Source organism: Malus domestica, chromosome 17 (assembly GCF_042453785.1).
Source record: "Malus domestica chromosome 17, GDT2T_hap1".
Taxonomy (NCBI): domain Eukaryota; kingdom Viridiplantae; phylum Streptophyta; class Magnoliopsida; order Rosales; family Rosaceae; genus Malus; species Malus domestica.
Window position 1 is genome coordinate 7,649,192 of NC_091677.1, and position 58,729 is coordinate 7,707,920.

General features: G+C 37.9%; 4 protein-coding genes, 2 long non-coding RNA genes and 6 other non-coding genes across 17 annotated transcripts; 4 read left to right on the plus strand and 8 right to left on the minus strand.

The window, feature by feature from the left end:
* The first annotated feature begins 13,268 nt into the window (after positions 1 to 13,268).
* Positions 13,269 to 18,984, plus strand: LOC103425936 (uncharacterized). Of its 5 annotated transcripts, none has more exons than XM_008364030.4 (14): positions 13,269 to 13,567; positions 14,209 to 14,340; positions 14,461 to 14,603; positions 14,914 to 14,952; positions 15,090 to 15,182; positions 15,275 to 15,391; positions 15,855 to 15,950; positions 16,227 to 16,340; positions 16,580 to 16,633; positions 16,869 to 16,916; positions 17,258 to 17,408; positions 17,872 to 18,037; positions 18,290 to 18,359; positions 18,539 to 18,984. In XM_008364030.4, the coding sequence occupies exons 2-14, from the start codon at positions 14,259 to 14,261 to the stop codon at positions 18,794 to 18,796; spliced, it is 1,431 nt and encodes a 476-aa protein (XP_008362252.1). In that variant the 5' UTR covers positions 13,269 to 13,567; positions 14,209 to 14,258; the 3' UTR covers positions 18,797 to 18,984. The 5 variants fall into 5 exon arrangements, with proteins under 5 accessions (XP_008362252.1, XP_008362254.1, XP_008362255.1 ...); XM_008364032.4 differs by having other exon boundaries at positions 14,209 to 14,313; XM_008364031.4 differs by lacking the exon at positions 13,269 to 13,567 and adding an exon at positions 13,577 to 13,767.
* Positions 18,985 to 19,429: 445 nt separating this feature from the next.
* Positions 19,430 to 24,388, plus strand: LOC103404794 (peroxisome biogenesis protein 22-like). The gene is made up of 8 exons (XM_008343754.4): positions 19,430 to 21,315; positions 22,022 to 22,255; positions 22,345 to 22,392; positions 22,840 to 22,896; positions 22,998 to 23,099; positions 23,292 to 23,357; positions 23,758 to 23,859; positions 23,989 to 24,388. The coding sequence occupies exons 1-8, from the start codon at positions 21,211 to 21,213 to the stop codon at positions 24,091 to 24,093; spliced, it is 819 nt and encodes a 272-aa protein (XP_008341976.3). The 5' UTR covers positions 19,430 to 21,210; the 3' UTR covers positions 24,094 to 24,388.
* Positions 24,389 to 28,098: 3,710 nt separating this feature from the next.
* On the minus strand, positions 28,099 to 30,278 carry LOC139193909 (uncharacterized). 2 transcript variants are annotated; one of them, XR_011578449.1, is made up of 5 exons: positions 30,069 to 30,278; positions 29,899 to 29,967; positions 29,150 to 29,209; positions 28,314 to 28,383; positions 28,099 to 28,194 (listed from the first exon to the last, which is right to left on the minus strand). It is a non-coding gene; the product is annotated as an uncharacterized lncRNA (long non-coding RNA). The 2 variants fall into 2 exon arrangements; XR_011578448.1 differs by lacking the exon at positions 28,099 to 28,194 and having other exon boundaries at positions 28,196 to 28,383.
* A 5,220-nt stretch (positions 30,279 to 35,498) lies between these two features.
* On the plus strand, positions 35,499 to 37,984 carry LOC103425974 (uncharacterized). The gene is given in 9 exon segments (XM_029096744.2): positions 35,499 to 35,630; positions 35,751 to 35,798; positions 35,918 to 35,978; positions 36,065 to 36,141; positions 36,283 to 36,387; positions 36,944 to 37,020; positions 37,074 to 37,208; positions 37,563 to 37,674; positions 37,907 to 37,984. Coding segments are annotated over 9 exon segments (825 nt in total).
* Positions 37,985 to 38,833: 849 nt separating this feature from the next.
* Positions 38,834 to 39,581, minus strand: LOC139193768 (uncharacterized). Its single transcript, XR_011578238.1, has 2 exons — positions 39,219 to 39,581; positions 38,834 to 39,115 (listed from the first exon to the last, which is right to left on the minus strand). It is a non-coding gene; the product is annotated as an uncharacterized lncRNA (long non-coding RNA).
* A 1,639-nt stretch (positions 39,582 to 41,220) lies between these two features.
* LOC114822845 (small nucleolar RNA snoR109) lies at positions 41,221 to 41,297 on the minus strand. The gene has a single exon (XR_003771034.1). It is a non-coding gene; the product is annotated as a small nucleolar RNA snoR109 (small nucleolar RNA).
* Positions 41,298 to 42,801: 1,504 nt separating this feature from the next.
* LOC103417111 (uncharacterized) lies at positions 42,802 to 46,131 on the plus strand. Its single transcript, XM_008355310.4, has 9 exons — positions 42,802 to 43,524; positions 43,644 to 43,691; positions 43,811 to 43,870; positions 43,952 to 44,035; positions 44,180 to 44,284; positions 44,790 to 44,903; positions 45,001 to 45,101; positions 45,439 to 45,550; positions 45,814 to 46,131. The coding sequence occupies exons 1-9, from the start codon at positions 43,066 to 43,068 to the stop codon at positions 45,943 to 45,945; spliced, it is 1,215 nt and encodes a 404-aa protein (XP_008353532.3). The 5' UTR covers positions 42,802 to 43,065; the 3' UTR covers positions 45,946 to 46,131.
* Positions 46,132 to 48,865: 2,734 nt separating this feature from the next.
* On the minus strand, positions 48,866 to 48,954 carry LOC114822844 (small nucleolar RNA snoR109). Its single transcript, XR_003771033.1, has one exon. It is a non-coding gene; the product is annotated as a small nucleolar RNA snoR109 (small nucleolar RNA).
* A 173-nt stretch (positions 48,955 to 49,127) lies between these two features.
* On the minus strand, positions 49,128 to 49,251 carry LOC114822846 (small nucleolar RNA snoR80). The gene has a single exon (XR_003771035.1). It is a non-coding gene; the product is annotated as a small nucleolar RNA snoR80 (small nucleolar RNA).
* Positions 49,252 to 49,340: 89 nt separating this feature from the next.
* LOC114822841 (small nucleolar RNA Z152/R70/R12) lies at positions 49,341 to 49,455 on the minus strand. The gene has a single exon (XR_003771030.2). It is a non-coding gene; the product is annotated as a small nucleolar RNA Z152/R70/R12 (small nucleolar RNA).
* A 79-nt stretch (positions 49,456 to 49,534) lies between these two features.
* Positions 49,535 to 49,622, minus strand: LOC114822840 (small nucleolar RNA R11/Z151). Its single transcript, XR_003771029.2, has one exon. It is a non-coding gene; the product is annotated as a small nucleolar RNA R11/Z151 (small nucleolar RNA).
* Positions 49,623 to 49,793: 171 nt separating this feature from the next.
* LOC114822838 (small nucleolar RNA Z157/R69/R10) lies at positions 49,794 to 49,892 on the minus strand. The gene has a single exon (XR_003771027.1). It is a non-coding gene; the product is annotated as a small nucleolar RNA Z157/R69/R10 (small nucleolar RNA).
* Positions 49,893 to 58,729: the final 8,837 nt, after the last annotated feature.

Genomic DNA, 58,729 nt, shown 5'->3' on the forward strand with positions numbered 1-58,729 from the left:
GAAGACTTCTTCTTCTATTGTTTCTTCAATGTCGATGCCCTCAGGTAAGTGTCTTGCAGACTATAAACTGGTATTTCTCTAGTTATGATGAATATGATATTAGTTGGTAATCCTAGGGTTGTGTTGGTTTGCTGTGTTGCAGTAGCTTATTTATTAATATACTGCTTACATGTGGTATCAGAGCCAACCCAACATGGCTAGGGTTCCTTATTCAATATATGGTTAACTCTTGATATGAATGATCTATATGTTTTGCTCTTGTGTCATTAAATGCTTCCGCTGCATACTGACAATTAAATCGTATGATCATGATGTATAATCAATTATTACCATATATTCCCCCAGTTGTGTTTGCTATTCTGTGCAGAGAATAACATTCAAGAATAGTTACAATACTGGGAACTCAATCAAGAAGACCTTTTGGATTCATATCTTATTTGTCAAAAGTCGAACTGATTTTGAGATTTGAATCATAAACAAGAATTTCAACAACTAATCTGCTCAAAAGTGTTTAGTTTGTTGATTTTGGCTTGCTGTCTAAGTAATTGGACATGTGATTTATTTGTATCAAGTGAATAATAATCTGCTCAAAAGTGTTTATTTATTCAAGTTAAACAAATGAATCAATGTATAGTGAAATATTGAATTGACAAGATTGCTTTCTTCATCTGCTCAAAAGTGTTGGAGTTATGTAAATTGCCCTTGTGTTCAATATTTTGGCTATGCAAATCTAGTATAAATGGTTTCTGTCCAAAGATGATGCTGTGCTTATACGATTATGTGTTGAGAAGAGATTATATGTAATCTTTTCTTTTGTTTGCTAACACTTAATGACTAACAACTATAAAATTAATATTTGGTTTTTTGCAACTCCTTATATGACATCTCTCAATTTCAACAATATTGAGACTCTGACCGGTTCTAACTACAAGAAGTGGAAGGAGGATGTTGAAATGGTTCTTGGCCTTATGGATCTCGATTTGGCATTAAGGGAGGAAAAACTTGCAGCAATTACTGCAGAGAGCACTGCAGATCATAAGGCAAAGTTTGAAAAATGGGAGAGAACAAACCGAATGTCCCTGATGATTATGAGGAAGGCTATGGCTCCATCAGTTAAAGGGGGTGTTCCGAAACAAGACAATGCAAAAGCTTTCTTGGCTGCAGTTGGGGAAAAATTTAAAGAATCTGACAAGGCTGAAACTGGGACTTTTCTCACTCAAATTACCTCTATGAAATTTGATGGTGAGGGAAGTGTCAGAGAACACATTCTCAAGATGGTTGATCTTGCTCAGAAATTAAAGGATCTCGAAGTACCCATGACTGACCAGTTCTTAGTTCACATGGCCTTGAACTCATTGCCTCCAAAATATGGGCAGCTCAAGGTTTCTTATAACACTCAGAAAGACAAATGGAGCATTGATGAACTGATCACTATGTGTGCGCAAGAAGAAGATCGGCTCAAGAGTGACAAATCAGTAGATGTGAATTTTGTGCAAGGAGAAAAACGCAAAAGGGACTTCACTCAAAGTTCAACCGTGGCTGCTGGTAAGAAGAAGAAGAAAGAAATTTCTTCTACTTTTAAAAATACTAACATCATCTCTAAAGGATCTCATAAATTAAAGCCTGTTAACTTTGAACCTGAGAAAGAAAAAGAGTGTTATTTTTGCAAAGAAACAGGTCACTTAAGAAAGAACTGCAATGGCTTCAAGAATTGGCTTGTTAAGAAAGGTAATGAAATAAATATTTTTGTGTGTGTTGAGTCTAATTTAGTTTATGTTCCTCCTCAAAGTTGGTGGTTTGACACAGGCTGCTCTATTCACATAACTAATTCTTTGCAGGGCTTCTCAAAAACAAGGGTGATAAACAATGAAGTCTACAATGTTTATGTAGAGAATGGCAGCAAAGTTGTTGTCGAATCCATAGGAAGTGTCAAATTAGTTCTTTCCTCTAGCTTTATTTTAAATTTAAGTCCAGTACTCTATGTACCTTTCATGAGAAGGAATTTGATTTCTGCATCTAAGTTAGTTAAGTCCGGCTTTACATTTGTGGGTGACAGTCAAAGTGTAAAGTTTTTTCATTCCAATGACTTGAATAAATTGCTTGGTGAAGCGTATCTTAAAGTTGATATGTGGCAAATGAGTTGTACTTATGAGATTGAATGTTTTAATGTTCAAAGTGTTGGTTCAAAACAAGTGCTCACTCATGAAAAAACCTCCATGCTTTGGCACAAAAGGTTGGGGCACATTTATAAAGAAAGAATCATCACACTTACCAAACAAAACTTGTTGCCACAGCTTGATTTCACCAACTTTAAAGAGTGTGTTGATTGTTTTAAAGGAAAACTCACCAATACTAGGAAAATAGGGTCAAACCGTAGCCAATCTCTACTAGAAATTATACACACTGATATTTGCGGACCCTTTCCAATTAAAACCATATGTGGAAAATCATATTTTATAACTTTCATTGATGATTTTTCACGGTTTGCATATGTATTTCTGATTTCTGAAAAATCTGAAGCCTTGCATTGTTTTAAAATATTCCGTTTGGAAGTTGAAAAACAACTAGAAAAACACATTAAGATTGTGAGATCCGATAGAGGTGGTGAGTATTTTGGCAGGTTCACTGAGGCTGGATAAAACAAAGGACCGTTTGCAGCTTATCTTGAACAAAATGGCATCGTGGCCCAGTATACCACTCCTGGGACTCCACACCAGAATGGAGTTGCTGAACGAAGGAATCGAACCCTGAAAGACATGATCAGATCCATGTTTGCACATTCAAAGCTTCCAATGTTTCTTTGGGGTGAAGCACTGAAAACTGCAAACTATATATTGAACCGTGTACCAAGCAAGTCCGTAGACATGGTTCCATTTGAAGCTTGGACTGGAAGGAAACCGAGCTTTCATCACTTTCGTGTATGGGGTTGTAATGCTGAGGCCAGATTCTATAATCCAACAGAGAAAAAACTCGATCCAAGGACCACCAGTTGCAAGTTCATTAGGTATTCTGAGAAGTCTAAAGGGTATAAGTTCTATTGCCCTAACAGTCACTCGAGGGTTATGGAAACTCATAATGCAAGATTTCTTGAAGATGAGGATGAAACTGACATCAAAATATCAGCAGCTACATTCTCAGAATTCGATGAAATTACACTTGATAACGACGTTATTGATCCGCATGCACCTACTCTTTCCATTCCCGTGGACCTACAGCCACACCCTTTTCATGACAGTTCACATACGGTTCATGAAAATGATACAACAAATGAGGAGTATGCACCCCATGCAGACGTCCAGGAACATGAAGTACATGCACCAGTACAATTAACTGAAGAAGACCTTATGAATGATCCAGCAACTGCAGTTTTCGAATCAACTATTCGAAAATCACAGCGAGTACGTAAGCCAGCATTGTTGCCTGATTTCGTATACCTAAATGAGGCAGAACATACTATAGGTGATGAAGATGATCCCTTGTCCTACAATCAAGCCATAACAAGTTCAAGATCCACACTATGGAAGCAAGCCATGCATGAAGAACTAGAGTCCATGGAGAAAAACCGTGTGTGGAGCTTAGTTTCAAAGCCAACTGGAACAACAAAAATTATTGGTTGTAAATGGGTGTTCAAGACAAAACGAGACTCACAAGGCAACATTGACAAACACAAAGCAAGGTTAGTGGCAAAGGGCTTTACACAAAGGGAAGGCATTGATTATAATGAGACATTTTCCCCAGTCTCAACAAAAGATTCCATGAGAATAATCCTCGCTCTCACAGCACATTTTGATTTAGAACTTCATCAAATGGACGTCAAGACGGCATTTCTAAATGGAGAGCTTGAAGAAGATATTTACATGCAACAAGCACCTGGATTTGTTGAAAGGGGGAAGGAAACGATGGTTTGTAAACTGAATAAGTCTATATACGGCTTAAAACAAGCCTCGAGGCAATGGAATAGGAAATTTGATCAGGTAATGGCAGCTTCTGGTTTCCAAGAGAACAAATTGGATGAGTGTATTTATCTGAAAGTCCTTGGTGCGAAGGTCATATTCTTAGTATTGTATGTAGACAATATATTATTAGCTAGCTCCGATATGTCTCTACTACAGGCAACTAAGAGTATGCTCACACAAAACTTTGACATGAAGGACTTGGGGGAAGCTCGATTTGTTCTGGGAATAGAAATAGTAAGAGATCGTGCTATGAAGTCTCTTGGTCTTTCTCAAAGGCAGTATATCGATAGAATTGCTAAAAGATTCAATATGGACAAATGTTCGAATGGAGAATTGCCTATCGGCAAAGGAGACAAACTGAGCAGTGATCAATGTCCCAAAAATGAATTAGAAAATGAGGGAATGAAAGACAAGCCCTATGCATCTCTTGTAGGGAGTCTAATGTATGCTCAGGTATGTACAAGACCGGATTTGGCTTTTGCACTGAGCGTGCTTGGTAGGTTTCAATCAAATCCTGGTGCATGTCATTGGGTTGCAGCGAAAAAGGTACTGAGGTATCTCAAAAGAACAAGAGATTTTATGTTAACTTACAGTCATGGGAACAAGCTGGAATTGGTGGGGTTTACGGATTCGGACTTGGCAGGGTGCGTAGACGACAGAAAGTCAACTAATGCATATATCTTTATGTTGGCTAATGGTGCAGTATCGTGGAAGAGTGCAAAACAGAAAGGTATTGCATCTTCAACTATGGAAGCTGAATTTGTAGGGTGCTATGCAGCAACTCAACAAGCTGTTTGGCTTAAAAACATGATGAAAGGATTGGAAATTGTTGACAGTGTTGAAAAGCCTCTCAAGTTGTATTGTGACAACAAAGCTGCAGTTTTCTTTTCGAAGAATAACAAGAGGTCTTATGCCAGCAGATTGATGGACATCAAATACTTAAAAGTACGAGATGAAGTGAAGAAAGGAACTGTCGAAATTGAGTACATCAACACAAGTTTAATGGTTGCTGATCCAATGACAAAGGCTTTACCAGTGGGAGTTTTCAAGAAACATGTTTTCAACATAGGAGTAAGAGAGGTTTTTGATTCAGTTAATGAGTGGGAGTAAGCACTCCTTAAACTGTGATGAGTTTATCTCAATTATTTTGTTTATTGATTGACAGTTGTTAGTTGGCTTGCAAATTTGTTATCTTTAATAATTTGCTTAAATTGGCTGATCATGTTTCTGCAAACAACTTTGGTACTGGAATTATTTCAGTTTGTTATGGAGAACTGACATTCTGAATTGTCAGTTCTTGACATCATGACTCTCAAGAGTGACATAGTGTTTTTAAGTTAAATATGTATGTGATCACAGAGTGCAAAGTGCAAGCTGTACGTGCCTTGTTTTCTGTGGTCCTATATTTTTCTTAAAAATGACAAGTTACTAAGAAGGATCAGTTGCAAGCTTTTGTGAACTCTATGATCATCATGATTCTTGTAATACTAAGGCATATCATTGACATTCAAGTGGGAGAATGTAAAACTTGTTTGAATGACAATGAGATTGCAACTGGACCACTTGGGTGGCGTTTAACTAGTTATACTAGTTATGCGAAACACAAGGAGTCCGAGAGCTTTAGTATGACAAGAATTGTGGAGTTTTATACGTTGCAGCTGTTCTATTTTGATCCTTATCAAATATATACTAGTATATAGAGTCATGATAGGACTAAAACTTATTAAGAGATAGAGATTATCACTCTTTCTGATAATAGGCTGGACCGAGTGAATCTCTAGCTATATGGATGGATATATATAGATGAAGTCCCTGCTTCCTCATGCTCTCTCAAAAATATTATCTAAAACCCTATTCACTTAGAAGAGAGACTTTCGTGTGCTGGAAGTAGAAGACTTCTTCTTCTATTGTTTCTTCAATGTCGATGCCCTCAGGTAAGTGTCTTGCAGACTATAAACTGGTATTTCTCTAGTTATGATGAATATGATATTAGTTGGTAATCCTAGGGTTGTGTTGGTTTGCTGTGCTGCAGTAGCTTATTTATTAATATACTGCTTACAATTTATTCACATTTGTCCTAGGGGTTCTTGTGGTTGACACGTAGCAAGATGTGGGCCTGGGGGGTAAATAAGTCGAAAAAAGGAGGTGGGTTAGTGATAAAATTCAATAACAAGCAGATCAACAAGTCAGCGTAGCTCCGGACTACGAAGATCATAGTTGAGATGTGGGGATTTATGAGAAACCTTTGGATTTTATGTGGTGAAAAGTTATTGAGATTGAGGTTTGTTTTCAGGGTTGTATTGTTTTCAATTTGGAAGGTATTAGAGTCTATTCAAGTGTGATTTTGGCCATATTTGAAGATTTTTATAAAAGTTGGAAAAACATGAAAAATCAGGGTACTGCCCTAAAGGCCACAACTTAATTTTCAACCTTGACGAACATATCCGCAACCTTGGCTCCGTGCCACTAGAAGGTTCTGATCATTACATCGTTACACATAGATTAAAACCATATTCAATTAGACTCGGAAGTATCTTTAAGTGAGATGTCAAATGTATAATCTTGAAGTTTTATTTGACGGCCGCATGAGGATCTCAAATTTGACATTTCTTTAGATCAATATGCTAATCATACACTAGAACTCAAAAGTACAAAATTCATAATCCTTGAAAGAAACAAATTGAAGTGAGAAACACAGATAATAAGGAGATTGAACACCCACCCATTTATTCGATTTCTGTCAATTAATCTCAACAATTGGCCTTAGGACCCAACAAGCTCTTGCTCCACGTTGGGTTATATGGGAACCTTTTGGAGAGTCCTCTGTGAAACTTAACGTTAACAGCTTGGTTGAAGCTTCGATCACTAGTACTGCTGCTCTGGATGTCGCAATTCATAACTCTGCTGCTTGCAGGTGAGAGATTAATTATCGAACCCAAAAAGACATTTGGGTAAGGCCTATTCTTAGCTCTTGGAAACACCGGTTGTGTTTTTGTGCATTCAGATCGAGGGCTAGGGTTACTGATCTAATTGGGTGTGTGTGAGGTAATTAATTAGTAAATCAAATTCTGCAACTGGGTTGGTTGGGACTTGTGAGGCTCCCCGCAGTTTTCGTTGTATTATATTCACACAAACAAACATAATTATGTGAAGAAAAAAAAAATTGATGAACAATTATGTGACATTTAACTTTATATGAATATTCTTGTTTCAAAAAAAATGTTTTTGAATATTCTAATCTATAAGGTTGTGGATATGGCTGTGACATGTGTTGGAATCTACTGGAATCTCAAACTCATGGTGAAAGCTTATGTTATTTGTGGTCTCGGCTCGTAGAGAATTTTGGGGCATATCTTTAGGTGTTATTTGCGCATTTTATAGATCATTTTTAAATAAAATAAAATCATTTATTAATATTTATTATTGTTTTGTTAATCACTGAAAATTTGATGTGGAAGTCATATTTTGTGGTCAGACCATCTCCAATGATGAGCTAAATGCTAAATTTTCCCATTTATTCCCCCCCCCCAAATACCCTCCAACCCATGCTAAAACATTGGGCTAAAAGCCAAATGCCAAAGCTGGGCCAAATACCCCCCCCCATGCGAGTGGACTTGCGGGTAGTTGGGCCAGTCTCGGCCTGGTCACTTTCCAACACGCCCACGCAATGGGATTGCAGACATCGCTCGACAGGGATGGGCCCCTCTGTCATAGGTTGTCGGCCACCCAAAAAAACCCCAACATCTCTATTTTTAAACCAAGGGATGAGATCTAAGGACCGTTGGTTGACCCGATGTTCCAGATTCAAATTTAATTTTTTTAGAATATGTTATTTTAAAATACAGTGAATCCAATGGCTAAGATCGAATATAATCAAATCTAACGGTAGAAAAAAATCTAACGGCCCAAATTTAAATCCAACGGTTAAAATAATTAAATAAAATTATTTAACTCAAAATTCACCCCAAAACTCTATAAATACCTATGTATTTGTTCAAATCTAACAGTGAAAGTTGAAAGTTTGGTGTTGAACGGTTGGTGAATTGAAAATTTGGTGTTGAACGGTTGGTGAATTGAAAGTTAGCCCAATGTTGAAAGATTGGTGAAAGTTGAAAGCTTGCTTTATAGAAACTGTAGTGATTTTTCAATATTTATCGGAATTTAAATATTTTTAGATTAAAATGTTCATAAAATTAATTTATGATAGTCTACATATTTATTTATTTATTTTAAATTTAATTTAAGAAAAAAAAATAGTCTAAGTTCATTTTTTAATAATCCCGAGCTAAAATTTTAGGCCAGAACGGTTGGAGCAAAAAAACTGTTTCTGGGCTAAAAGCTAAATTTTCCGAGCTAAAATATTTGGCTTTTAGCCCAACCATTGGAAATGGTCTTAGGAGAGGCTAAAATGCCTCTATGAGTTTTTCCGGCCTTCGAAATGGGTGGATAACCGTAACTTGTCACCAATTGTCCTTATTTTTAGGAAAAAAAAAAGAAAAGGAAAAGAACATTTGATGTGTATTTAGCACCTCATATGTAGGAGAGATGCTCTAAAAAAAAAAAAACTTAATTAACCATATTGTCTAACCCCTATTTTTACTTACTAACCAGTAACCACTAACTTTCTCCTTGCGTGATGCAAGGATAAAATGTTCATGTAGTACTAATATTAAAGTTTACTTTGTGTGTTTGAATGAGGGATTTTCAAATAATAATAAGGGATTTAGGCTACATTATTAAGAAATGCATTATATTACTAATGTAGTTTAATTCTTGTACTTAATTTCCTCATCCAAATCCAGTGTAGTAATGATGAATTGTGTTTCTGGGTATAGCTGTGAGGTTGCATGGAGCGACAGTCACATAAGAGTGTTGCTACTTAGATATTCTTGCATTTACTCACCAATTATCATCACTCTAATTCATTAGGATTTCATATATACATAGCTTCCATTAGGAGAAAGACTTCCATGACACGAGTAAACCATCACTGTAGCGTCTCGTGTTCGCCAAATGTATTAGAAGTACGTTATTCCTTGTGTTAATAACATAAAATTCTTGTAAATATTAGTTTATAATGATCATATTACATATTGTTGGAGCAATATTAGAAAATATGAAAATAATAAAAGAATTTCAATGAAAGTATTCATAAAGGAAATTAACAACATCTATAGTATGCAAGATTAATAGAAACAACTAGAGTGAAAGTTAGAATAACTAACAAACTTGGAGATTGAGGCTTGCATAAATGCAATGTCCTAAAGATAGAATTTCGCCCCTACTCTTGTGCTTGTAGTTCGATAGGCGACCATCTCCCAGGATTCAACAATCTATAATCCGAAGTCAAAGCACTTCAATCTTCGGACTCTGGCGAACTTCATATATTCCGTACTCTCAAGACACGACTCGGAATTTGACACACGAAGCATGAGAGAAACAAAGTGGGGAAACCTTATTTCTCAGGAGTAAAAATTAACTCTAATTTTCTATATATTACACCAATGGTTTCATGGGTTTATATAGAATCCAATTTCTACTTATTAAAGAGATGTAACTTTTCATCTATAAGTATACATCACTTATCAAGGGAATACATCTAAACAACATAACCTTTCTAAGAAATTGGTTAACACTATTTTTCATTCAATTATTAAAATTATATATTACAATATTTCATATTATAATATATAATTTCTAACAATCCCCCACATGAATGAAAAATTAGGAAGAATTTGAGAGTATAGGCGGACAAGAGATGCATCGGGAGAGGTGTCTTTTGGACTTGAACCTACCCTAGTGAATACTTATCGGATTTACTTGGTGACGCAGTGAATATAGAATCTTGAACTGTTCACCGCAGTAGTAAACCGAGACAATAAGCAACACACATCACTAATCCTAATATATTATGGTTCATACGGTTATGTTCATTTTGGTCCTGAACAAATCCCGGATTCATGAGAGCTTTAGAGAATTTAGCCATCTCATACTCATAGAAGCGACCCACTTCTACTCTCACATAGGTGACCACTGATTAAGAATAGTTTGCTCTATTCCTCTTATTTATAAGATATCATTGTCATTAAGTATAAATATACAACCTAAAACGTCAGCAGACAACACACTTCTTCCATCATAGGAATGGGGTATATAGTGTGTTAACTTCTTTGAATCATGCCCAACCAGTTTGCCTATTGAACTTAGACCATGGGATCTCCAATCAACTAAGTTAGGTTTCCGCTCGGCTGATTCATTAGTTATGTTGGCTTTAGCCTCATTCCCCTCGATGATCAACTTACTCTCTAGTCTAACCTTTAATAATTGGATCCACTATTAGGTTGACTATTTTTAATGGAATGCACAATTCATCTTATGAAATTATATTTCATACGAGAGTAGTTGTTTGACATTGTCAAGTCCTCAAAATTATATTAGGACTTCATTAAGTAATTTGCTAACACTAAGCACTTGGGTAAACTCCCCCACATTTAAGGTATTTGTAAGAAGATCTCTAACCTTGCCATACCTTAAACAATTACTCATTACAAGAGATGACATCTTAAATGTCGTTCAATTAGCAAATTACTTTTAACCAACCCCTACAATTCTTTCATAATTGTAGTTTCTTTTAATGCTATCATTAAATCAAAACTAGGGTAGGTTCAAGTCCAAAAGACACCTCTCCCGATGCATCTCTTGTCCGCCTGTACTGTCAAATTCTTCCTAATTTTTCATTCATGTGGGGGATTGTTAGAAATTATATATTATAATATTTCATATTATAATATATAATTTCTAACACATATATCTCACAAATAAAACCTTCCTACCATAGGCACGACCATACATGGAACTTGCACAAATTCATCTTCTTCTTCTTTATTCATGGACCACACTCACTATAAATGATAATAATAATAAAATTATTCAAGACCTTGACCAAGGAAAAAAAAAACGTAAGAAGATAGAGATTTATTTTTAATTTCAGAAGTTGTTGATCATAGGTAGGATGGTGGCTGTGATTCTGGAATATAATAACGAGTATCTTCAACAAAATCATCAAGCTGATCGAGGCTGGGCGCTAGATGATCGGAGTTATCCATGTGTGCCGGAGCATCGGAGTTATAATCCCTTCCTCCCCGCCTCCCCCATTGCTTTCTGTTGCATGGAGAGTCTCTGTCGATGACACAAGGCCCGTAGTGAGCCTCCTCAGCACGAGCTGCTACAGCAGCCAGAAAAACCACAACCAAAATTGTCAACAACTTCCACATTTTTGCTTGCTTCTTGGAGTAGTGGTGGGTCTTGGGGACATGTGGAGTCAACTTATATATACGTACCACTGAAATTCGACTAGTAATCACTTTTCCTAAAAGTAATTAATTTGAATAATTAAATTCTATCTCACGTTATGAAAGTTAAACGGATGTAGGTTACTAGTTTGTTTATTATTCAATATGTAGCTATTGCTTTGCAATTTACACTAACTAATTCAGTAACGCTTAGTACATATAATGCATGCCGGTTTTGGGTTGCTTCAGCTTGCAGTTGTAGTAAGCTGTGCTAGGGTTTACATTTGTTTTTTTGTCAATGTGCTAGGGTTTACATAAATTGAATAGATTATCAACTTTGTATATATTCTAATTAAGAATACAACAACATGCTTCATTATATTCATGAAGAAACATAATGAAAAATTAAATTAAAAAAATAATACCAAGGTTGAAGAGTTAAAAAGAAGAAAAAGAGTATTTTGTGATCGTGGAGATTGGCACTAGCTTCAGAATTTATAGGCTCGTTTGGATGTACTTTTAAAATGACTGAAAGCGCTTTTAGAGAAAATATTTTTGGATTCCAAAAGCACATTAAGTGTTTTCTTCAAGAAGCACCAATTATGTGCTTTTTCTAGGAAGCACTTTAAGTGCTTTTCTAGGATTTACTTGCATTTTTACTAAATATTGGTTCTAAAAACATTTTCACCATAATCGCTTTCAGCAATTTTAAAAGCACATACAAACGAGTTCTACATTGTTGGGATGGGTTGGATGAGAATAAAACATTTTTCATTAAAACCCCATTAGACTAAATGCGAATTTTGGACCTTAAGGGGCAGTATGATTTTCTCCCCTTAAATCTTATCCCTTCCTCTCTCACTTTTCTCTTTATCTTTTTATCTTTATAAAGAAGTCAACACAAAAAAAAATAAAGTGATAACACTTCTAATTAAATCGAGATTTGGCCACTTAGTACTACAGTGTAGTTGTATTTTTCTTAATTTGTAAATGAGAGGCGTTAGGTTGGATTCTTGCCAAGACGAATTTGAAACACATTATTATGACTTGTCTATTGTAAGGCTTAGCCCACTTCCTTACTTTTTTAGTGTAAATAATATCGTTTGCTTAAAAAAAAAAAGTCAACACAAAATATTGATGTAACTTAACCGTGACCCTTCAAGGAGAGAACCGGAGGGAAGAGAAATTTGGAAGGAAAAAAATCCTATTCCTTAAAAAAGTATAAAATCCTATTCCTTAAAAAGCTATCTGTCTTTTTTTTTTTTCCTTAAAATTTGAAGCCGTCATGCAAGAGTTCAACTTATTTCGATCACTGTAATAAAAAGCCACTTGCAAACCTATGTTGTTGATTACATTTGTTGTATTCACTTCGTTACTTGGGATTTTATGCCGTAAAAGACGACGACGTTCCTCGTTTTAAAATTTCTCCTGTTTTTTTAGAAAAGGATTTTTCTATTTAATTTCCTTTTCTGTTACAAGTCATAGTGTGAAAGGAAGGGGAATTGAGGGGAGCCCAAAAAAATAGGTTAGTAGTAGTAATTGATATCGAAATCTTATACTTAGAAAGAAAATAATATAACACTACATGATGACTGTAGTGTTCGATAAATGGAATCTCGTACTTACAATTGCAACATCATACATTGTTATGTGAAACTTAAAAACGACATAAATCATTTTTAGATAAAATGACAAGTGCTTTTAAACGACATAAACTGTTTTTAGATAAAATATTTTTGGAAACAAACGTTAGTAAAAATACAAGTTAACTCTGAAAAAGCACTTGAAGTGCTTTCAGCAAGAAACCCATAACAGATGCTTTTAGTATGAAGCATTTCAAGTACTTTTAGAATTCAAAAACATTTTATCTGAAAACGCTTTTAGTCATTTGAAAACACTGGGTAAACGAGCTCTTAGTTTTTTTAGTAATAATTTAGGGCATTCAACAGTATATAAGATGCTAATAAAACCTGGTAAATGCATGTTTATAAGAAGGAGACGAGGAAGAGCATCTCTTTCCAATTTTGATGCTTCTCATTTTCATCGTCACAAATAAAATGGACCAATAAACACGTTTTTGAAGGCGAAACCAAACAAGCCTTAAACTAGTTTCCAAAAAACAAAAGGCCTTAAACTGCAATTTAAATCCCTAAAACTGCCCCTTCAGTTATTGAAAATTTCAAATTAGGTCCTTTTATAATTTGTAATTGTCATTTTACGTCTTCCCTCTCCTGCTTAGTCCTTACTCAAACCCCATTAACGTTTTGCACAAGATCAGGTTGGAGATCCAGCGAACCCGTTAAAGGTTCGCATTGCAAGGTAACGTTTATTTAATCAAACCATTATTTTTTTCTTCTTTCTCTCTAAACTCCTTTTGGATCTGATCCCTGTTCAACTCTTCCAATTCCACATTGGTTCATTTGGGTTTTTTGAATTTTTAGTGAGAATTTCGATTTGGGTTGTGAGAAGCTGTGTCCATTAAGTGATTCGGTGAATTTGCAGGCGTTTTTTTTTATAAGGTGGTTTGCGTATTTATGATTGTTTAAATGTTTGATGAAATGGGATTGGTCTAATTTTTTTTATGCATCTAACTAAATGGTGGATTTGGTGCTTGTTATTCATAAGGATGGGATTTTTAATTACCCATCAATGCTGGTTGTTGAAACTTGAAAGTCCACATTTTTATTTTTCTGTTAAGATCTTAATGTTGTTGTTCGGATGCTCTGTATCACATCAGAGCTGTGCAGTTTAGACGGCTTCGGGGATCTTAGAATATTTAGCCCCATTTGTGTTTTTCTTTTAATAGCTCACAGAATGAAGTTATTACATCCATGAATCCGTGGTTTGAAAGCTTGTCCACTGGATATCCCACCTTCCCAAACTTTAAGGCAATGGTTCCAAATTGTTTTGATCACTTTATAACGATATTTTACATCCCCCTGTGATTTCATTTGCTGCAGTTTCTTGGCTGGCAAAGTGGAGGAAAAATTCCTAATTGCTAGTCTTATCTATGTTTGGAGGTGTTGCGACAGTGCCTTCCAATAGTCCTCACTTAAGAAAGTCGGGTAGCAGACCTGTTGTCTCTGATCTGGGTACATTTAAGTGTTTGAGTTATGACTTATCAGTTCTGATTGATACTGTGTAGATATATCTACCATGGGGGGCTTTTTTTCTCTTGTCACAGTTTTATAGTTATAGAAAAAATCTTTCAGGTACAAGTGAGCTCGAAAATGATGCACAGGAGGGCTTCTTGCGTCTGATAGAGGGAAACGATAGGAAGGGAGGAAACATGCCAAGCATACCAATGAGTACTGCTGCAATAATGCCATCTCCAGCTATGTTATGGAGATTTAAGGTTTCGTTACTATAATATTCTTTGTCTTCCTAATTTACTTTTCCAGTTATTTTCTGCTTAGTTTTGCTTAATAATTGTGAAATTCTCAACTTGGTAGAAGAAGGGAGTTTCAATTTCTTTTTCATTATTTATTGTATTGGAGAATTCTGAAATAGATGGCATGGCTCACCAAAGTTGGATACAAGTATATCATTTCATCTCTGCTTTATAATTGTGTTGGGTTTCAGTTCAATAGCATGCGACATATATCTTCGCATCTTCTATGTCTTGGCTTTAGTTTTGTGGCTTCCTAAGTTGGTTTTATGTACAGGTCCTACTGTTCTGTGTATGGGGTTTCATTTGTTGCAAGGTCAGTTCTTCACAATTCTATTTTTACTGCTGGTGATAGGGTTCTGATTTTATTACCAAAAAAATTGACAAGAACCACAAAATATGTTAGTTTTGTGCTGCATGGATGTTGTTACCAAGCTACCTGCAAATTTACAGGTTGGATGGGATTCTGTGATGAGGATGAGTGTGGATCTGCGAGATTTATTTCTATACGAGGCATTTTTGTATTATAATCCTCTACTTCTTGTGGTTAGTTTCTTATCAGAATTGAATATCCTATCATACTTCTGCATTCTTTATCCTTCTATTGAAACCTATTCGTCTGTTTTTGACATGTGCAGACTATGATGGTTTGGTTTTGGGGAGTCAATCTATGGGTTTTTGCTCAGGGCAATGTAAACTATGCCAAAATTTTTGATCTTGATCAAAATCATTTGACCCACAGAGAAATATGGAAGGTACCAGTGCAACAACTCAGTCATCTTGAACTATTTGCCTACTTGTTATGAGTTTTTCTCTGTTGCTGTTGTCATCTGGAACTTTAAAAGGTTATGCTACACAAACATAAGCCTTGCAAATTGCAATGTATATTTTTTTCTCATGGAAACAATAAATGGAATTATATTTTTCATCTGCTTTGACTTTTGCTGAATAATTGTGAAATTCTATAGTGACTGGTAGCTTTCAGTAAGTATGTTTTTTTTTCTTATTAATATATTTGTATTAGTATATGGAGAAAACTAATGGTGTGAGGAGCATATTGCATCTTAGCTGTTCCTCTTAACAGGAGATTGCATGTTTTCTTTGTGGAATGCCGTTGGTTAACTACTTTTGACATATCTGACATTCAAACTTTTTTTCTTCTTCTCTTTATTTCCTCTTTCATTGATTCACTCTTACGATTCAGTATGCTATCTGCAGTGTGCGACCTGGATGACAATTGTTGTGCCGACAAGCTTGACAGCATATCTTTATCTCTATTCGCATGGAGAAGTGTCGCTTGCTGCATCACAACCAGTGTAATAGATGCATCCATATTGATTTTGTACATTTAAAATAGCATTTATCTGTGATAAAAAACCACAGTTCAGTTGTTTTAATGACCAAAGCTTCCAAGCCTAAGTGAAATATTCCATTGTATAGAAATAAACAGTGCAGTCACATATTTACCATTGTTCAGATTATGATCTACATACTATTATTTATCATACTGACAGTGGTATTGTCCATTATTTCTCTTCCATGTAGTAGTATAGTGTAATTGTGCTAAGTTTTAATTGCATTCTTCTGCAGGTACTATTGTATGCTGCTGTTGCAATGCTTTTGATATTCCCTTTTGACATTTTCTATTTGTCATCTCGCTTTTACTTGTTAAGGACTCTATGGCGTATAGTTCTCCCACTACAGGCAAGTTTGTTTTTCTTTCAAAACCTAACTTTGGACCTTCTCCCGCCTGTTTGATTTTGTTTTCTACTTACTCAAAAGTATTGGGAGAACTATAACACTAGAAAGTATAGTTCTCCCATTTACTTATTGCTCAGCTTCCTTGAAGTGATATATATTCTTGTCTCATTTAATGCTTTGATTTTTGTTGTTTGTCTGTAGTATGTTTAATTACAGTTACGTTACTTATTTGGTGAAAACAGGCAATATCATTTTCTGACTTTTTCCTGGCTGATATTTTGACCTCCATGTCTAAGGTATGCATCCTGATGTTTACTTTTACCATTATCCAAGTGATTTCGCATTACTAGAGTGCAATTTTTGTGATAAAAAAGGATATTGAACTTGTTGATTGTTTTGTAGTGTGTGTGCAAGTTTACCATGGTTAACCTAATCAGAGTGTAGAAACAAGAAATAGTTTGCCAGCTATGATAAGATATCTGCTTGTCACCATGCCTTTTGATTCTGATTGTGTTTGTCATTTCTATGCAGGTGCTTTCAGATTTGGAGCGATCAGTATGTCGAATGGTCCATCGACAGGTTAGGGTTTCACCTTTTAATTGTGATTCTGCTTCCATGCCTTTTTCTCTTTTTGCTAATCACCGCAAATTGATTCTTATTCTTTTAAAAAAGTGATGAGGAGATTTATGTTCTAATACACATAATTTGTTATGTCTTTTAATCCTTTTTTTTCTTTTTTTCTTTTTTCGGATGATTATATATATATATATATATATTCTTTTAAAATTGTTGTGTTGTATTGTTCAAGAGATATTGTGGCAGTCACTCTGCTATGATCCCTTCGGTTCATGTTTCACTTTTGTTTGTTAAAGAAATACCACTTCGCTTATATTTTATTAAGAGGTTTTATTTGAAAGCAGGTTGCCACTATTGCATGGTTTGAAGCTGACTCAGTTTGTGGAAGTCATTCTGTTGCAATCCCTGTAGTTCTTGTTTTGCCTTACCTTTTTCGTTTGTTCCAATGTCTTCGACAATATAAGGATACTGGGGAGAAAACAACCCTTCTAAATGGTATGCTCCACTTGGCTGTTTTTCTTAAATGTTTCTTTTCCAATAATTCTCTTTGTCTCAGATTTTTTTTTTCATTTTGTTTGGCCATATTTCTTTTTTTTCAGAGCCTTATTGACACTCATGGATATTTTTTAGACACATTGAATTTTATTTATTTATTGCATGGCTATGTATAAAATTTTAAAATCTAACCATCAAATAATGTAAAAACATCTCATTCTCTAGACTGTTTGTGGTGCATGTGAATTTTAGTTTGTGATCTTGCAGTTCTTATTCCGTTCCGGTTCTCTAAAGTGTTGTTAACCTGGCAATTATCTTTAATGGCCTCTGTAATTTCTGAGTTGTTTCTCTTTATAACCTCTATTAGTATTACCATGTTACTGACTAGCTGCAGGTTTGTTCTGAAGTATTGATGGATTTGTTGCTTCATTACACTACTAATTTTATCTGCGTCTGGTTTCAGCTTTGAAGTATTCTACCGCGGTACCTGTGATTTTTCTTTCAGCCCTCAAATATCATGTCTTCCCTGAAAAGTGGACGACCTTTTATCGGCCCCTCTGGCTTCTCTCAGGTGTTTTGAACTCCCTGTACTCGTTCTACTGGGATGTGACTAGAGATTGGGACTTAAGGTATGTGAAATGTTTTTATTTCATACAATTACCACATAATCACTTCTTCATGCAACCAGATTTAGAAAGAACTCGTGATAGTACGATGTGGAACTTAATTTTCCATGCTGTGTGACAATTGGTTGCTTCTTTGTAAATCAGTGAAAAGGTGTTCCAGGACATATTTGAACACGGGTTATTCATGCTTAGAACTTGTTGCATCCTGAATATTATTTTGTCATGCCCTCTAAATATCTTATTCCCTTTTCTCAGTGGTTTCACTCGGATTTTCAAGTTTAGCAAACAACATTTCTTGTCAAACGTCATACATGGACGGAAATGGGTAAGTATACACCATTTTTTCTTCTGTAGTTTGTATACGAACTATTTATTTGACTTCAACTGGCTTTGACTCTCCAATGCCAACCAAATTACTTCACTTGTCCTCAGAAATAATGTCTGTAGAGTAGTCGTCATTCGTTGAATTTGCTTTGAAATTATTCTATGTGAATTGGGTTGCAGGTTTACTTCTGGGTGATATTTAGCAACCTGATTCTGCGTTGTACCTGGACATACAAGCTCTCTTCCCATCTTCGCCACAATTACCTTACCGTGTTTGCAATCACTGCCCTGGAGATTTTCCGCCGCTTCCAATGGGTTTTCTTCCGTGTAGAAAACGAGGTGAACAAGATGAGTTCGAAGTCAAACATTCAGCTTTCCATGATAGACAACCCAAATGAGGAAGACAGATTACTCGTCTCTAATGGCCACAGCGTGTAGACCGCTAAGCAAATATCGCCTTCCTCGAATCATCACCGTTCCTATTTTTGTACAATATTTTTCCCACTAGATTCTTCAATTGCAATTCACTTGAACAAATGAAAAATGTTTCTTGTTTAGAAATTGAATAGGCTGTTCAACATTGCTACATTAAGGAGAGAATATATACGGCACCTCATTTCGCGAAACGAAGTTCGAATAATGGTTCATCTTCGAATTTAAGCGATATTCTACATTTAACCAACTATAATTTAAGCGTAGAAGGCATGCATTTTTGTTCTAACCAATATGGTTATGCTCACGTCTCTTCGTTCCTCTTAGATATTAGAACATCTGAATTTCGAGCCAAACAACAAAAATGATGCCGTCGAAGAATTTCCACCACATATTTCATCCATTTGGTGCTGGCCAATCAAAATTCATATTCAAATAAATCCCCAACCCAGATAATATGCACACATGCAAGGCCGACCCTCTTCAAGTCTTAACCGCCCATACACACTTCCCACCTGAGACCACCAACCATCATGACTAGATGTCCAAATGTTAGCGGCCGGCGAGTTCACCGACCGCCATAGCCGGCTGGAGCCGTGCATCCCCAGAGTGTTAACCATACTCTCTTTCGTACTAGAGAAATTGGTGGCTCGAAATAACACGCTTGTAGATGACCTGAACCATCAGCTTAGTGGGATAAGTTGTGGCTCGGCAGTGATTGGAAAGAGCTTGGATGCGTTTCACGGAGTGAGGCCACCGAGGATAAGCATACGGAAGTACTTGGAGAGGCTGTACAAGTACACAGACTGCAGCCCGTCATGCTTTGTTGTTGGATAAGTGTATATAGATAGGTTGCTCCATAAGCACCCCGACTCTCTTGTGTTGTCCTTGAATGTTCATAGGTTGCTGGCCACAAGAGTTATGGTTGCTTCTAAGATGCTAGATGATGTGTAAGTATCTGTATCTATCTCTCCTTTTCTTTTCATTGAATTGACGTAGTAGAATATTTTTCCTAAAATACCAAGACAAAAGATGTGCGAGCGAGAGGCTTGTAGCTCAATTGTTTATGAGCAAATTATGTTCGATTCTCTCCTCTCCAATGTCAGTTCACCAATACACGTCGGAGGTCGTACGTTTATCATAATTCTGGTGTGGAGGATGTGCCTGAAATATCAGAAAACACAGAGTAGTTCCTTACCACCTCAGATATCGGAAGTTACACAGAGCTCCTCACTTCCTCAAGTTGTGGACCGACCCTGATGGTTTCTTTTTGTTTTCCATAGCTCACGGTTAACCTTTTTAATTTTTTTACCATTTTTCTGGTATAATTACTCGTCATTCATGTAAAGGAGGAAGCTTCAGCTCAGCTTTGCGACTGCCTTTTTCCAAAGTTGAGTACTATACAGAAGGAATTAACTTTTGGCTGAGGGACAGGTTGGAAAGTTTGGACTAAGAGGAGCTTTCAAGCAACGTAGATGTCGCTGTGATAATATCCAAAACTAATGAGAAATTTTGTGAGTTGGAAATAAGCATGCTCGAATTGCTGACATCTGTTACAAGGTTATATACCGCCTTTCAGCCCTCCAACTGATTCTATCATAGAGGCCAACGAGCAACGATAGACAATAACTCCTTCCGAATTACAATACGTGATTGACTTGGAATGCTACTAGTTGTATTTTCGAGCTGTAAAGTAATATTTTACATGAATGGATTAGAAATGAAATCAAAAGTTATGCTCGATTGTGATGATCCTATTGCTTTTGAAATTTTTCTAGCTAGCCTTTGAGGCTCATATATTTGCAAATTTGAGGTCCAAGGATTTTTACATCCATTGATGGATTTATGATCAACGATCAAACTTCCAAATTTGGAAAATGCAGCTAAATCTATGAAGCTCTAAATTCAGTTCTCTTTTAGTACAAGGCAACACTTATTCGTTGTGTGGCCAATGTCTTGGAAGAATCATTTTTTTATGGTTGTTGTGACATTAATTTTGAATGATGAACAACTTACACGATATTGGTACACCATCACGTGACGTTTTGTGTCATTCATTGGTACAGAATGCTACTGTAAAGGTAAACCTCCATTGTTGTCCATGTATATTTTATAAACCATATATATGTGATTGTTAATAATTAAAATTATCGATTTTTTTTTATTTTATTTTATTTTTATATCGGTGACACATAGTTTACAGATAAAATAATCTGCAGTTTCGCATCAATGCCTCTTTTTCTCTCATTCGTCGTTGACAAAAAGGCACAAGCTTTCGCTCTCTGGAAATTCAAGAGATTTACAAGCGATGATGGGAAGGACGAGGACCTGAGGTTTTCAAGCTGATTCTTTACCATTACTTGCTTCTCAAAACGACGCCCTAAGCTTCTCAAAACGACGATTTCTCGTTGGTTAAAGCCATGGCCGAGTCTTCGAAGGACGAGCTGCTTCAGCTCATCAAGCGCTTCGGGGCTTATCTCACTGTCAAGATGTCCAGTCTCTTCCCGATCTCCCTCCACAATATGGTTCGTACCTCAATTTTGTGCTTGTTTTCGTTATCTTTTCGAATTTTCTCACGGATCTGACCCGCCAAAGATTGTTTATTTCTGCCAATTATCTTCAATTGCTTCATGGGTTTTGCAATTTAGTTTTCAATTTAGTTTTTTTTTTATTTGATTCGTGTCAAATTCAGTACTTGTTTCGATGTGAATTGATTTGGGATGTAGGTTTTCTTGAGAAAATTTGATGTGTAATTGTTCCATAACTGGAAATTAGAGGAATTTGAGGATGACCATTTTGATATTTTGTAGCATAGGAAACAAGACATGTACTTGCAAAGATATTAATGTTGTTGAGAGTTGGGCCATTCGACTTTTCAGCTCAATCTTCAATGTGGCTTAATGAAGCTTAATTTCCATTAAATTGTCTGCAATTCGTGAATTCTGATGCATCCGGCCGCATCTGGGCCATGGCTTGTTAGATAGTTCTCAAGAACCCTGTAGTTCCGGTATTAGTGTACTTTTTGAACAATCACCGGCCCTGAACTCATAGACAATGCTATGAATAGAATTGACTAAGGTGAAGAGATAGATACTCATGAGATTAGTATCAGCACATCACTTTTGGGATTATCCCAGTCTGTTGCTTCATCTTTGGCATTTAAGTATCAAAGTTGTGTTCGAATGGAGATGGTAAAGTTGAGTTCTCTCAAGAAATTTTAAATGGTGTCAGAATTCGCGTTCTATTGGGGCCATCGCGGGATTTGCTGTTGCAATAGTTTTCACATGGAGGCTGCTTAGATCACCCAGTGGACCACAAAGAAGGCAACCAAAGCGGCAGGCCCCTGCATCGAGTAGTTCTGGCATCAGTTCAAATTCGAATGCAACATTGACAACTACGGGAGTTTCACCTTCGCAGGACTCAAGAGCCCAAAACGTTGTTGATGAATTTTTTCAGCCCGTAAAGGTAACTGTCAAGTTCTGAGTCTTCCATATGGGTTTGATACCACTTTGTATTAAAATGTTTTATGCTGAAGTCTTTTCTTTTATGTCCAGCCTACTTTGGGGCAAATAGTCCGGCAGAAACTGAGTGAAGGAAGAAAGGTAAGTGTAGTCGAGAACTTGTTTCTTCATCTCAGTATAGTGTTTTTCAGCTTCTAACTGCATGTTGTGAAAATTTCATGGTGAAGTTACGGAACCTCTGGGTTTTACTTTTAGATGTTTCTGTACTTCACGATTAAAACTGATAAGCTTCAAATGTTCAATAATGGCTAATAATTGGTATATGATACCTTGTGAAATAATTTATGGGAACTTTAACGAAAAGCTCCTGGTACTGTACATTTTAATGAAAAACCACATTTTTACGCTAAAAAGTCAATCCTTGTACTATTCACTTTACCCTTTATTTTGTCCTTATTGTTAAAACTCAAAGTTTTCAAGCCCTTTTCATTAGTTTTCCTATAATTGGTAATGTCCCGAGAATTTGTTTGATTTTTATAGGGGTGACAATTTGAATCAACAAATTCACCCTTTTAAGCTTATCTGTAGGTAACTTGTCGTTTACTCGGAGTAGTCCTTGAGGAAAGTACCCCAGAGGAACTTCAGGTGGTCTACTTTTCTTTCCAGCAACATCTTTCCGTAAATTTGGTGATAGAAATTGTAACTGAAAAAGGATTAACATTGCCTTTTAACGTTGTTCCTGGCAGAAACAAGTGACTGTGAGGTACTCAGTGCTGGAAGTACTCTTGGAGATCACAAAATTTTGTGATTTGTATCTCATGGAAAGAGTTCTCGATGATGAAAGTGAAGTGCGTGCAAGCCCCAGTCTCAATCATTTTACTTGTTCTCTGTAATTTTGTATGAGATTAATAGGTTTCCTTGCATGTTGTTTTACTGAATTTCTTTGCTCATGGTATTTAACTTCTGTAGTCTATCCTTGCCTATTGCTTTATACTCATTTTTATTGCCATTTATGAGACAATATTGCCTATTGCTTTCAGAAAAAGGTTCTACTGGCTTTGGAAGATGCTGGGATTTTTACATCCGGAGGTTTGGTCAAAGACAAGGTAGGTATATGGGTTGATAGCATTATTAGTTAACTTTTAAGAATCCCACCTATTGTTTTGGTATTTCACTATTTCTACTTGCTTCTTGTTGATTTATGTGCATGCAGTTGTTTTTGGCTTTCTTGTCACTTTCTTCTTTCTAATGTCAACCATGAACAAAGAAATAGAGCCTGCGGTATAAAACCTGATCTTGGAATCTCACGAGTAGTTGTATTTTTAGATATCAATAATTCCCTGTGGGTCGAAAGAGGTTAAGAGTAATAACGTACAGAGATTGTGGTTTGGAGAAGATTAGGGGTGAAGCCCGGAAGGAAGGCCCAATAGTTGCTCTAACGTGCAAATTCTGACATCATATTTCAATTATCTTGCATTACACATAATTCTTGTGATTTGATTGCAGGTTCTCTTCTGTAGCACAGAGAATGGACGAACATCTTTTGTTCGGCAATTGGAACCAGATTGGCATATCGACACAAATCCTGACATCATATTTCAATTATCTGTAAATTCTCATTACTTAACTTGTTTTTCTTTTCTACACAACACTCATCAATATCATTCCCTATGTTCTTATGTATACACTCATTTCCATCGCTGTCATCTGAATTATTCATTTATTTATTGGTTACAGAGGTTCATCAAGTATCAGCTTCACATCTCTCCTACCAGAACAGAACGACCTGCTTCTAATGTGTTCAACGCCCCATCCTTGGAACAGTTCTTTGGATGTGTTTGACGCTTCGACAACGAAAGATACAAATACAATCGTTAGGTTTCTATTAGGGTTTTATTTTCCCCACATTTGGGTTTTGTGTCGATCGTACTTTAAAGTTCCGGCTCCAGCTTATTAATGCTAAATGTTCGTCTTCACCTCGGTGTATTTTTTGTGTTCCGTCGTTGGTACTCGCTAGTCAGATAATAGACTTGCTCTGTATCTCATTGTGTGAAATCTGTGTAATAGATTGGATTAAATCCAAACTCCAACTTGAAATTTTCATGAAATGGTGAATGCTAATGTTTGTAATTTACTATCCGATCGTCTCCTACAAAACCCTTTGATTGCATCAACAACGAGCTTTGAATCGCCTTCCAAACAAAATTTCTTGAATCCTCCTCCACATGATATTTTTTATTCAAATCACCTTTGTTTGATCCTGTTCGTTTTGTTTTTTCGTTTTGGTTTATTCAATTCGATGAACAGAAATAAAGATAGATGTGAGAATATACTAAAAAGTTATTAAAAATGACAACCTTAAACATGTGATGAATTTTGCTTACATAATTTGGTTTGGCTCCATTGAGAAGACCAAATTTAGAAGACAAAATTGGGTTTCAACTTTTGTTTTTGGTCAATAAAAATTGGGTTACTTACAAAATCAAAGCCACTTAATACCACGAACTTATGTAAGTGAGAGGTTTAAGGTTTAATTCTCACCAAAAGCGCGTATGAACCACATTATTTTTAGTTTATGGTGAGGCTTAGCCTACCCTCTTTGTAGATAATATCGTTTTTTTTCAAAAAAAAGAAAAGAACTTACAACTCCACTCTGACGCTTTGGCCGCCATTAGCAGTCAGAAACCCGAGTGCTTCTAGTTTCTACTGTGAATCTTCTGTTGAAGCTGCATTTAGGATGCAGATGAGAGAGTTGGCATCCACGGTACTACTTTCTCCACTCGATAGGTTGTTTTAGAATCATGCTTACTATTTCTGACAGTATAAATTTGAACTCTTCGACTCTTCCCAGTATTCTCCCTTGATATCTATGGCCATATAATTGGCATGTTTGAGTTGAATAATCTCTAAGTCACACTTCGCCACAGATTTCTCTCCTTTTCTTTGTCATCTGTTGAATATGTAAACCGTGCGTGCATCCAAAATGGTGCCGGCAATGGTGGTTGAAGCAATTCACGCTCTTTGTCAAATTGCTCATATAATTTGCTTGAGTCCTCAGGCTCTTACTGTCAATTCACTTTGTTTTCAGTGATCTGGTTGTAGCATCTCCAGTGGAAGATTATATTTTGTACATTGATGATCTTCCAAGTCATGAAAAGGTTGAAGTCATATTTTTCAGCTAACATATTCCGAAAGTTGAATGCTCTGATGCCGTTCCCTCCTATTCATGACAGAAAGAAGCTGAGGATATTACACGACCATTTTTCGATGCTCTTGGTGATGACTATTCAGTTTGTTGCCAAGGTATGATGCTCTTTTGCAGTTTCTTCACCATTATACGTTGAATGTTCGCCAATTTACTTTGTGTTAGTCTTTCAATCTGTTCTTTTGTACTTTATTCTTCTTGGTGCTGGACTACCTCAATGCTTGTTTCTAATGAAACAGAAAACTCTTTGTAAGAAATGATTCACATTACTTGAATAATTACATCAGTACAAGAGAGTATATATAGCTAGAGACCTGATGCATTAATGCCCTTAATGCCCTTAGCTCCTACAACTATTACACAATAACCACAACTAAAGTTTTACAATTTTAGCTAACTAACAGCTTGCTTATCTATTTCAGTATCTGCTTTAATAAACCCCCTCAAGCTGAGCTTGGGATCAACCAGTGAACCAAGTGGAAGCTTGGATTTGAGATAACTGAACCGGCTTTTGGACGAAGACTTGGTATGAATGTCAGCCAATTGATCTTGACTACAGACAAACTGAACTGTGAGGAGCTTAGCCCAGACTAATTCACGAATGTAGTGATAGTCGATTTCAATATGTTTTGTTCTGGCATGAAACACTAGATTAAAAGCTAGGGAGATTGCAGAAATATTGTCACACCACAGATTGGGAACTTGTGAAAGAGAGAAGTCAAGATCACGGAAAATTTTACAGATCCATGTAATTTCTGCAGCAGTGTGGGCGAGAGACCGGTATTCAGCTTCAGTAGATGAGCGTGCAACAATAGATTGTTTCTTTGCACTCCAACTAATAAGATTGGAACCCCAAAAGACACAATAACCACTGGTGGAACGTCGATCAAATGGACATCCTGCCCAGTCTGCATCTGAGAAAGCAGTAAGATTGAGAGAACCCTCTTTGAACCAAAGTCCTTCAGATATAGTGCCTTTGAGATAACGAAGAACTCGTTTTGCAGCTTGCAAGTGTTGTTCTCGAGGAGCATACATGAACTGGCAGATTTGATTTACTGCAAATGAGAGGTCAGGACGGGTCCAGGTTAAGTATTGCAGACCACCAACAATAGATCTGTAATCAGTAGGACTGGAAAGAAGAGGGCCCGTGTGATCAAGTTTTGTGGAACCAAGAGGAGTACTGCAAGGTTTAGGACCATCCATATTAGTTGTTCTCAAAAGATCCAGTATATATTTGGTTTGGTGAAGAAAGAGACCTTCAGCAGACCAATGAACTTCTAATCCCAGAAAATAGTGCAATGGACTGAGATCTTTAACGGGGAAAATAGTACTGAGCTTTTGAATGAACTGATTACACCTAGAGGAACTAGGGCCAGTTACTAAGATGTCATCGACATAAACAAGAACAATGACTGGAGATGGACCTTTAAGAACAAATAATGAAGCATCGGAAGAGGATTGCACAAATCCAAATTGAATGAGAGCTTGAAAAAGTTTGTCAAACCAAGCTCGGGGTGCCTGTTTGAGGCCATACAGAGATTTGCGCAATTGACAGACACGGTGAGGCTTGCTGGGATCAATGAAGCCAGGAGGTTGCTGCATGTAGACAGATTCCTTTAAATCCCCATGAAAAAAAGCATTACTGATGTCTAATTGGTTCAAAAACCAATTAAATTGTACTGCAAGTGATAGAAGGACTCGAATGGTGACTGGTTTAGCCACGGGACTAAATGTCTCTTGAAAATCAATGCCTTCCTGTTGGTGAAACCCCTTAGCAACCAAGCGTGCTTTAAATCTTTAAACAATACCATCAGACTTCTTCTTAACTCTAAAAACCCACTTGCAACCGACAACATTTTGAGTAGGAGAGGGAGGTACTAAGATCCAAGTTCCTGTAGATTGCAAGACATTAAATTCATCTTGCATAGCAGATCGCCAATGAACATGTTTAGATGCTTGTAGATATGTAGTGGGAACAACATCAATATCTAATGGAAGGGGATGCTTGGTAGCTGCATAAACTTTAGGCTTATAGATGCCAGCTTTGGAATGAGTCACCATGGGATGAATGTAATTGGGAGGTGCTTGAGAGGATGAAAGACTTGAAGATGCAGGATTCGATGCTGCTCCAGTAAGATCAGAAGAATCATGATTGAGTGATGTGCCAATGATGGTTCCTGAAGATGGAAAGTCTGAGGAGATTCTCGAAAGTGGAACAGAGAAATGTAAATCCATAGAAGGTGAATTAGAGTCTTGGACTGCAACAGCTGGTTGAGAGATAGTATGAAATGGATATGTAGTTTCATCAAACTGCACATGTCGAGAGATGTATACGCACCCAGTTTGAGGTTCAAGACACCTGTAGCCTTTGTGTTGTAAACTATACCCTAAAAAAATACAACTTTTGCTTTTAGGATCCAACTTGGAAGTAACATAAGGCTTAAGCCATGGGAAACAACGGCAGCCAAATACCTTCAATATGGAGTAATCAGGGGGCTTGTGAAATAGTAGTTCCCAAGGAGATTGAGATAGTCCAGATAGTGGCAACCTATTGATAAGATACACAGCTGTGGAGAATGCCTCCACCCAATAGAGATGAGGTACATTAGATGCAACAAGTAAAGTGCAAGCAGTCTCCACAATGTGACATGCCTCGACCCTGATATTCCCCGAATACCAGGATAGACACGTGCTGGCCGACACCCGAGGGTGACAAAAGCCATTAATTGATACAAAAGCTAAGAATAAGAAATAAATAAGAGTTAATAATTTTAGGAACGTGTTCAGAACATACAACTAAACCTAATCACTAAAAAAAATTGAGATAAAATTGAATGAATAAAGAAGTGGGTCCTACATCGAGAGGATCCGAAGATGCTGTTGCGGAAGTGTCTTCACGTCGGGATTAGGTGCCTTGATTCTAAGTCCTGAATGGGGGCGCAAAACAAAGGTGAGTGGACCAAGTTTATATATACAATAATAATAAAACAGTTATCAAGATACTAACCCCCAAAGTTTATATAAATGAAAACTACTAGCATAATAAGTGATGGATTTAATAAAAATCCTAGCATGCCAAAAATATCTCAAAAGCCATAACGCGGAAAACATCATATAAATCATCGCATAAAACATCTCGTAAATCGTCTCGTAAACGCGGTGTGCTGCTAGTAAGATCACTGAATAAATATAACTCCCGGCCCAATGCCCGCACCTCAGTCTCTGTGCCCGTAGCCAGAGATAACTCCCTCCCGGCCCAATGCCTGTCTCCGTGTCCCTCAGCCTTTCGCTAGGGATTATTTCTCCCGGCCTACATGCCAACACCAGATCCTCGCCCCAGGCGGCATAGTGTCTACTAGGTACGCACAAATATTTACGCCTCTCATAAATACCACTTCATAGCATAGGTTACCGATTATCGTCTACGCTATAAAGAGGGTTCAAAATCATGTTCTAGCATCCTATCATCATCAATCAGATAGTCTACCAGTTCATGGTTTTTATAGAAAATACGATATATTAAAATATAGCTCAATATAGGCCAACAATTAATTCCTCACCAAAAACACGAGACGATAATCAATTTATTAAATCATCAGGCTTCACATAAATCAAATAATAAATCCGTAGGCATGCTAATCATTTATGCAATTAAATTATCAAATCATGTAATTTTAGAAGGGGTCCACTCACAGTACTTAATTGCCAAAAGCTGCGCCACTAGCGAAGACGGAAACGTCACAATAATTGCCCCTAAGCACATAAAGAGTCCAATAAATAAAACTATATAATAGCAATTGAATTTGGGAAAATGGACATTGGAAACGGATTCAGAACGTCGAATTACCCTAAGAAGGGTCCCGGACGAAAACCCGAAAAGTCAACCCTAAAGTCAACGTTGACCGGGGGTCAACGGTCAAACTAGGTCAAACGGGTTTTAGGCTTGAAATCCGAATTAGGGTTCAGGTTAAATAGAATTAGGATATATTGGGTTTTGGGTTTTAATGGGATTTTAGGAACCTAAGGTTTTGGGTTAAAATGGTTTTAGGGTGAGAAAAATGGGGTTTGGGGCTTTAGCCCAAACACACACACACACATGCACAAGGGTCACAAAGGCCCTAAGGCCTCACTAAAAAAAAATAGGGCTTTAAGCCCTTTTTAAATGAAACCGGCCCAAGGCCTTTCTTTTGGGGTTTAAAAAAAACAAATAACAAAAAAGAAAAACCAAATGGGCTGGGGTACTGGGTTAGGACAACACGGGCCTAAGGCCCGAGGGAGAGGGAAATGGGAAAGGCCGGATGGCCTGGTGCCGAGGAAGAAGGCCGGAAATTCGGCCGGAAAACCACCTAACTTTAAACGGCTATAACTTTGTCACTACTCAACAAAATCAAGCGAGACAAAAACGAAAGTTGTATCCCTTGAAGAGACGAAGAAAATGGTACCTCACACGACGTCTAAATCGCCGTGGTTTGGCCGGAAAATGCCTCGAAAGCCGTCGGACTCGCCGGAAACTGGGTAAGATTCAAATGAGTATAACTTCTTCAATATTCAACGAAATTGAGTGAAACAAAAAGGAAAGTTGTAGTACTCAAGGAGACGAAGAAATTGATACCTTACACGCCGGCCAACTCGCCGTGGTTTGGCCGGAAATGGCCTCGAAAGGGACGGTGCTCGCCGGAGCTTACTCCGTGCTGTCGAACTCGCAGGGCAGGGTACGGGGTTCGTTGCGAGCCTCTCTTCGATGGTGACTCGGTCCTAGTGAGTCCAGGGGAAGAGAGAGAGATGCGAGAGGTTGAGGGAGAGAGAGACGGGAGAGCTGAGAAGGAGAGAGCTAAGGGAGAGTTACGGGAGAGAGAGACAAAGAAGAAGGAAGAGAGAGATGGGAGGCTGGGGACAGAAATCAGGGGGTGGGTCCCCTTGGCTCACCATTTAAGACCAAAAACAAATTTTAAAAGGAAGATAAATTCCCAAACTTGATGAAAATACAAAAATACCATTTATGTACAGTAAATCTCGGGACGGGTTGTTACACAATGTGTCGATGCTTCCTTTCTGCATAACCATTCTGTTCAGGGGTATGGGGACAACTTAATTGGTGTACAGTACCATGAAAACGAAAAAATGACTGAAAAAAGAGTACTAGTAAATTCACCCCCTGAATCGGAGCGTACAATTTTGATTTTATTGCCAAGTAAGGTCTCTACATACTACTTGAATACAACAAAAGTAGAATAGGCATCAGATTTGGCCTTTAAAGGAAACAGCCAACTATAGCGACTATAGTCATCAACTAACAACATGTAGTACTTAAAACCACTAGGTGAAAGAACAGATGTAGGACCCCAAAGATCACAGTGAAGCAGTTGAAGACTGTGACTTGTAGTAGAACTTGCAGAGCCAAATGGAAGTTTATGGTTTTTAGCAAGAGCGCAATCTGAATAGAAGAAATCAACAGTGGTCTTGCCTTGTACAGCAAGATTATTCCTGGATAAAACCTTTCGAAACAGTGAAGAAGATGGATGACCCAATCTGCGATGCCAAATCTTCACAGGAGCTTTCACACTAATGAAAGCTGATGGTGATGGAATGACAATGTTATTGAAACCGTGCAAGGGATAAAACCCATCTTTAACTCGGCCTCGCAAAAGTGTCTTCCCCGAAGCACGATCCTTTACAGTAGATCCATCAGGGTCAAAAGTTATAGAACAATCATTGTCTTTGAGAAATTGATAAGCAAACAGTAAATTGTTCATATGTGGAACATGTAGGACATTACGCAACGTGAAGGCAATATGAGGAGTATGTAAATGTGAGGAACCAATATTTTTAATGCACAAACCTTTACCATCGCCTATGTAGACTTTGTCTTCATCGATGTAGGGAGAGGAGACAGAAGGATTTGCAATATCATTGGTAATATGTGATGTAGCTCCCGAGTCCAATAGCCAAGAGGGAGAGGGTTTGGAAGAATAATGAGCACATAAAGCAGCAAGTTTGGCTGGTGGTACTCTTCCAAAGATGTCAGGATTCATCCTATCAAAACAGTCAATAGCTTCGTGGCTAGTGGAACCACAAATTTGACATGGAGTCTTGGTGCCAGACGAGGAGGAAAAGCCTTGATAATTGGATCTGGAGCCTTGAGAATGATTCTGAGAACCACGATGATTGCCATTAAAAGAGCCACGATTGGTATTGCGATTGCGATTGCGATTGCCTCTGTTGAAGGTGCGATTCTGCCTCCCACGATTAGAGTTGTAACGGAAGGAATTTTGGAGTGGTGGATGATATGCAGGCGTAGGCAACAATGGTATCAGAGATAGGAGCACCAGCGTGCACACATATTTATTCTCGATGCTGGACTACGTCTTTGGGGTTAAGGGAGTTCAGTAAGCGTGAACTTGTCACGGTGGAATTACTCTTACTAGGAGTGGGAGATCATTAGCGTTTCTAGAACATACATCTTTGCGCGGCGATTATATATTAATGGTCTTTTCAATTTTGTTTTAGGCACAGCGTTCTATCCTTTGCAGAGTTGTATGAATCATTCGTGCAGTCCTAACGCGAAAGCATTCAAAAGAGAGGAGGTACGTAAACTTCCGAGTCCCATATGGTAACTGAGATCTTCATGCAAAACCACTATTAAAGTGAACGCCCATTTGCAACTTTTTAAGCATTTCCTTAATAATTTTTGCACGTCTGCATTCATGCTTGTTCTCCATTACCAGGACTGAGTTGGCCAAGCAACGATAATTGCACTCAAACCAATTTCCAAGGGGGCGACGAGGTACGAAATTGAACGTCCAACTCCGGTCTAGTATGCTATTATAAGGTCTCGATATCGTTTCATCGAACTTTGTTCAAATTTTGATGATCACTTCGAATTTTTCCAGGTTACGATTTCTTATGTAGATGAAGACCTTCCTTACGAAGAGAGACAGGCATTACTTGCAGATTGTGGTTTTAAGTGCAGGTGCCCCATATGCTCAGAAGAAGAGCCATAACCATTGCTAGATAGGTCTACGAGGATTCAAAACGAAGATTGTTTTGTACTTTTCATCCTTTTGTAATAGTATAAAACACCAATAATTCTGTGGTTAAGTAGCTAGTTTACCGATGAAACCGCATGTCTTGGTGCTTCCCCAGTTTACCATTTCTGTTTCAGCGTCGTTCGAATCAATCGTTTATACACCAAAGTAGTTACTGAATTCAACTGTTCTTGTTACCCGGCTTATGATAAACAGAAACAAAATGAAATACGGCTTACAAAAATAGCTAGTACTATGCGATGCACAAAATATCATATGAGATTGAAATAGTCAATAGAGGTCGAGTTGTCAAACGAGATAGTAGATACAATAGTACAATACTACTTCATCACTGGCCGTACACGTGTCCCATCAAATCATATATAACCATTTCACCAATAGCATATAGTTCATGGCTGATTTGGGTTTACGCATTGATAAAATTATTTTAAAAAAGCTGGAGTTAATATTTTGTTTGATAAATAAAAAAAAAGTTAACTTTTTTCAAAAACATAGATTTAAAACAGTAAAAAACAGAAGCAGCTCTTCCTGTTAAGTTGGACTCACGTTGTTAGAACATCCCCAACGGGGGTTTTAGGCCATCTCCAATCGAAGGGTCCAGAGGGCCAGAGGGCCGAAAATAGTCCGAAAACCGTCTCCAACCGAGGGCTAGGCCAGAGGGCTCTGGAATCTGGGAGGACCCCACGAAATCGGAGAGGGCTAGAGGGTTGGAGCCAGCTAGCCCGGGGCTGGCTAATTTTTTTTTTTTAATGTTTTGTTATTTTTGTAACTGACAGGAATACATGCTATTATTTAGTATAAATGTTATTACTGTCGGTTATTTCTTAAGAAAAAATTCAAATGCAATGGCTAGTAGCTGTTGCATTTGTTTTTTTTTTTTTTTTTTTTTTTTTTACAGTTTTATTATTATTTTTTATTTACAAAATTTTTCATATAACTTCTATTTTTTCCTATAACTTCTATTTTATATTAACACCCCACAAAATGTTGAATGCACCCCACATTAAAATTTAATATTAAATGACTTATTTACTCCACTATGCAATGGCAATTTTGACCTTATTAGGTTTTAAAAAAAATAAAGATTTATAAATACACCTCAAATCACTTTTAGCGTATTATTTATCTTCTCAACTATCAAACATGTTGATTAAGAAAAATTGTTTTTGACGAATGGAACACGAAATCGATGTTTCAGGAGCTTCACATGAGGTAAAACTTCATAGTTTTCATTGTTTTAGTGATTTCGATGACATCGATAATTATTTAATCTTGCGTTTGCTGCATTATTTAAACTTCTATATTCATATTCATCTTTTAGTGTTCATATGGTTAGATTCAATTCCTGAAAATTAAAAATGAGTGTTATAAGATTTGAGCAATGTGGGGTGTAAAAAAAATATGGGGTGTATGTACAAAATCTAAGATGTATATTGAGAATGTGGGGTGTGGGGTATTATGGGAAAGTAAGTGAGGTGTATTAAGATAAAACTTTAAGTGAAAAAGCAAATGTAGAGTGTATTAAGTTTGTGGGGTTTATTCAACAATTTGTGGGGTGTTAATATAATTAGCCAATTTATTTCATTTTTTTTTAAATTCCATTTTTTTCCTATAACTTCTATTTCACAAAATTTGTTTCATATATTTTTTTAAATTCCATTTTTTTCCTATAACTTCTATTTCACAAAATTTGTTTCATATATTTTTTTAAATTCCATTTTTTTCCTATAACTTCTATTTCACAAAATTTGTTTCATATTTTTTTTAAATTCTATTTTTTTTCCTATAACTTCCTAAGCCATTATACAACATTAAATTAAATTAAGTAACATGAAACAACATTAAACAATATGAAACAACATTAAATAACATTAACCAACATAAAAATTATACAACATGAAACTTAAACAACATTTTAAAAAACATTTAAGTTGTAGTTTTTAAATAATAAATTATGTTTGGCCCTATGGCCCTTTGGCCCTCGGTTGGAGACGGTTTTTTGTGACATGGCTAAAACGAGTCCTCTGACCCTCTGGCCGTCGGTTGGAGACGGATGCAAATATGGCCATGTACTGTTCATTAAAATATTAATATCTTGGAGAATCTTGAAGGGCTAGAGGGCTAAAACGAGCCATCTGGCTAGCCATCGGTTGGAGATGGCCTTATCTTCCATGAGGCTACCAAATTTCTAGCCTTAGCGAGAAATTTCATCCCCAATGAGCCGGAAAATGGGGCTAGATCCATCACTGGGGCTAGCAACTTCCCTTCTTGGGTAGCATAAAATCGGGCTACATCTACCTCCAAAAAACAGTGGGTCCCACTAAAAAAGTAGCAACCCATGTAAGCAAAATTTTATCACTCTCCATCCACTTGCGAATACACTTATACTCTCTTTTTATTATGTTTTTAATTCTTTTTTCTTACTTATTTTTCTTGCAATTTCGCTAATTAATGATTGTTTTAAATTCCTTAAGAATGAAAATTTCAAATTGATTTAATGTTCATAAGCATTGATGGGTGAAATTTTCAAATATTATTTTTTCAAAATTGTATGATACTAATTTACCAATTGGTGCTAGGTAAATTGTTGTGTTATATGTGAAAATCAAATTATTTTATAGGGCAAAATGGAGGTTTGTTTCTTTCAACATATGAGATTGAGATAAGGGAATCTAATCCAACAAATGATTCATAAGTGATTAAATCTAACTTTGTCACAATTTGAACTTTTTAGGTTGAAGGGTTAAAAAAAAAAAAATTTAAGATAGCACGTCCAAAAATCAATTTAAGAAAAGCTAACACACACAAACAAATTATCACTTAATTAAATTACTACATAAATAAATATATATAGCCTCATATAGAGCCCGAAAGATATAATCCCAATTAGGAGATATTCTTTAATAAAACCTCAAAGATTTCTCGAAACTCTAAAATGGGTTATATCCATTACTTTTCTAGCCCCATATAAAGCCTTTAAATGGGAATCCTCTAGGATGGGCCACCAACTTTTTATCAGTTTGTGTCAGAGCGACCCGTTATGGAACTTGGTTGCGCTTACTTGTAAGTTCACTGCAAAGGGCGGTGTTTGTGACGTGTACCTGGTGGGAACGTGTCACATTTTGGCGGTAAGATAACTCAATGCCTGTTTGGTTAGTAAGAAAATTCGAATTTTCTGGTTTAAGTCTGGTTGGTGAGAAAACTTGAAATTGAAAGCTTTGGTCTTTGGTTTTGTGTGTGAATTGTAGAAATCGTGCAGAGAAGTGGAAGCAGTGATCAGACATTTGAAACCGGAGGTGCTTAATCCATTTTTAAACGTACTTAATAAGGCTTGTATTGAGTTAATTCCAATAACAATGTCATGAAATTATGTTAAATTATGATGAAGTGTATGCATTTCGTGCGGTGAATGTAGGTTGTGTTCTTGAAGTTATGCTCGAGTCGAGTGGCTGCACTCACCCCTCCAAATTTGAAGGATTTGAAGGTCCGAATCTATGATCAGGTTGCACTTAATTTTCGAATAACCGAACATGATTACCAATGCATTTAGTTCCTCAGGAACTGACAATGGAAGAAATGATCGAAATGTGGAAGAAAAATCATAACGCCTTTGAAATTTATGGTGGGATTTTTTCCAAGGCATGTTTTCAAATCCTCCAAAGTTATTTTACTATCGTAAGTTCAGAAAGTTATCATCTTTGTTCCAACTATACTAATCATAATTTCCACAATGTTCTCAATAAATTCAAGCAGTGTAATTTTCGTGTAAATTTCTGCTAGGTTTTAAGTGAGCTTGAGGTGTTTCCCGGTTCTGAGTTTGCTGTAGCATATGAAGAAGCAAGGAAGTATGGCGGTAAGGTGATACTTGGTGATCGCCCAGTGCAGGTATAATACATTGTACCTTATAGTTTTGGTGCCCTCTATGAATTGCCGCCTGCCCTATGCCACCCCTGCTAGATTCCGCCTTTATATGAAGAAACATTTATTAGCTTTAATGTAATTTTGATGTGTGTTGAAAGTGCATTTTTATTTTGAAGGGTGATTACGATGAGATTTCTTCCAATCGAGTGCTATAGCTTTATCATTTTTTATGTCAAGATACTCTCTAGATGAAACCGTAAACCAGACTTTCGGAATGTTTATGCCTGAAGTTCTCTATCATGTTCATTCCTTGCAAATTTGGGGGCAATTTCAAAATTATATTATTTATTGCCTGTTAATTGTCCCACTTTTGAACTCAAAAAACAAAAAAACAAAAAAATAAAAAATAAAAAAAAATTGTCCCACTTTTATGATTCCTTATTCTTTTATACGCTGACCCTGCTTAATAGCTCATCATTTACAAGCTGGCTTTTTGTACCATATCTTCCTGGATACCAGACTTTGTATTATGTTCCTTGTGAAGAACTACTTTGATATGAATTTACACTGACTGAAACAGATTACGGTAGGAAGGACGCGGGCAATGATGCCACTTTGGCATAAGATAAAACTGCTGTATTCCTTGCTTTTCTTCCGGTAAACATGCACTTGATTTGTTGAAAGGAAACCACTTTTCTTCTAATGTATAGTTTCATTAATTAATGATTTGTTCTTGCGTATTTTCAGTTAGAGAAAATGGATGATGATGACGTAATGATTTTCATTCAAGAGATGGGCAAGAAATACCCAACTCTAATTGAAACATTCGTACATGAGCGAGATCGGTAAGTCTTCTGAATATTTATTCTATGAACTAATGCTAAGATCAAAAGATGATGCCATTTTATCAAATTTTGTTACTTTCCGACCTTTTATCATCATTTTTTTTTCCTGATGTGTTGGTACTATCAATTTGACCACAAAGGTTTATAATAGTAATAAGCTCTTGTCTCCAGACTGCAAGTTAATTAGATGTATAGTAAGAAATAGTGATGGTGGTGATGATGATCGGCGTATGTTAAGTGTTTTGAGTGATCTATTTGCAACCTCCACGTATGCTTGTGATGGTTGGAGAGGGTAAAGGTTTGCATAAATTCATATAATTTTGTAGATCTGATTTTTTAACTGTTGATGTTTAGGTACATGTCATCAAAATTACTGAAAATTGCCAGCAAGCATCGTTCAGTAGTTGCAGTAGTGGGAAAGGGGCACCTCCAAGGGATTAAGAAGCATTGGCAGCAGCCTGTTGTGGTTGGTGATTCCTTCCTTTTTGTTACATTCTATTTAGTTGTATCATATCCCTACATGTCGGAAGTGATTATGCTAGCGGATGTGTTTTCTGGTCCGCCTTGGTTATCCGATTTCTTGTTTATAATTTCTTGTCATTTTTCATCAAATTGGACCTGAAATATTGTTGGCTATGTTTGGATAGTACTTCTTTATCTCTAAACTTCCATGCTGTGTGTTTTTCCATGTATTGCAGCTGGAGGATCTCATGGTAATTCCATCAGAAAAGCCGGGTTCTTCCACCAGGAGAATCCTTAAATCTAGGGAACTTTAACGAAAAACACCCGGTACTGTTCACTTTAACGAAAAACCACATTTTTACACTAAAAAGTCAATTCTGGTACTATTCACTTTACCCTTTATTTTGTCCTTATCATTAAAACTCAAAGTTTTCAAGCCCTTTTCATTAGTTTTCCTTTAAATCTATGGGTGTGGCGGTGACTGTGGCAGCCATTGTATCTAGGGGTGGTTCGGTATGGGATCCCATACCGAAACCCTTGTCCCGATTCCCAAATCGAAATTTTCGGGAATTCCAATTTCAATACCGATCCCAAACCAAATTTTCGGGAATCCTAATTTTCGGGAATCCCGAAATGGTTTCGGGATTTCGGGACAAATCGGGAATCCCGAAATAGTTTTGGGCTTTTGGGCTTTTGGACAAAAAAAATGTACCCCATATTTTAATTTTCTCCAGTTACCTTCCTCGGCACCCAAAAACCCAGTTTTAAACTGGAAGTAAGAAACATATGGGAGATCAGTGTAAATTGCACGAAGCTGAACTCCCCAAGACCCACCATTGATAAATAGCTAGAGGAAAAATCTTAACTACAACCCAATTAGACACGAAGCTGCAATTTGGATTGTAAATTGCACGAATACCTTCAGCCCACCCATAGTATCATTGAACAAAGCATTTACGCTAGACTGATTAGCTAAATTGCAAAACTGAACTAAAGGAAATAACAACAATTATCTATTCTCCAATTAATAGATCATTGGATGACTCCAGTTTTGACATTGATGGGCCGAGGCGTCAATCTTTTTCGACCATCAGAACGTCAACAACTAGGTCTAAGTAAAGGCAGCAACTTTGAATGAAAAATTGTCAACTTTTCAACGAATATTAACAAGCAAAGAGGAATAATTACCCGAACAGAGCAGTTGTTCCTAACAGTAATAACTATAAAGACGAATGGTAACAATAACAACAATAGTATTTTCAAGAAAACAGAAGATGTGCATCCAACAATCCCGAATGGTAAAAGCAAACCATGACTCTTAAGTGTGCCTTTGTAACAATAGAAAATGAGATTTCGGAGGAAACATGGTAGCCTAAATAGTACCTCCTTACGCCTAGCCTCAATCAGAGCTGCTTCCTTTTCTTTCTCAGGTTACGAAAACAGAGCTGCCAAACAATACATACCAAAAATTAAATCTTAAAACCATTTGAAAACTTCAAAGCAGAATCTACCAACAAAAATTAGATTTCAAAACACTAAATTAATTACCTAATTTGGGGTGAGAGTGAGACTCGGACTCGGTGTGGTGGTGAGAGAGATCGCGAGAGAAAATCACCCGAGAGAGAGATTGTGAGAGAGAGCAGTGGCTGTGTGGTGAAAGAAGGCTGTGTGGTGTGGTGGTGGGCTGGTGGTTGGTTGGAATTCGACACAGATAGATGAGAGATGAGGGCTCGGTGAGGGAGGAGGCGCAGGGGCTTGGAGTTTGATGGATGGAATCAGGGAAATGGAACGGAACTGTGAAAGAAAGAAATGGGATCTGACCTAAAACAAATCAACGGCACAGATTAAATCTAAAACAATGAACGGTTCAAATAATTTTCTTATAATTAAAAAATAATATATATATATATTTTTTTTCGGTTCGGTATGGGAATACTGAAAAAATGAAATGCAAAACCGAATCCCATACCGAAATTTTTGGTTTGGTTTGGGATTATATTCCGAAAATTTCGGAAATTTTGGTTTGGGATCGGGATTTTTTCGGTTTGGTTTGGGATTTTTGGGATTTTTTTCCAGCCCTAATTGTATCAGGTATCTATTTTGCATCCAAGAGCAAGTAAAGCTTGTTAATATTTCTGACCACCATTCAGCGTGACCGCAAGTAAAAAGCCATGATCGTCTAACAAAGGTTTCTGGCAGCATAGCAAAACTGAAAGCTCCTCCAACTCTTAGTTTAGTGATCTTCTAACTTATTGCCACTCGGGTGCCTTTCATAGATGGAATGCAAGGATTTAGTCCCTTAATCTCACATTAAAACTGACTCCACCGATCCCTACAGTCATGATCTTAGTGGATTGAAATCAACTAGAGTCGTGCTTGAAGTGGGCATACTAATTCTCATATCTTAACTAATTAACAATATCATTGTCACTTAGTACTACAGTCTAGTTGTATTCCTCTTTATTTGTAAGTAAGAGGTCCTAAGTTCTATTCTCACCAAAGGCGAATTTCAACCACATAATTGGTAGCTCATTGTGAGGCCACATAATTGCTGAAAATACTATAATGCCTTTTATTGGAGAGAGAGAGAGGGAGAGAGAGAGAGAGAGGCGCGTGTGGGTGTTTGTAAGTCATGGGGCAGTAGGGCTTCGCTAACTCCTATTGAGTAGTTGCCGTTGCTCAGCGGCTCAAGTCAAATATAATTCTAACCAAAACTTGACATGAAAATACTAAAATGCCTTTTATTGGAGAGAGAGGTCGCAAAGGAAGGGGAGAGAGAGAGGCGCGTGTGGGTGTTTGTGAGTCATGGGGATTAGGGCTTTGCTAACTCCTATTGAGTAGCCGCCGTCACTGAGCGCTTGGCGGCTCATGTCAAATCTGGATATCGTGGCAAGGCATGGAATTCTTCGATCTCTTCCGTTTTCCAAGTAAAAACCCTTCACCCAATTTTCCCGATCCCTATTTTAATTCCCTATTTTCCTTGCTTTTTATGCAATTGCTTTGAGAAATTATGAACAAAAGGCAAAACTCTGTCAAACTCAGTTCGCCACAAATGGTGGGGATCCCCATTCTACATGTCAAGATTTGTGGAAAAATACCCCACACCTTTGGGTGGAGCTTATTTCCTACAAATGGTGGGGATCCCCATTCCACGTGCCAAGATTTGTGCACAAATATCTAAAACCCAGCTGGTGGAGAGCTTAAGGGGTGTTGGGGTCATGAATCGAATGATGGGTGTGAATGATCTTATTGAGAAGAAATGGGGCCGGAGCTCTTGGAGTGAAGTTTTAATGGCTGACAAATGGGTGTTTTCGCAGTCGCCAGGCTGCCTACAAGGGGCAACTGCCTTTGTTATTTTTCGCTTTACCCAGGTTGTTTTGCTTTACCTCTACTTTTCAAACATTTGGTCCAATATTTTCAATCGCCTCACTGTCCGCCCCTAACACCGCAAGTTTCATCCCCGCCGGTGGTGGTGGGGGTCGGGGTCGGGGTGGGGGTGGGGGTGGGGGTGGGGGTGGGGGTCTAATATTTTGTGAAAAAAAATTGGAGGAAATGTGAGAAGCTCGGTAAGCAGATGTGTCGACAGAAAACGAAGACCGGCCAGTAAACTTCTCAGTTGTATTTCCAATCCTTCTCTTGGTACAAGTAGCTCAATGCGACTATTTCTTGTTGTCCAAGGTTTGGCTATTTTATCATAAAAATCTGACTGATTAAGCTCAAAGTAATTATTAGCTAATTTTTTCATGGTTGAGACTTGAGAGAGAATAAATTTGAATTTAGACCTCAAATCCAAATCCTTTGCTCAAATTAAACCTCAACAACTCTTAAAAGTTTGTTCTCTCTCAACTTAAGTGAATAAATATAAGTGTGCGCTGTCATTCCAACTCACCGATCTTATTTTTTCACCCGTCTTATATTCGCTTGTTATAACGTAGGGTTAAAAACATGACAGATGAGCAAATGATAGCATTCAAATATCTCCTTTCTTTTCCTATGCGTAAGAAAGCATCTTCCATACTCTTTTGTGAAGAATAGCAGAGAATTCAAACTTTGAAGACAAACAGTCAAGAGCACTTTTGATTTGTTGATGGTTCTTTTATTCGAATGCAGAAGCACTTTTTTGTTGGAAAATTAGTTATGTAATTATTTGGGTTTGCTTGTTAGTTTAGGATTTAAATTTAGCCTATTCTCGAATTAGGGTTTCTTAAGTTTTGTGCTCTATTTATATATAGCGTATAGTTTAGTATGAATAACTAGTCAGCCATAATGTAGCATTCAGTTTGTAGTCGTCTCAGCATTCTTATTTTTTGTTTTTCCGTCAACAAAAATAATCTTCGTAGTTTGTTTGTATGTTAGTTAGCATACTCTGATTTTCAAAGCAGGTTTGATCCTTCAGAGGGAAAATAAAGGAGAAGAAGAAAAGAACGCAATCACCACGCTGCGTTGGAGTATCTGCTGCTGCAAGACTTGGTCTTGAGTTTTCAAATTCCCGAGGTGAATTTTCAAATGGTTCCCCTTGTAGATTGATAAATAGACAGTTTTTTACAAACTAATTAATTTTATTAACAATGATAAAATATTACGATTAGAAAATAGTGTATGTTGACAAAAAAAAAAATGATTACAGTTGAAGGGGAGGAAACATATGCGATCTAGAGAGCACAACTGAATACATAAACGATGCCAAAGTCAAAAGTCCAAAATAAAAATAAATTGGAGAGCTATAGATTGAGAGATGAATACCTTCTAACCCTCAAAACCCTAGAATTGTACAAAGGATATAAGCATTGTCCATATTACACTTTGTTTAAATGTTGAAATTAATGGGTTTATTTGTTCTTACAACTAAGATTAGATCATAGGCTATATGAACATTAACTATTACACGTGTTGTGCATGTGAGCTGAGTCATGTTGTAGTTTGAGCGGGTTTACAACTGTCATCTTGCTCATTCCTATTTGCTGAGTAATCGAATCCAAGAGGCGCAACGTACTCCATCTTCTCACTTCATTGATCAGCTAAATCAAATTGAATTTTCAATTTATTAAATATCAAAGCTTAATTGGACTACAAAACACTAATTGCAAGAATTAAGATGACAAAGTTTTAAGTTTGGATGTTAATTTGACGATGGAAGAATCCCTAATTAGATGAAAAAATTTTGCCGCGCGCACGGCCCTCTCTGATACAAAACGCACAGCTTCATCTTTAACAGCTTCCTCTCCGCCATCGCGCCGATCGGAAAGAATATCGGAAGCGTAGGAGCTAAGTTGCAGACCAAGGAAGTGAAGCCCTTTACACATATATACTTCATCATTGACCGTACACGTGTCCCATCAAAACAATATAGCCATTTCTCCAGTGACGTACGGTTCAGTCTCTTGGCAAAGATGTTATGATTCGCTCGACTCGCCTGATCGCCACACTCTACTCGCCCGAGTCACGCCACGTCTTCCTCTCTCCCCGCCGCTCTCCGAACACCCTCGCGCAATTCTCCACCGTAAGGAATCTCAGATTTGCAGCCACTGCCACCGCCGGCGGTCCGCGTCAGCGCGACCCGATACGGCTCCTGATGGATGCGGAATCACCCTTGCCCGACCCGGCGGCATCCGAAAACTTTGTCCACGTCGGGAACCCTACGATTGGGGACTTGGCCGATAGCATCGTCGGTGTCGATGCGCCGAGGGACGAGTACGACGACAATGTTTCGACGACCGCCGAGGCTGAGAGTTCCGAACAGAGGAGGTTTCTTCCTGAGGAGCTGTCGAGGAGCGTCGTCGTGCTCACTTGTGAGTCCACGGCTGAGGGCGGCGTTTGCGACGTGCACCTGGTTGGAACGGCTCATGTTTCGGTGGTAAGACAATTCAATTCCTGTTTGGTTGGTGGGAAAATTCGATTTTTCTGGTTTATGTTTGGTTGGTGAAAAATTTTGAATTGAAAGCTTTGGTCTTTGGTTTTGTGCGTGAATTGTAGGAATCGTGCAGAGAAGTTGAAGCAGTGATCAGCTATTTGAAACCACAGGTGCTTCATCCAGTTTTAAACTTGCTCAATAAGGCTTATATTGAGTTAATTTCAATAACAATGTCATGAAATTATGTTAAATTATAATAAAGTGTATGCATTTCGTGCGGTGAATGTAGGTTGTGTTCTTGGAGTTATGCTCGAGTCGAGTGACTGCACTCACCCCTCAGAATTTGAAGGTCTGAATCTAATATCTATGTTCAGGTTGCGCTTAATTTTCGAATAACCGAGCATGATTACCAATGCATTTAGTTCCTCAGGTACCGACAATGGGAGAAATGATCGAAATGTGGAAGAAAAAGCATAATGCCTTTGGGATTGTTTACAGCTGGTTCCTTGCCAAGGCATGTTTTCATATCCTTCCTTGCGAAGTTATTTTACTTTCATGATTCCGAAAGTTTTCAACTTTGTCCAACTATAGTAAGCATAATTTCCATATTTTCTCAGTATATTCAAGTGGTGTAATTTTCGTGTAATTTTTTTGCTAGGTTTCAAGTAGGCTTGAGGTGTTTCCCGGTGCTGAGTTTCGTGTAGCATATGAAGAAGCAATGAAGTATGGCGGTAGGGTGATACTTGGTGATCGCCCAGTGCAGGTATAATACATTATACCTTATCTTTTTGGTGCCCTGATATCTATCAATTGCAGCCTGCCCTCTGCCACCCCTGCTACATTTCACCGTTTAGATGAAGAAACATTTATTAGCTCCCAAGTAATTTTGATGTGTAATGGAAGTGCATTTTGATTTTGAAGGCTGATTATGATGAGATTTCTTCCAATCGAATGCTAAGCTTTGTCTTTTTTGTTGTCAAGATTCTCTTAAGATGAAACTGTAAACCAGACTTTCAGAATCTTTATGCCTGAAGTTCTCGTTCATTTCCATTCCTTGCAAATTTGGAGGCAATTTCAAAATTCTATCATCGATTGCATGTTAATTGTCTCACATTTATGTTTCTTTATTCTTTTTTACACTGACCCTGCTATAATAACTCATCGTGTACAAGCTTGCTTTCCGTAGTCATATCTACCTGTATTTCAGACTCTCTATTATTTTCCTGGTGAAGAACTACTTTGATATGACTTTACACTGACTGAAACAGATTACGATACGAAGGACGTGGGCAAAAATGCCACTTTGGCATAAGATTAAACTGCTGTATTCCTTGCTTTTTCAAGCAGTCTTTCTACCCAGCCCTGATGCTCTTAATAATATGGTAAATGTCTACTTGATTTGTTAAAAGGAAACCACCCCCTTCTGTGCTGCTAATGTTTAGTTTCGTTAATTAATGACTTGTTCTTGCGTATCTTCAGTTAAAGGAAATGGATGATGTTGACATGCTGACTCTCGTGATTCAAGAGATGAGCAAGGAGTACCCAACTCTAATGGAAACACTCGTACATGAACGAGATCAGTAAGTCTTCTGAGTTATTTATTCTATGAACTAATGCTAAGATCAAAAGATGATGCCATGTCTTCTAATTTTGTTCCTTTCTGCCCTTTTATCATCATTTCTTTTTCCTGATGTGTTGGTACTAACAATTTGACCACAAGGGTTTATAGTAGTGATAAGTTAGTCCAGACTGCAAGTTAATTAGATGTATAGTAAGAAATGGTGATGGTGGTGATGGTGGTGATGATGATTGGTGTATGTAAACTTTTCAGTATTTTGAATGATCTAATTCCAACCTCCACGTTTGCACAAGTTCTTATAATTTTGTGGATCTGATTTTTAACTGTTGGGTGTTTAGGTACATGTCATCAACATTACTGAGAATTGCGAGCGAGAATCGTTCAGTAGTTGCAGTAGTGGGAAAGGGGCACCTCCAAGGAATTAAGAAGCATTGGCAGCAGCCTGTTGTGGTTGGTGAATCCTTCCTTTTTATTAAATTCTATCTAGTTCTATCATATCCCTACCCGTCGAAAGTGATAATGCAGGCAATTCAGTTCCTTTCCTTATCATGCACCTTAGATTTGTTTTCTGGTCCACCTTGACTTTCTGATTTCTCGTTGATAATTTCGTCATTTTTCATCGAATTTGATGTGAAGTATTGTTGGCTATGTTTGGATAGTGCTTATTATTTATCCCTAAACCTCCATGCTCTGTGTTTTTCCATGTATTGCAGGTGAAGGATCTTTTGGTAATTCCATCAGAAAGGTCAGTTTTTTCCACCCGGAGAATCGTTAAATCTATGGGTGTGGCGGTGACTGGGGCGGCCATAGTATCAGGCATCTATCTTGCATCCAAGAGGAAGTAGAGCTCAGAAACTAAATACTGACCACTTGAATGAGAGGTTGAAGGCCAGCCAATATACATGTGATTCTTTAGGGAAAATTTTATTTGACCCATATAATCTCTTTTTTAAATCAAACTATCAATATTTCTTTGATCTCAAATTTATTTCCTAAACTACTCTCAGTATATAAATTTATTTTTACACCAATTTAGAAAATAATAACCTAAAATCAGTATTATGCAGCTCATTCAAGGCGTAGAAGAGAGTAGCATCTCTCACATATTTGTCTCATGCTTAATTCTGCTTTTGTTGCATAGTTATCATTACTTGTATTCATTTGTTGGCTTGTTTGGAAGTTGGGGACCACAAAGTCCTTGGCTCCCCTCAAATGCAGTGCCATTTTTTTTTGTCAAACGATAAATTTTGTTAGATTAGAGGTTAGATTAGGCATTGATGGAGTTTGAACTCATGTTTTCATGCAAGAGTTCAACATCTTTCCACTATTATGGTAAAGAGCACTTGTGTAGTGGCATTCGAGTCTTTGATTTGAGTGCCGGATGTATTTTACCTTGAAGGTTATTGTAGGAACCGTTTGGTACATGAGATGTGACAGAATAAAGTGGGATGGAACGCACTTGTTCTATGTTTAGTGTGCCAAATTGTGTGAGACGTGCTGTGATGTGGATCGAATTTTAGCCATTTTTTCGTTCCACCTTTTCTCTGGACTTGTTCCGGCCCATGAAACACAAAATTATATTTTTTTTGGACAGCAATACCCCTCCTCCTCGAACCCAATCCCAGATTCCCAGCAAACCCATCCGAACTCGAACCCAGCTTCCTCCCACCGCCTCCCTCCTCCTTGCTTAATGCCATAGTCTCTAGAACGCTGCCATGGAAGGTTGCTTGATGAGGTGCTCTCCTGAAAGCCCTCAAACCTCTCACTGCGTTCTTTTTGTTCACGTGCGTCCTTCTCTGCTTTCTTCTCCGCATCGTGTCCTACACTCACCAAGCACCGGCAAGATCACACCACCGGTCCAAACCACCACCAATCTTTCTCTCTCTCCTCACCCTGAACCCAGAATCTCGAATGAGACCTCAGATTCGGCCTTCAATCGAAGAACCCTATAGCTTCGTTTCGAGAGAACTTCGGCGATTCAAGGTTTTCAAATCGAAACTTTGGTCATGCATACACCAGTGAGCTTGAAAGATTTGATTTTTTGGGATTTGATTTTCCTTACGAATGTTTATAACTTTGGAGGGTTTGCAGAAGTTGATTGGGTTCTGGGTTGGGTGCTTTGCGTTCTTCCTCTCTGTGAAGGGAGGCTGGATTTGTGAGTTTTCTGGGATGCCAATTAGTTCTAATCAAATTGAATAATTTCTGGATTATGTTAATAGAGTGGTTGATCAAATTTTGGGTTAAGCATTTGTACGATTTCTGATTTATGGGATACCAAATTGAACGATTTCTGATTTCTCTGAAATTTGGGTCAAGCATTTGTTATTGGAAGTTTTGTAATTTCCAAGGTGCAGAGAAGCACCTACAATTTGCTAAGAATAAGCCATTTTTTTTCATATATTAATGTTGATATTTTTAATAGAAACAACAGTGTTGGATTTGCTGAGATGATTGTTGTAAGAGAAATATATAATGAGTGGAGAGAAATGAGGACTTGAAAATTGGTTGAGATGGTAGTTGTTGTAATCGTTCTATCCCATGTATAAATATTGTATCAAACAATAGACGGAATAAGGGTAAGTTAGTCATTTAATCTTTTAGTTCTGTGCTGTCATGCGCTTACTAAATGTAGAACGGAATAACCATCCTTTCAATCCTACTCGTACCAGACATAACAGAGAACCTTCGTTCTGTCCCGTCCTATCCCGTTCCGTTATGTCCCATCTTGTTCCGTCTTGTCCTGTCTGCGTACCGAAGGTACCTCAGTGAACAAGAAATTGAGGCTGGACGATGATGATGGGATTTTGGGGCAGATGATTTCTCGAGAGGTCTAATCTTTCCAAACTTGTGAGGTTCGATATTTGGTTTGGAATTTCTCCATACAAGTTGTTGACGCTAAGATCTAGTTCTCGAAGAAGTTGCAATTGGCCAATCTCAAACAGTATATTACCACTTTAACTGTTGATCCTTAGGAAGATTGCTCTTGGCATGTTGGACGGGCTTGTACTGCAAGGCAGTTATGCATTTGCATTAAAATGTTGGTTGTTGATGGGAAAACTCTAAATCAAATTGAAATCAAATGATAATAATTGGAATAAATTAATTAATATCTTAGTTGGAGGATTTAATATCACAATCTATTGGTCAAAATGAGTTTGTTTTCTATATGAAAACGTCTTAAGATTTTAGCTAGAATGAATGTAAAAAGGTTGCGTGATGATAAGGTTTGAATATTAAGAGTGGATTTATTAATAAATTATAATTTTACTATTAAGTTTATCTTATTTGATGTTAATTATGTAATAGGATAAAAAAAAATCATATATAAAGTTTAAATTAGGTATATATGAGTTCAAATAAAATTTATCGATTCTTTATTGTTGAGCAATAATCAAGATTATTACCAAAACGTGCTAAAAGTTAGTTTTTTCTCATTTGTTCCCTTAATTTTTCTCAACTGGGTTTGCCTTCCTCCCCAGGATCTGTATGGGTTTTTGCAGTTGCCTGCCTGCCTACAACGGGAAACCCCTTTGTTCCAAAGGGCCTTGATCAAAATTCTAAAGCGCATTGATTAAAATTCTAAAAAAAATTCAAATTTTGAGCGTTTATATCGAATCAACTCTTTTGTAAATACAAGTTCAGGTGACTACCAAGGCTCCTGACCTTTCGGTCCAAAATTTTCAATCGTGTCACTGCCCAACCCTAAAGCCGCAAGTTTAATCACCGGTAAGGGGGGTCTAAGTTTTGTGAAAGAAAAATAGGAGGAAATGTGAGAAGCTCGGTAAGCAGATCTGTCGACAGAAAACGACGACCGGCCAGTAAACCTCTCAGTTGTTTCAATTTAGCTACAGCCGTTTTGGCCAAAATCAAGATAAGGATACCGAGTTTTGTTTCCAATCCTTCTCTTGGTACAAGTAGCTCAATGTCACTGTTTAGTATTGTCCAAGGTCACACCATTTTAGAATGCAAAAGCACTTTATCCATCGGCAAAAGCACTTTTAGAAATAGGTATGGATTTGAAGTGTATTAATGTATGAGGAGTTTCCCGGATCCAATGGCATTGCCAAGCCACTGATCAGAATAGCCACAATAATCAATTTGGCGTCCGAGCCATTACATCAGGAGGAACCAAATAATCCTCTAGAATTGGTAATGGACGCAAATTTCAAATCTTTATTTCAATTTCATCCAGAAATTAATAAAAATACTTAAAATAATTTCAAAAATATTGTGGGGAGTGGAAGCTCAGTGGAAGGAGAAGTCGTTTTGTTAGATGAGCTCACGGCAAGAACCCCCAGAAGAGGCCTCGTCCACTGCCCCAAACACGTCCAAGTGTTTCATCTCATCATCGCAACCGCAACCCAACATTCAAAATTAAAAAGAAAAACAAAAATTAATCTAGCAAAACTAAATACACAAAAATATATGAGATTTGAGCCTCAGTGTGTGTAACAATCAGATCATTGACCCTAAAGCCTCACTGAAATCCGCTAAGATAATTGTATGTTATCATCATAAGCCCCAATTGCACCACAAAACCCTAACTTTGCAGAAAAATATATCAACAAATTTAAGAAATTTCGATGAAAATTTTATGGGTTATTGCTAAAAACCAAAAAGATGAGATGGGTAATCTTTCAAAAGCATTTATTATTCAAACCAGAAGATTGGAAGATGTTGGAGCAGATGAAGAAGGTGTGCTCAGACAGCCAAGGGTTTGTAATCAAGCTTTTGGGAGAAGAACCCAGATCATAAACTCTAGTCCACAAAATTGCCTCATCACCGCACACTTCTGAATCAATACAAAACAAAGGAGAGCAGCATAAATTTGGATTTGAATTTGATTGGAAACCCTAGATTTTGGATCTGAGAAAATTTCAGCAGGTATTGGTGGGGGAGGCGGGGAGGAAGAGGGGGATGAGAAGGTTAAGAAGTTGGGTTGTATATATAGGCAGCGTTTAGGGTGGGGAAGTTGAGAGTGTTGGAGGGTTTCGGCATTTTGGGTTTTGAGGGCTACACAGAAATGGGCCAAATGAAATAGTTGGAGCCCGTTTTAAGTTCACGTCCCCTTTTCTTTGGTGGAATAATGCTTAGTATAATATTAGTTTTCTTTCACTAGTGGGGATTGAGAATTTAAACTTGAGGCTTCTTTAAAATTTCAATATCAAGAAGGGAAATATTATTAGATTAATTAGCTAGTTGGTTCTTGACAACATTCTTGATTTGTATGTTTTAGCAACCAAATCATGATTGATATGCATTTTCAATCTATATACACAATGGTAGCATGGATGACGAAGGAAAAAAGGGGTGAATTACGTTTGTTTGATTTAGGAGTCTCACGGTGGCATGGTTCTCCACTCTTGTTTTCTTCCTCCTACGCCCTTGCTCCTAAGACTCTCATACGTTGTCCAAATGCCTACATTCGACTGAGGGGTTTGACTTTGCTTCTGTGACTGCTACTCATTTCGAGACTGAGTCATCACCTATTCAATTCAAGGTGTGTGTTGATGCACAAAACCGGAGAAATCTTGGAACAACATAAATCTAACCGTGAATCTGCAAGAAAGTAAAGAGCACAAGATGTCTCGTGGTTCACCCCAATGTTTGGGCTACGTCCATACTGATGTTGATCGTATTTCTCTGTAACTGTATGTATGGATTACAAGTGTGAGGGGGAGTCCCCCAGAGAAAGAGAGAGTTTGAGAGAGTTTCTCTGTTTGTGAGCCTTGTGGCTTTGTATGTGAGGATGAGACCCTTTGATTATGAGGGTGAGGAGGCCCTTTTATAGATTAAGGGCTCCTTACATTTTACATGAATCATGGGCTCAATATCTAGAAGCCTAAGTAATGAGGCCCAATATAATATGGTACCAACAATAATCCCCCAAGTCTTCAGTCAAGAGAGTCTTTTGGCTAGAGACTTGAAATTCAGTCCATGTGTGGGCCGAAGTAACTAGATGTCGTCTAGAACTGATACTCGATATAGGACGGTGCTCAATGTGAAATGATGCTCAACTAGAAGCAGCACATGTTGCGAGGATGCTTGGCTTGTGGCTTATGTTTCCTTGGTTGGCTCGGCTTGTGACGTTGAAGGTGAGGGAGTCCCTTTTATAGAATAAGGGCTCACTCTTCAATACATAAATGATGGGCTAGAGTTAATGTTCGCGGTGAGGCGGTTGCTCAGCAGGTGGCGATGCTCTCTAATGATGGTGAGCTAGTCCCTTTTATAGAATAAGGGCTCACTCCTCAATACATAAATGATGGGCTAGAGTTGATGCTCGCGACGAGGCGGTTGCTCAGCAAGCGGCGATGCTCTCTAATGATGATGAGGGAGTCCCTTTTATAGAATAAGAGCTCGCTCCTCAACACATAAGTGATGGGTTATGAGTGATGCTCACAGCGAGGCGGTTGCTCAGCTGGCGGCAATGCTCTCTAATGAAGGTGATGGAGTCCCTTTTATAAAATAAGAGTTCGCTCCTCAATACATGAATAATGGGTGCTTTCTAATAAAAGTGAGAGAGAGTACCTTTTATAGAATAAGGGTTTGCTCCTCAATACATAAATGATGGGCTAAGTCCCCCAAATATTTTTCATGAGGCCCAGTTGCGGAAGCCTAATATATGGTACATAGTGTAGTCCCCCAAGTCTTCAGTCAATAGAGTCTGTTGGCTAGAGACTTCAAATTCAATCCATGTATGGGCCGAAGTGGCGGTTGTACGGATGCGGTCTTTGTATACCATGCACTGAAGCTTTATAGGTGAAGCTTTGAAAGTGAAGTCTTATAGGTGAGGTTTTGAAAGTGAAGCTTTGAAGCTGGAGCTTTTGTAAATGAAGCTTTGAAGTCGGAGCTTTGTAAATGAAGCTTTCGAAGCTGGAGCTCTTGTAAATTGAGCTTACGAAGCTGGAGCTCTGTAAATAAAGCTTTCGAAGCTGGAGCTCTGTAAATGAAGTTTTCGAAGCTAATTGATGTGAATGATGCTCATGAATGTTTATGTTGATTGATATGAGTGATGTTCATGGATGTTGACATGAGTGATGCTCATGAATGTTGACATGAGTAATGCTCATGTATAATTTTGAAGTACTAGACATACTTTTGATCACCTAGTTGGTGATAATAGCAGCAGATTGCCGAATAATTTTGGAGTACTGGACGTACTTTGGATTACCTGGTTGGTGATAATAACAGCAGGCTGTCGAATAATTTTTTAGTACTGGATGTACTTTTGATCACCTTGTTGGTGATAATAGAGGGTGAACCTTAAGTGGAGGGATGAAGGTTGGAGTTTGAAGCCATAGGACCTTGCTCTTTTGGGCATAAGGGCTTTCGCCCTCCACATAACAGTCCATCCCACTATTTTGGGCTTGCCGACATTTTTTTTTTTGGCGGATGGCAGACAAAAGGAATAATAATAGACTTATTATTGAGAAAGCTTATCTTCTTCTTCGTTGCTTTTCCTTTTCCGCTTGTTGGTTGTAAAGGTCAGTATACTCCAGCTGTAAAAGGGCAATATTCATTTCTCTAAAGTGACAGCTGCTTGGACAACCTTTCTGACACCACCCATTTGCTTTTCTTAATCTCCCTACTCCAATAGAACTCACCCCTCTCTGACCCTGCTCCATTTTCTGAGCACATATAATAAGCTGTGACTCTTCCTCGTGAGTGTTTTTTCAGTGGGATACTTTTGCATGTTATCTCGTGGGTTTTCTTTTTTCAGTGGGATAGTGGATGACCGCTGTCCGGGTCCGCAATCATGGTTTCCATGCTCGTCGACAGTGGTAGGGGTCGGATCGACTGAGATTCTGAGCTCCTCGTCCTCGGATTTCTTTTTCCAGTGGAAGTACCTCCTGGAGAAAGAGAGTGATGAGTCGTGGAAGTACCTCATGACTGAAGTTTAATCTTTCTGTGTCATCGCCTTTGGTCGAGAGGCAGCTTGTGAAGGAGAAGGGGCACGAGTCTTCACGAAGTTTCTTGAGATCCCTCTCCAATCTCATTTTCCTGCTTTCTTAAGATCCCTCTCCAATCTCCTCACTATGGCAGTTTTCAAACCCTTTTCGACGGCTTGGGCACCGTGGCCACCGACACCGGCGCCGATAATGAGCAAGTCGTAGTCGAACGACTTGGGAAGGCTGCCATTGCCGGAGAACGAGGAGGCAGAGATTGTGGAATAGAGGGAAAATGAGGCTTCGAAAGATTTAAAGCTTTTAGATTATCAAACATTTTTTGGTTGCTGGTTGTTGCTGGTCAGGGAGAGGACAGTGAGGAACAAGAGAAAGTGGGATGACAGTTAAAAAACCCCAGAACCTAAATTGGATCTTCCGAATTTAGAGTCCGAAAACGACAGCGAGTTGGCGACTTTACGGTTCGACTCAGATTTTTGACTTGTGGAATTGGGGACGGCGACGAACGGATCTGGGACTTGGAGAGAGTGATTTGGTGTTCTCCGGGAGAAGCTCTATGTTAACAGACGGGAAGATATGCACATTGTGTAGAGACGGGAAGATATGCAAGCCAGCAATCTCTCACCTCCAAACTGCTCTTCAATATGAGGGTCTAGAGTGCAACCTTGCTGACCTTTCTCAAGTTTCCTGGCAATATGATTACTCTTCTTTGCTTCCTCTGTAGTTCATTCTCCTTCCTCTAGGGTATCCTTTTTTTTTTCTGGGATATTTACGATTTGCTTGGATTCGAAGGCGACGAGGAAGGTGTCGTGTCCGAAGGAGGAGAGGGGGTGGGTCGACTCCGTAGGGACACGTCAGTTAAGGGGAATCTACGAGGAGGATGACGGAAGCAGCCTGGAAGATGGGTATCATGGTAAATTCGACCCTCCTGCGGACTTCATGTGCTTCCTGCCATCACTTTCTCTCTCATCTTCTGTAGTTGTCTTTTGGGGGATGAGTGAGAGAGAAAGATCATGTCGTCTTGGGTTGTCCAGATTCATGGTGGAGTGTGGTAAGGTCTCACGGTGGTGAGATGAAAAAATGAAAGAGAACCGACATAACTTTTCGTGTCGTTTCCCACAGAAGGCGCCAAATGTTGAAGCACAAAACTGAAGGAGTCTTGGAACAACATAAATCCGACCGTGAATCTACAAGAAAGTAAAGAACACAAGATGTATCGTGGTTCACCCCAATGTTTGGGCCACGTCCACACTGATGTTGATCGTATTTCTCTATAACTGTATATATGGATTACAACTGTGAGGGGGAGTCCCCCAAAGAAAGAAAGAGTTTGAGAGAGTTTTTTCATTTGTAAGCCTTGTGGCTTTGTATGTGAGGATGAGACCCTTTGCTTGTGAGGGTGAGGAGGCCATTTTATAGACTAATGGCTCCTCCCATTTTACATGAATCATGGGCTCAATGTCTGGAAGCTCAAGTAACGAGGCCCAATATAATATGGTACCAACAGTGTGCATAACCAATATTTTGGTTTTGCTGCAAGCTTTGCCTGACCTCTTCCTTTGGTTTTGGATTCATGTCCTTCATTTGGACGACATTGAAATAGTGTTATAGTTGGTCCCCGAGTGGTGGATATAATTATAAGAAGTGGTTGCTTCTCTCAATTGATTGGCGGTAATTTTGAATTCTGCAGTTGATGTCATGATGTTGTATGTTTAGGGTTTAAATCTGTAAGGTTGATTGACAGCTGATAGGTTGTTTTGGGTTTAGAATCGATTGGTGATAATTATGAGAAGTATTTGCTTCAAGTAACATTATTCATAAATCATTTGTACAAAATTCGTTATTAAAGAATAATCTATAAATAAACAACAACAACAACAAAGTCTTTTCTCACTAAGTGAGGTCGGCTATATGAATCTTAAAACGTCATTGGGCTTGGTTATGTATCACGTCTTCCGTTAGATCCATGTACTCTAAGTCTTTTATTAGAGTCTCTTTCCAAAGTCTTCCTAGGTAGTGTTCTAAAAATTGGCTTAGACGGCCACCTAGGCGCGGGCGGAGACCAACTGCCCTGATTAACTCGTAGTTGGTTGCAAAATCGGAGAAAGTATTAGACAGACGTTGGGTGGGATTAGGCGGAGTTATGTAGGTCTGTGCGGGGCTGGGCGAAGTCTAGTCGGCCGTATCTAAAGACGTTGAAACTAGGAAAAATTTCGAATCTGGAAAAGTTATGTTGCAGAGTCGGAAGGAAAAAGATGACTGGTGGGGACAATCATTTTTTTTTCAATTTAAATGGACTAATTAGGTCTTTATGGTCCCACCATCCCTGTTTGGTTCCACGTTTCTTGATCTCACTATTTTATGTTCTTTTATTTCTTCTTCTTTTTTTTGGGGGTCAAGATTCTTTTGTTTCTTTTCTCATCCAAATCAATCATCATTTTTTATTTTTTACATATTTTTGTATTGTCTTATTATTCCTTTTCTTTTTTTAAGACCATTTATATTAAAAACCCTAACATTACATATACATTATTTTTTTTTAAATATTATTTATATAATAAATTCAAATTTTATATTAAATTAACTTAAATCCGCCTAGACCGTCTAGGCCAAGCCTATGCGCTAGGCCCCTCCTCACCGCCCGACTAACGCCTAGTGTCTTTTAGAACCTTGTTCCTAGGTTTTCATCTACCCCTTCACCCCTGAACCTCTGTCCTGTAATGACATATTCTAAGGCCATCTCTAACTGAATGAGGGTCAGATGACTTGTTTTAGCCATATAGCCCTCCAAGAAATTAATATTTTAATAAACAGTGCCATACCATATTTCTTAGGCCATCTCTAACTGAAGGGTCCAGAGGGTCAAACGATCGAAAATTGCCCAAAAACCATCTCCAATCGAGTGCTAGGCCACAAGGCGCGTGGGCTTCATAGAATCTAAAAGGGTCAAAGGGCCAACCGGCTGGCCCAAATTTTTTATTAATGCTGTCAGATATAACCGACAAGAATAAAAGCATAGCGTTGGTTATAACCGGCACAAATATTAGGCAAAATTTTGAATACAACGGCTAGCTGACTACAGCTAGCCATTGTATTAAAAAAAAAATCAATTTAAACCTGTTTTTCTTCCTATAAATACCTAAGCCATTCCTACACCAATTCTCACATAATTTTCACCATTCCATACTATCTCACTTCATTCTATTTCAATTCTTCACAATATATTTTCTTACCTCTTCCAATAATATTTTCTTACCTCTTCCAATAATATTTCCTTCATTTTTTTCAATAATTTTTTTCAATTCTTCACTCGTGTCAATCAGCTTCAAAAGCTTCATTTACAGAGCTCTAACTTCAAAGCTTCACTTGCAAAGCTTCACCTACAAAGCTTCAGTGCAAGGTATACAAATACCGCCTCCGAACAACCGCCATTTCGGCCTATACATGGATTCAATTTGAAGTCTCCAGCCAACAGACTCTATTGACCGAAGACTTGGGGGACTACATTACGTACCAGATATTGGGCCTCAACTGGGCCTCATGAAAAATACTTGGGGGACTTAGCCCATTATTTATGTATTAAGGAGCGAGTCCTTATTCTATAAAAATGACTCTCTCATTTTCATTAGAGAGCACCCATTATTCATGTACTGAGGAGCGAGCCCTTATTTTACAAAAGGGACTCCCTCAACTTCATTAGAGAGCAACACCGCCAGCTGAGCAACCGCCTCGCCACGAGCATCACTCTTAGCCCATCACTTATGTATTGAGGAGCGAGCTCTTATTCTATAAAATGGACTCCCTCACCTTCATTAGAGAGCAAAGCCGCCAGCTGAGCAACCGCCTCGCCGCGAGCATCACCCCTAACTCATCATTTATGTATTGAGGAGCGAGCCTTTATTCTATAAAAGGGACTCCCTCACCATCATTAGAGAGCATCAACTCTAGCCCGTCATCCATGTATTGAGGAGCGAGCCCTTATTCTATAAAAGGGACTCCCTCACCTTCAAACGCCACAAGCCGAGCCAACCAAGGCAACATAAGTCACAAGCCCAGCAGCCTTACAGCATGTGCTACTTCGAGTTGAGCATCATTTCAGATTGAGCACCGCCTCATATCAAACATCAGTTCAAGACAACATCTAGTTACTTCGACCCACACATGGACTGAATTTCAAGTCTCCAGCCAAAAGACTTTTTTGATTGAAGACTTGGGGACTACTGTTTTTACCATATTTAGGGCCTCGTATTTAGATCTCGTACAAATACTCGGGGGACTTAAATGTAATTATGTGATAAAGGAAGTGGCAAATATGTAATAAGTGAGGAGTCCTTATTCTATAAAAGAACCATTGACCCTCACAATTAGAGGAGGCCAATTCCTTAGGCCATGGAATGACTCTCTCACCCTCAGAAGCTCTCTCCATCTCTCTCCCTCACAAACAAATAAATACATAATCAGTGTGGACATAGCCCAAACCTTGGGGGTGAACCACGATACATCTTGTGTTGTTTACATTTCATGCAGATTCACGGTCGGATTTACGTTGTTCCAAGACCTCTGGTTTTGTGCATCAACAGACCCGAAAAGCAGACGAAGCTCTTTACAAGGCTTATAGATGGGTCTCGGAAGATAGTGTGAGGGGGATTTCTCAAACGAGTGAAGGTGTTTGGACCGTGTGTCTAAAAAATACTTAGAGTTCTACGAATGCACCATTCCATCGAATACCCGAAACTACGAGAGTTGTTCTTCAAGCTGGAAGAAAAATCTTCATCCAAGTTTGAATAAATGGCATCAAGCATTGTTAGCATTCGCAAGTAGACATGAAAGCGGCGCCAATTATTACAACGAAGTTAGTGTTTTCACAGTTTATTTTAAATGTTTAATTATATTACATTTAATTTCATATATTAATTTCCTTTAATTTTTGTAATTATATTTTCTAGGTACGCCAAGCGGAGGACTTGTATATGGAAAGCAGCTCAAAACCCTTTCAGTTTCACAGTTGTTGGGAAATTTGTAAATGGTGGGTGTTATTTGGAGATCCACCTCAACATAGAGTAGGTCCTACATCGGTGTTCGGAACTGTATCCCCATCTGTAGATATGGATGAAGATGGATCTCCTACTATTTAACAAACAAGGGTAGAAAATCCATTTCCAAACAAAGGTTCCTTACCTAGCTATGGGACGAAACAAGGCCCGAAGGTTGAAGGAAAAGGGCAAGGCAAATGATGATTACGCCACTCAACAGGAAGTGGCAGCCTCATTGCGATTACTGGCGAAGCAAAATTCCATTGTCTCTGAAGAAAGGAACTGTAGGCATGATGAGCAGGCCAAACAAATACAAGAAGAGATGGATTATAAGAATATGGAAGGAAACACTACAAATTACAGTCCCATGAGTAAGGCCTATTTTGATAGAAAAAAAAAATTATGACCCGGCGGCAGTTGTTTACCTCTGACTATACTTGTACAATGGTGGATGATGAAGATGATGTTGATTATGGATATTAAATTTAAGTTTTTGTAGTTTTTAAATTTAAGTTAATGTTGTTTTTAAATTTAATTTGTAGTTTTTGAATATAAGTTGTAGTTTTTAAATTTAAGTTGTTGTTTTTAAATTTAAATAATAAATTATGTTTGGGGCTATGACCCTTTGACCCTTGGTTGGAGATTGAGACAAATATGACTCTGTATTGTTCATTAAAATATTTATATCTTGA

Bases quoted from the DNA above. Each gene is read 5' to 3' on its own strand.
- LOC103425936 (XM_008364030.4), top strand. From the start codon at position 14,259: ATGTTTGGAGGTGTTGCGACAGTGCCTTCCAATAGTCCTCACTTAAGA. The intron at 14,604-14,913 runs GTTTCGTTACTA...TTTTATGTACAG, and splicing joins CTATGTTATGGAGATTTAAG to GTCCTACTGTTCTGTGTATG. The intron at 15,392-15,854 runs GTACCAGTGCAA...TGCTATCTGCAG, and splicing joins CCCACAGAGAAATATGGAAG to TGTGCGACCTGGATGACAAT.
- LOC103404794 (XM_008343754.4), top strand. From the start codon at position 21,211: ATGGCCGAGTCTTCGAAGGACGAGCTGCTTCAGCTCATCAAGCGCTTC. The intron at 23,100-23,291 runs GTGCGTGCAAGC...TATTGCTTTCAG, and splicing joins TTCTCGATGATGAAAGTGAA to AAAAAGGTTCTACTGGCTTT. The intron at 23,358-23,757 runs GTAGGTATATGG...ATTTGATTGCAG, and splicing joins GAGGTTTGGTCAAAGACAAG to GTTCTCTTCTGTAGCACAGA.
- LOC103417111 (XM_008355310.4), top strand. From the start codon at position 43,066: ATGATTCGCTCGACTCGCCTGATCGCCACACTCTACTCGCCCGAGTCA. The intron at 44,036-44,179 runs GCATGTTTTCAT...TTTTTTTGCTAG, and splicing joins ACAGCTGGTTCCTTGCCAAG to GTTTCAAGTAGGCTTGAGGT. The intron at 45,551-45,813 runs GTTGGTGAATCC...CATGTATTGCAG, and splicing joins ATTGGCAGCAGCCTGTTGTG to GTGAAGGATCTTTTGGTAAT.